The sequence below is a fragment of the Lycium ferocissimum genome, unplaced genomic scaffold, assembly GCF_029784015.1.
Source record: "Lycium ferocissimum isolate CSIRO_LF1 unplaced genomic scaffold, AGI_CSIRO_Lferr_CH_V1 ctg78, whole genome shotgun sequence".
NCBI lineage: Eukaryota > Viridiplantae > Streptophyta > Magnoliopsida > Solanales > Solanaceae > Lycium > Lycium ferocissimum.
The window spans coordinates 209510-281598 of NW_026726948.1; the positions used below are offsets into that span (position 1 = coordinate 209510).

At 35.0% G+C, this 72089-nt stretch overlaps 2 protein-coding genes, 2 long non-coding RNA genes and 1 other non-coding gene across 8 annotated transcripts in view; 4 read left to right on the forward strand and 1 right to left on the reverse strand.

The window, feature by feature from the left end:
* The first annotated feature begins 4054 nt into the window (after positions 1-4054).
* Positions 4055-4126, forward strand: TRNAK-UUU (transfer RNA lysine (anticodon UUU)). Its single transcript has one exon. It is a non-coding gene; the product is annotated as a tRNA-Lys (tRNA).
* Positions 4127-16093: 11967 nt separating this feature from the next.
* LOC132045729 (dynamin-related protein 3A-like) lies at positions 16094-47884 on the forward strand. Of its 4 annotated transcripts, none has more exons than XM_059436303.1 (19): positions 16095-16609; positions 23301-23583; positions 23745-23773; positions 23935-24036; positions 27764-27832; positions 27917-27976; positions 28502-28615; positions 28871-28919; positions 30060-30169; positions 30386-30478; positions 30579-30671; positions 30820-30957; positions 33900-33986; positions 44293-44335; positions 45814-45962; positions 46067-46210; positions 46355-46407; positions 47032-47131; positions 47504-47884. In XM_059436303.1, exons 1-19 carry the CDS (start codon positions 16226-16228, stop codon positions 47627-47629), a joined length of 2226 nt encoding a protein of 741 aa, XP_059292286.1. In that variant the 5' UTR covers positions 16095-16225; the 3' UTR covers positions 47630-47884. The 4 variants fall into 4 exon arrangements, with proteins under 4 accessions (XP_059292288.1, XP_059292289.1, XP_059292286.1 ...); XM_059436304.1 differs by lacking the exon at positions 16095-16609 and adding an exon at positions 18719-19171; XM_059436305.1 differs by lacking the exon at positions 47032-47131 and having other exon boundaries at positions 16094-16609.
* Positions 33994-35556, forward strand: LOC132045731 (uncharacterized). Its single transcript, XR_009412517.1, has 2 exons — positions 33994-34825; positions 34874-35556. It is a non-coding gene; the product is annotated as an uncharacterized LOC132045731 (long non-coding RNA).
* Positions 47885-54581: 6697 nt separating the features above from the next.
* On the forward strand, positions 54582-56606 carry LOC132045742 (protein ENHANCED DISEASE RESISTANCE 2-like). The gene is made up of 2 exons (XM_059436317.1): positions 54582-55411; positions 55922-56606. The coding sequence occupies exons 1-2, from the start codon at positions 55090-55092 to the stop codon at positions 56485-56487; spliced, it is 888 nt and encodes a 295-aa protein (XP_059292300.1). The 5' UTR covers positions 54582-55089; the 3' UTR covers positions 56488-56606.
* A 14833-nt stretch (positions 56607-71439) lies between these two features.
* LOC132045736 (uncharacterized) overlaps positions 71440-72089 on the reverse strand; it is a 1714-nt gene continuing 1064 nt past the window's right edge. Inside the window, exon 2 of the long non-coding RNA XR_009412518.1 lies at positions 71440-71774. This is a non-coding gene — a long non-coding RNA (uncharacterized LOC132045736). The remainder of the gene's footprint in view (positions 71775-72089) is intronic.

Here is a 72089-nt window from a genome sequence, read left to right on the forward strand (position 1 = left end):
GTATTTGTTACAAAGAAATTGTACCGTAGTATATGTTGCAAGTTGTGCTGTAGTATCTCATGCAAAGAATTGTAGTATCCGTCACGTAAAGAACCGAGTAACTTGTTGAACAAGTCCTTACTCTTGTTGGATAAAACACAACAAGTTACCCATTTTCTGTAACAAGTCACTCCACTTGTTTGATTTCCACTGTTTATCACTAAATATGATTGATTTCCATTGTTTATCACTAAATGTGGTTGATATCCATTGTTTATTAACAAGAATATACACATTAGTGATTTGAACACGAACAACATATCATACAAACCAAGTTCACAATCACCAAGAATATAAATTACCATGTTAAGAAAGAATAACATTAAAATGTCATAAAGATCCAACAGATAACTATTATTACAACATAATGCAATTTACAACTATGGTGCATTTCGGCTTGGACATGTTGTTTTTTTGTGGCCAGCTGTTTTGCATAAGAAGGATTTGTTTTTTCGCATAGCCCTCTTTGTCCGCCTTCTTCCGTGTTTGCTAGAACTTAAAAGCTTCACATCCTTCAGCCACTACTTGCACTTCGGATGTTCACATCTAAAGCAATACACACTTCGCGAATTGAATGACATTCCTTTATAAAAACCTGTTTCATCATCTTGAGCATGGCCTGGATCGTGATTTATCAGACAAAGACGCGGTGTATTACTCGCAAGTTCGAGTATAGGGATCGGCTCACCCCCACTTCCATGGGGCTTCGCACTTCCATTATCTGGAATATCCATATCCACCCCATGTAATTTATCATTTAACACATCTTGTTGGTCTTTAGCTAAATTATGATTCTCGACCGAGCTTCCAACCACGTATACCCTTAAAATGGGCCTAGCTACATCTTTCAAATAAGTACGCAAATAACCCTGATCGGTTATCTTAAAAGGCAAGACCTTCTGGTTTTCAAAAGAGCTATGCATGTAAGTGATGACAAGGTCTTTTGTTTCACAAGTTAATTTACAACAAAGGTTAATGACTAAGTTCACAAAATCATCAAACTAACATCTCTTGGGACGGTATCGCTATCGTCTCTAACATGTGATTACCCTTCCATCGCCAAATATATCGATTGTTCACCTCGATTCATTCACCATGGCAATTAACACCTATTATTACTGAGTCCCCCATTAATAGTGCCTGAAGATATTTTGTTTTAAGAAAAGCAGTCATGACCAGCACAAGTCAAAGGCCACTTAAATTTATGATTAAGTTAATTATTGAGTGGTTTTTTCTATAATTTTTTACCTAAATTAATTAACTTAGTCGCAATTTTGAGCGGCCTTTGAGCTTGGATGTTCAAAGCTGCCACATCTAGTAATTATAACGCTTGAATGTCAAGTGTTGAAATTACTCTAGGTGACAGCTTTGACCACCCCAAGCCCAAAGGCCACTTAAACTTATGATTAAGTTCATAATTGAGTGATTTTTCTGTTATTTTGGACCCAAATTAGTTAACTAATCACAATTTTGAGCGGCCTTTGAACTTGGATGTTCAAAGTTGTCACATCTAGTAATTACAACACCTGAATGTCAAGTGTTGAAATTACTCTAGGTGAAACTTTGACCATCCCAAGCCCAAAGCCCACCTAAATTTATGATTAAGCTCATAATTGAGTGGGTTTTTTCCTGTAATTTTGGACCCAAATTAGTTAACTTAATCACAATTTTGAGCGGCCTTTGAGCTTGGATGTTCAAAGCTGTCACATCTAGTAATTACAACACTTGAATGTCAAGTGTTGAAATTACTCTAGGTGACAGCTTTGACCATCCCAAGCCCAAAGGCCACTTAAATTTATGATTAAGTTCATAATTGAGTGGTTTTTTTCCTGTAATTTTAGACCTAAATTAGTTAACTTAATCACAACTTTAAATGACTTGTTGGAACAAATAACTGACTTGTTGCAACAAGTAGGTTACTAGTTGCAATGTGACTCGCTTATTTGTTGGAGACTGACTTCGCTTTTTGTCTCTCGTTTCATATCAAAATGGAACAACTATCTGACTTGTTGGAACAACTAACATACTTGTTGCAACAATATGTAACTTGTTCCAACTACTTGGTAACTTGTTGGAGATAGCTTCAGTTGTCTGTTTCATAACAAATTGCAACAACTAAGTGACTTGTTGGAACAAATAACTGACTTGTTGCAACAAGTAGGTTACTAGTTGCAACAACTCACTTATATGTTTTTGTCCCTGTCTCATATCAAAATGGAACGACTATCTTACTTGTTGGAACAACTAATGTACTTGTTGCAACAAGTATGTAACTTGTTCCAACTACTTGATTACTTATTGGAACTGACTTCGTTTGTACATTTCATAACAAAATGCAACAACTAAGTGACTTGTTGGAACAAATAATCGACTTGTTGCAACAAGTAGTTACTCATTACTGTGACTCACTTATTTGTTGAGAGACGATTTTCTACCGTCTCTGTTTCATAACAAAATGGAACAATTATATGAATTGTTGGAACAACTAACGTACTTATTGCAACAAATATGTAATTTGTTCCAGCTACTTGATTAATTTTGGAGACAGCTTCAGTTTGTCTGTTTCATAACAAAATGCAACAACTAAGTGACTTGTTGGAACAAATAACTGACTTGTTGCAACAAGTAGGTTACTAGTTGCAATAGCTCACTTATTTGTTGGAGACAGCTTCAGTCTCTGTTTATCCAACAATCAGTAAAATATGTCCAACGAAATTTGCTGTACTTGATACAGTAAGTATCATACTTGTTGCAACAAGTAACTCAGTTGTTGGAAAGAGTAGGAACTCTCCAACAAATTTCACAGTTGTTGCATAAAGTACAGCAGCTGTTGTAAATTATTTATTCACATTTTTAGTAATTGTTGCAACAAATTAGTAAATCTGTTGCAACAACTTCATAATTTATTAACAACTCTTGCAGAACTAGGACTACGATAGCTGATGCAAAAAGTTCAGAAGCCCTTATACAGCAGCTTTAGAACTTATTGCAACAACTACAACTGCTACTGTAACTACGAATCTGGAAAAATCAGCAACTAGGGCAACTATACCCAGATGAACAATTGAAACAAAACAATATTGTTTAACTTACCAATGGACCGAAAAACACTTATGAAGTAATGCCAGTGCTATACCAATGACAATCAGTTAAAAAATTATAAAATCGGATGATTTTTTTTCTTGAGCAATAGCGGAAGAAGAAGAAGAAGAAAGCAGCAATAATGGCGGGCCAATAAGAAGAAGAAGAAGAAGAAGAAAAAGAAGAGAGCAGCATGAAGAAGAGAAGACGAAGAGATGGGAAGAACAAAAATGGAGAAAACGGCGCTGAAAAGGATTTTTTCCCCGATTTTGGTATTTTAGGGTTTATAGTGGTTGGATGAAAGTGTTAAAAATAAAACTTTGAGGCAAAGTGTTAAAAGTAAAGTTTAGAGTCAAAATGTTAAAAATAAAACTTAAGGACAAAATATTAAAAATAAAACTAAGGGCCAAAGTGTCAAAAATGAAACTATTGAGCAAACTCAAAGCCCTTTAATCACTAATCAAATTTTGTCATCTCTACTCAATAATTAAAACTTGAATCACCTCCCTTCAATTTTAAAACTACAACATCACTTATAATTAAATGCCCAAGTTAGTTTTGCTGTCTATTTTGTCACTATAAATTGAACCTGCGAGTGTACTCAGTAGAGTTATGAGATTTTGACTTGGGGTTTCAAATCGGGGGACTTTAGGATAGTGTTAATACTTTTGCCAGTTAAATGTTCAAATCTTTTTATTCACTCTTTGTGATTTTCTATGTGCCTTGTTGGTTTTGAAAAACTTCCTCTATCGAATTGTTTAGTTGACATGTTATGTAAATTTTTTAGCCCACACTTTAATTGCTCTTTTGCACTTAAAGTCCTAATAGGCTTGGAGCGTTTTTTAAAACTTGTCGCCTTGACAATACTGATTCTCAACTCTTTTTTTTTTCTTTTTTTTTTTTTTTTTTTGAACAATAAGGTGCTGATGTTGACGCCGTCTTAGCTCAGTGGTAGAGCGTGTGGCTTTTAACCACGTGGTCGTGGGTTCGATACCCACACACGGCGTTGTTTTCGCTTCAAAGCAAATCGCCATGTAAAATACGGTAAGCGCTACGACAATGGGTACCCTCGCGTCCGACCCTTCCTACGTCGCCTCTTTTATTTTTAAGGTGCTGATATTGACAAACCCACTGAGGGTGTCGGACACAAGTACGTTAATCGGTGTAAATTGGCTTTGCCTTGCCATCTTCTCAACAAAATTGTTATTGACAAAACTTTAAGAGAGATTAATTGCTTAATATTTTGTTTTAGTTTTCACTTCCGCGGAAGATTATTTGGTTTCAGCAAGTTAAAACTGCTTTGCTTTCAGTTTATTTTGACTACAGGCTATTTAATTTGAAGGACATCAGCCTTTAGCATTTTCTTTACATCTTCTGGATATGCAAAGGACTTTATTTTTACATCCAAGTTAGGGAGTTGTTTTCTGAAATGCCCAAATTGAATGGTGAGACATCAGATGGTTGATTTCCATGGCAACTAATCTCAATGATATGTTTTTGAGGCTCATTAATGCATGAATATTAATTTCTCTTTCTTAACATTGTTAACGTCCTTCATTTCAAATTAGAATTTACGCAGATCCAACTATATTTTGTTGTTTCAGTTGTCTGGTGCCTCTCCAGACCTCATTAACAGGTTGATACCAGATCATATAAAAAGGCAAACGGGCCTGCGCCTTTTCACTAACCACGATGACATGATGTGAATTATATGTATGACGAGATCCGAGTTGCATTCCACCATGACAAGCTGCATCTCCTTGTCAACGAGGACAAAGTAAAGTAGCTAGAGAGCCGCACTACATCCAAAGAACTAGAGCAACACTAAGAAGACCTATTCTTTGGAAATTGCCAAATCACAGGTCAATGAGTAAACAAAGACAGAAGACATCGCTCACATTTGCACTGAGCATTTCTGTACCTTCAATGTTACATCATACATGTGCTCTCCCAAAGAATACATAAAAATAAAAAAAATGACCATCTTTCACAAAATTGGCACGGGCCACCCACACCTAGTATAAGTAGAGAAGAGTTTTGGTCTAAACTGAACTATAACTCAAACTCAGGGTACATTCATCCTTTAACTATCCCAAAAATTGCAATAAACATCCTTTTGTTAACTTATCAAGCACGTGACTTCCCCCAATACATCGTTTTCATCTTTCAGCTGGTGCCAATACATCGTTTTCTCATCATTTTCATCTTTCAGCTGTCCCAATACATCGTTTTCATCTTTCAGCTGGTGAAAAAAAATTGTTTTTCATCCTTCAAGAACGACAGCGCACAAAAACTGGACTTCTCTTTCATTGAGAAAAGGATTAAAAGTGTCCCTTATTTTTTGCTTTAGACAAAGTAGTCCCTTATTTTTTTTGCTTTATCACAACTCTCGTTTATACAGTTAGTGAAACTAAAGTAGGAAATTTTGTTGAAGAAAACATTGAATTCCAGCAATGGAATATCGTATAAAGCTTTGAATTCAGTTGTGCCGTGAATGCGGTAAGTTCTTGTTTTTAGATTTTCCTTCTTATCTAGGTGAGTTTCTTCAGTTGTAACTATTAATTGCAGTTGTGGAACGCCAGATTTTGCCCCATCATGGATTTACTGCCTATGTTTCATTTTGCTTGTTTTTCTTCCAGCTTGCAGACAAACCTCTAGTCTTGTATTCAGGGGATTCAAAATGTCTATATGTACATAAAATAGAAAAGAATTACCTTATACGTTCAGTGTAATTTTTTGCCGAGGGGTACAGGTGAACACCGTCCCGCCCCCTAGATCCGCCCCTGTCTGCTTGTATAAACTGAACTGAGCAAATGTCTGTTGGTACCTTTGATTGAAAATAAAAGGGGGTGGATGATTGTGATTATTGAATAATCTCATTAATATGATGATTTCTGAAGGCAACACTTTATCCATTCTCAGTAATTGATTGTAGAATTGGTTTCTTTTTAACTGTTTTACTGATTTCTCTGCTTGCCAAATATATAGAGGCATACTTTTTGTGGTTTTTGGTCGAGCTTGAAAACCCCTTGAGCCAAGTTTAATGCTATAAATTTGTTGTTGGTTTGGTTATTATCGTCTGATTAGAAAAGAACAAAAGGCTCGATGTTTCTTGTTCTTTTGTTTTACTAGTTTCATGTTGATGATGGATAGAAATTAGGTATGGTATCTTTCCGGTTGTTTTGATTTTTGTGCCTGAAGTCGTTGGATCATAAAGCAGAGAGGATTTTAGGTTCTTGTTTTTTTGAAGCAGCGTTATTTTTCACTCCTGAGTTTGTGTGCCTTTTTCTTGATCCAAGATTTCTTTAGTTCAATTGGTTCAATAGTGTTGAGGTTCATTTGTTCAATGGGGACTGCCTTTTTTATTTTGAGCCATGGGTCTATCAGAAACAAGCTCCCTACCCCACAAAGATAGTAGATGCCCAGGTAGACATCCTACTCTCTTCCCACTCCACTCATGATTATACTTAGTTTGTTGTTGTTTTTAAAAGAACACCAACTTTTAGGGCATTCTTTCAACGGTTTGAAAGTGCTGAAGTACTAGGTTCCTTATTGAACGCAGCAGGTATGATGCAAGTTGGACATGTATTTAGTTTATATATATGTCTATTGTAAAAGGATTGGTGAAAGGCCCTAATTATTTGCATCATTTGTTTGGATGTTGACATTAAATAACAAGATTTTTTTTCCCCCTCTCTGGGTTTCCAAGTGAATAATATTGTCATAAAAAAGTGCAGAGAACAAGAACGAAGTATGTTCACTAATGGCTAGCATTCATTATTCTATCAAGAAAGAAATTGCTAGTCCTTGAATTTACTTATTGAGTTTACTAGGTAACTATGCTATTCCGTTATTGTTCTCTTTCTGATTCGCATAGTAATGCCCTTTTCGGGTAAATATCTCAAAAGGCTATGAATTTTTTTTGAGAAATTACGTAGTGTTCATCAACTTTCGCTACATATCAATAAAATCACTCAACTTTGGCCTATTATCTCATAAAATCACTCAACTACATATGTCATTAAAAAAATTTGACATGACAATATTAATTAATTATTTTGTGCCATGTAGACGTGGGTCTCACAATAAAATAAAATAAATTCATATCTTTATACCCACACCTACTCACTAACCCTTCATCCAAAAACCATTTTTCCACAATAATAGACAATGAATATTATAAAATATTGAAATTAAGTATTTATACGAAAAACTGTAAAGAAAAGTACCATAAACTGTAAAGTTTTCACATAAGATAATTAAGAATGTTAAAAAGTTCACTTAGTTTATATTGTGAGAAGTATAAGTGAAAAACATCACTTTGATCTCTCTCTCTCACACACACACACAAATAAAAGATACTTTATTTGTTTTGACAAGTATCTAATTAAGTGCAGCATGGTGTAAAAAAAGATTATGAAAAAGGAGAACTTCTTGTGGGTTTCAAAAGTTCCATGTGAAAGCATCGACTCAAATGCTAAATTATTTAAGCAACACATAACAATTTTTAAATAAAAAAGAAGAGCACTAATCACAGTTGATTCATTGAAATTAAAACAATTTTAAACTATTTTAGTGCTTGAAGTTCGTAAGGGCACAACAATAATCTATCTTATGGTACAGCAAATCATCCGTGTAACTAAGACATAATGTCAGTACAAAATTGAACAAATATGTATATAGGTGTTGATGGTGAGAGCTTCATAATTAATCTACATTAATTTTAACACCAATAAAATTCGTTAATAGTGAAACCGATAAACACGAAAAGAGAGGGAAAAAAAAAAAGAACAACTTAAAATTGCACATAGCTAGTCCGTCAAAAACTAAGAGGGGAGGATGCAAAATAGTGACAATATGGCTTTGAAGTATTGGGAATACATGCAATGTATTTAATCAAAATAAGTTGTTTTTTCATCTAAAACAAAGAGTTATTAGCCCCACTGATTATAAAAATTGTTGACTCATAGACACAGTCGAATTTAATCAAGGACTTGCAGGTTCGATAAAATCCAATGCTTTGAACGTTGATTTATATGTTTGTGAAAAAACAAGTTTAATAAATACATATTTATATTTTTCAAAATTCACTTTCTCATTTTATAATTTACGATTTTAAATTATGAATTCGCCCATCTAAAGATATAGATTTATTTTATTTTATTGTGGATTTGGATGAAGGGTTGGTGAGTGGGTGTGGATATAAAGATATAGATTTATTTTATTTTTTATTGTGAGGCTCAGGTCTACATGACACAAAATAATTAATTAATATTGTCATGTCAGATTTTTTTAATGAAATATATAGTTGAGTGATTTTATGAGATAATAGGCCTAAATTGAGTGATTTTGTTAATATATAGTAGAGTTTAATGACTTTATTACAAAGTTTCTTAAAGTTCAATGACCTTTTGAGATATTTACCCTGCCCTTTTCAATGTCACATTTCAATGTCACATAATCGTACGCTAAGGAAAAGATGATGATATGTCACCTTTGTTATTTCTTCCTTTTTTTCTTTTTCATTTAGTGTTCCCCCAAGCAAATCTCTTTAGAAGGTAAAATTACAGGTTTTACTTTGATTCTCAGCAATTCTGAGTTAAACCTCTTCCAAGAGCTTTCAAGTTTTGAGTGTTTATAGGTTTAGTGGCCTGATTACGCTGTTGTTGTGTTCGTAATTTCAGAAACACGCTCGAGTTCGGATTCTATGTCTCTTAGATTGTTCTATTCACGCTTCAAGTGAAAACTCCAATTCCTTTTCTTTGGCACATATGAAACTTTGTTTTAGCTGGGTCATGGGAATATGTGTGTTGTTGAAGCCGAGGCATTATCTTTGTCTGTTGAAATGACTTGGTCTGAGTTTCATCATGGTCTCTTCACTTATATTTTCACAATAGGACTTTCGTGTGCTTTAGCCAATAGTCTGCTCTTTATGATTCTTTAATCCATGCACACTGTTGATTCTTAAATATGTGTTCTACCTGTTTGGTTGGTTACATAATTATTCATGTAGTGGAAATTTATGTCATTTGAAGAAAAATGCAGATTAATAACTAGACCATTTAAATTATGTTTTGACTACAGTTTGAAGGAAATTTCCTGTGAGTGTATGTGCTTCAATTTTGCGAAGTTTTTGAGTTCAGTCCCATTAAGAAATGTTACAGTGGTATTTTGCTTCACTCTGCTTGCTCATTGTTTGTCGTCAATAGTTGCGCTGGGAAAGTTTTCTGATTCAGTTTTGAACGGAAGTCTTGAAACCGTGATTCCATCTCATTATAGGAATCGTATTTAGGAAGTTTTGCTTGGGTCTTACAGTAGATTTAATTCACCTTTTGCACACCGCACTTCTCATCACTTACCTACATTTAAAAAAAAAAAAAAATCCTCAAATGATTTATGATCTGCAAAACCTAGTTTTAATTTGACAATCCAAACCTTTAGAAGCCTGCTTTAGTATGTTTTAAAAGAGTTTAAGAGGTAAAGAATGAAAAACTGTTTTTTCTCTCATTTGGGTAAATGAATGTTTTATACTCTTGAATGGTATTTCTTACTTTTTTTTATAGAAGTTGTAATTGTGGGCGACGGTTAGAACTGTTTGGACAGTTCTTTTTTAATCGTAACGTGTTGAATCTTTGCTATTGGTCTGTCAAGTATTTTATTTTGAGATGTTAAAAACTCTTTCCTTGCTAAGAGGAGAAGAGCTATCCCTCAATCTTAACATATTTATTCGAGTCAGTGTAATCTTGATGGTAGCTCACTCTGGATCTATAAACATAATTCTCCATGATGTTTATTGTAGACCATTAGTAGCCTATTTCTGTTGCGTGAACTTTAAGTCTTGTCTATAAGTACTAAAGTAACACTTAGATTTATATCCATGTGATTCTAAAAGTACAAATAGATCATTGATACTCTTGAATTTTTTTTACTACAATACTTTTCGACTATGTTGATTTAGAACATTGTTTGGTTGTATTAGAATTTTGTTTCAGTATTTCTTGCCTTTGACAAAACCTGTCCAAGGCTATTCGACTGAGTCTTTCAAATATTTTCCTGAATGGTTCTAGTCTTGATCTTTATTTTGTACGACAACGTCTGAAAAACGATTTTATTGAGCGGAGGGTCTATCGGAAACCTCTCTACCCCACAAAAGTAAGGGTAAGGTCTGCGCATACCCACCCTCCCCAAACTCCACTTGTTGGAATATACTGGGTATGTTGTTGTAGTTTCTTTAAGGTTGGTTTTATGTCAATCAATAATAACTGTATTATCCATTCGTATTGTGCATTTTATCTTGGACTTTGTATAATAAACTGTGATATTCTGATTGGTTCCTCAGGACCTTTATTTTCCTTACATTAAACTTGAGCTTGCTGCTTGTGTAAGCCATTGGCAAAAGTCTTTGCTGTAGTTCTTGGTTGTTTGCCTTTTCTTTAGAGATATTGCCTTTTAATTAGTTGGCACTTTACTTTTTTAGGGCCAAATTATAAGATTTTGAGGTACTGGCTATTGGGTAAATAATGCATCAGAGCTTTACTTTAGTCTTGTAGAATTACACTGGGTATGTTGTTGTTGTCGTCCTTTTTAGTTGATGCATTTCCATAGGCAAATATAGCGAATTGTTACACTGTGAGCTTTGTAAACTGTATGATGCACTGACATTTTCTTAGTTGTTATTTCGGTAGAAAAACATTGTTTGACGTACTTATCTCAGACTAGTCAGAAGAATCAGCACGGGCTCAATATGGATTCATAAATTTAATTTTTTTTAGCAGTACTGGTTAAGTGATTTAGGTAAGAAATTCTAATGTTTTATGCTTAAGTTCAAAGCATGGAAGACCAAGTTTAATTAACGAAAGTCAAGAGGAAAAACATTTCCAAGCATATATGCTTAATTACAACATTTTACAGCTAATTTGAAAAACAGATACAAAAATAGTAGGAGTGCTACTTTATAAATAAATAAAAAAACAAGAAGGTAAAGAAGCCAACAGTCACAAACAAAGAGTTACAAATGTGGGACTCACATTGAAAGATAGCAGGAATTTCAAGAGCTGCAAATGCAGCGCGTCGCATTCAAATTGCAGTGGCCCCCAGCCTGTTCACAATTTATACACTCATGTACATGTGATAAGGCTATAGGTACAATGCCTTTAAAGCATATAAATGTGAATTTTCGAAAGTATCTTCCGCAACAAGCTGTCTGCTTCAGCTGTACCACAGTCCCTTCTTATATAGGAGAGAGAATTGACTCCCACCAAGTCAGGACCACATTCCTTTCGAACTAAGTATTTTGATTCGTCTTTCTTGAAAGAGTTTTGTCATGATCATGTTCCTTTCGAACCAAGTATTTTGATTAGTCTTTATTGAAAGAATTTTGACACTTTTACAGCTAGGCCTTCATTCAATGGTAGCATCCTTTTGTATTAGTGGACCCCCAACATTGAGCGCGAATAATCAAATGTTTATTTCTTCCTCATTTTCATGGAAGTAAGCTTAGGAATGTAATTGTACAATTTTGTTCCACAATTGAATATATATGATATGACTCGTATTTATGTCAATATTTAGTCAGCTTGATCGTATTGCTATTTTTATTTTATTTGGGCATAATCCTACTAAATAATTAAAACAAATGAAATATTTTTCTCATGATCAGACCTCTTTTGAACGACGATGTTTGTCATAATTCCGTGTTCAGAACGGGCATGGGTCATCTAGTATCATAAATAAGTTTAGGATTGACCGTGGAACATATTCGTTGTTCATTGATAACGTGACTTTTGCTCCTTTACGTTTTTATTCTTTCTCATGAAGTATCAAAATATAAATCGTACTTTCTCCACGATTTCAGTGTTGTATTCAGTAATGCGGTTATAATTACATAGTTCATGTTTTTAAATTTTACATACGAAACTAGCTACATTTTAATCAAACAAAAAGTACATGTACATGCAACTATGATTTATATATCAATTAACTGGTATGAGTAATTATTAAGCATTTATATATAAACAAAAATTAGTACTATCCTGCAGCTGTCTACATGAAATTGATAATGATAAACTATACATCCTAAGGACAATATGTCAATCATATTTCTACACATTTTCTACGAAATGCTAGTAATTTATTCATTAATATATAACTTCTTAATATGTATGTAGCTGTAAAAAGGAGACTCAAGTTTCTTAAAAATAAGGCAAATTTTTTTAGACGTGAATTATTTGCACTCATAACTGAGATTATTCATATTCACATGTAAATTATCGTTTGTTGAAAATAAAAAATAAAACGAGAATATTGTACATAGAATAATTAATATATTACATTACAAGAATTATAAAATTGAAGTTGTTCGAACATCATTTTAATTATATTTGTTCATACGAATTTTATCATCAAAATAATAGAAATTAAATAACACATAATGCACCAGTCAGGATGTATACAATTAGTTTTAGAGGGTGTTTGGATTGACTTATTTTAAGTGTTTATTGGCTTTTAAGTTCATTTCCAAATTTTGTAGTGTTTGACAAAGATAAAAAGTGCTTAAAGCAGTTACATTTACCAACTTATGACTTTTAGCTTTTAGCTTATAAGCTACTTTTAAAAAGCAATCCAAACACCCCCTTTGCCAAACACATTCATATAAATTGGAAATCACTACCCGTGTTCCAATTTATGTGAATGTGTTTAACGTAACATGAAGTTTAAGCAATTAAGTACGCCCTCCTTTTCAATTGGTTTGTCTTAGGAGCCGTTTGGACGTGGTTTGAAACCATGTTTGGATATGTAATTTGAATATCTTAAGTTGTATTTTCTCTTATAGACATAAAAATCACACAAGTTGTGAAAACGAGAATATTGTACATAGAATAATTAATATATTACATTACAAGAATTATAAAATTGAAGTTGTTCGAACATCATTTTAATTATATTTGTTGCGCTGAATTTTATCATCAAAATAATAGAAATTAAATAACACATAATGCACCAGTCAGGATGTATACAATTAGTTTTAGAGGGTGTTTGGATTGACTTATTTTAAGTGTTTATTGACTTTTAAGTTCTTTTTCAAATTTTGTAGTGTTTGACAAAGATAAAAAGTGCTTAAAGCGGTTACATTTACCAACTTATGACTTTTAGCTTATAAGCTACTTTTAAAAAGCAATCCAAACACCCTCTTTGCCAAACACATTCATATAAATTGGAAATCACTACTCATGTTCCAATTTATGTGAATGTGTTTAACGTAACATGAAGTTTAAGCAATTAAGTACGCCCTCCTTTTCAATTGGTTTGTCTTAGGAGCCGTTTGGACGTGGTTTGAAATCATGGCTTGAAACCATGTTTGGATATGTAATTTGAATATCTTAAGTTGTATTTTCTCTTATAGACATAAAAACCACACAAGTTGCGAAAACTATCAAAACATGACCATATTCCTTTCGAACTAAGTAGGTGTTTGGCCATGAAAATCAAATATTTTCATTTTATTTGGTATTTTAGAATTGGAGTTGAAGATGGAGTTGTGCTTGGTTATAGTTTCTGCAAAGAATATTTGGTTGTTTGAGTAGGCGTTTGGCCATAGATATCAAAAACAAATTCACTTTTTTTGGAATTTTTGAAGTTGGAGTTGGAGTTGGAGTTGTGTTTGGCTATAGTTTTTGAAATTGTAGTTTTTGGTGAAATGTATTTGTAAAAAAGTGAAAAAAGTGATTTTTTTTTTAAAAATAAGTTTTTTGAGTTTTTGGTATTCCGGAATACAACTTCAAGTTGTATTCGTAATATTTAAGGCCAAACGCGCCAAAATTACCCTTGAACTTTGAAAAATAGTTCATCCATACCCTTCGTTATACTTTAGGGCCAATTATACCCTTACAGTTATACTATGGGGTCAATTATACTGTCTAATGCAAGTTGCCACGTGGCATCATCCAGCCCTTCAAAATTATTTTATCCTCAAATAATTTTTTACTCACTAAAATAACTCAATCCGACCCGAATTTATTTTTTAAAGAAAAATAATACTTAATTATTTTTATATTTTTTTTGGAAAAATTATCCGTATTATTTTTGCTGAAAAAAAATTTGGGTCGGATTGAGTTATTTTAGTGAGTAAAAAATTATTTGAGGGTAAAATAATTTTGAAGTACTTGATGATGCCATGTGGCAACAGCTAGATGTAGGTATAATTGATCCCATAAGTATAACGTGTAAGTGATAATTGGCCCTAAAGATAACGAAGGGTATGGATGAACTATTTTTCAAAGTTCAGGGGTAATTTTGGCCCTTTTCCGTAATTTTTATGGCCAAACGGTACCTGAATGTATTGAAAGTGAAAAAAGTGAAAAAAAAAAATGAAAAAAGTGAAGAACAAGTTTTGGTTGTTTTCTAAATTTCAAATACAACTTTAAGTTATTTTTGAAATTTTTATGGCCAAACGCCATAAAATAAAAAAAGTGAATAATTCTCGTGGACAAACGGGCCCTAATATTTTGATTAGTCTTTTATTGAAAGAATTTTGACACTTTTACAGCTAGGACCCCATTCAATTGTAGCATCCTTTTGTATTAGTGGACCGCTAACTTTAACGGAACAGTCAAATGTTTATTTATTCCTCATCTTCATGGAAGCAAGCTTAGGAATATAATTGTACAATCTTCATAAAAAAACAGGAATGTAATTGTACAATTTTGTTCCACAATCGACTATATATGATATGACTCGTATTTATGTTAATATTTAGCTAGCTTGATCGTATTGCTATTTTTTTTATTTGGGGGTAATCCTACTAAATAACTAAAACAAGTATGAAATTTTTTTCGCATGATCATGCCTCTTTTGAACGACGATGGTTGGGATAATTCTGTGTTCAGAACGGGCATGGGTAATCTAGTATCATAAATAAGTTTAGGTTTGACTGTGGAACATATAAGTTGTCCACTGATAATGTGACTTTTGCTCATTTACGTTTTTATTCTTTTCATGAAGTATCAAAATATCAATCGTACTTTTCTACGATTTCAGTGTTGTATTCAGTACTGTGGTTATATTTACATAGTTCATGTTTTTAAATTTTAGATACGATAGTAGCCATATTTTAATCAAACAAAAAGTACAAGTACATGCAGCTATGATTTATGTATCAATTAACTGGTATCAGTAATTATTAAGCATTTCTATATAAAAAAAAATTAGTAATATCTTGCAGCTTTACATGAAATTGATAATGATCAACTATACATACTAAGGACAATATGTCAATCGTATTTCTACACATTTACTACAAAATGCTAATTTACTCATTAATATATAACTTCTTGATATGTATTTAGCTGTAAAAAGGAGGCTCCAGTTTCTTAAAAATAAGGCAAAATTTTTTAAACGTGAAGTATTTGCAATCATAACTGAGATTATTCATATTCACATATAAATTATAGTTTGTTGAAAAATAAAAAATAATACGAGAAAATTGTAAAGAGAATATTTGATATATTACATTACAAGAATTATAAAATTGAAGTTGTTCGAACTTCAACCATTACTTTATTTGGTGCACTGAATTTTATCATCGAAATAATAGAAATAAAATAACACATAATGTACCAGTCAGGACGTATACAACTAGTTTTAGAGGGCGTTTGGATTGACTTCTTTTAAGTGTTTATTGGCTTTAAGCTTGTTTCTAAATTTTATAGTGTTTGACAAAGATAAAAAATGCTTAAAAACAGTTACTCTTAGGCAAGAATAATACAAAAATAAGCAATAAGTCAAAAGCCATAAACCAATCCAAACACCCTCTTAGATGGAATAAGTTACCTAGCACTAAATGTTCTCCAATTGGATAGATGAAGGACTATTAATGCTTCACCTAAACAAAAAAGGTTTATTTTGAGTTGAAGTCCAAACTTATAGGACTAATTTGGACCTTTCCTCCTCCCTTAAGCATGCCAAAGGTAACTTTTCAAATTTCCAAGAAAAAAAACAAAGAAAAAGCTTTTCTTTCCAAGAATCTTCAACCCCCTTAAGAACTCCAGTTTCTCCATAGTCCTCCATTCTTCATCTCTCACAGTGCTAGCAAAATTGCACCAAACCAATGGGCAACAAATCAAACGACGACGTTCCGTCATTGTTCATTGGTTCATCAGTAATTCCAATAATCAATAAACTTCAAGATATCTTCTCATCACTCAGTAATGACATCGACGATCATCATCTTACCGATTTCCGGTTACCCCAAGTGGTGGTTATTGGTAGTCAAAGTAGTGGGAAATCGAGTGTGCTTGAAGCTTTAGTTGGTCGTGATTTCCTGCCACGTGGCAGTGATATTTGTACTCGTAGGCCTTTAATACTTCAACTTGAGAAATGCCCTAAAGGAATTGGTGATAATAATGATGAATGGGGAGAGTTTGGTCATTTGGCTGGTCATTTACCTGCGAAACGATTCTATGATTTTTCAGCTATTCGCCGGGAAATTCTGGTCAGTTTTTTTTCTAAACTGGAAATCACTACTTGTGTTTCAATTTATGTGAATGTCTTTGACCTTAACATGAAGTTTAAGCAATTAAGTATGCCCTCCTTTTCAATTGGTTTGTCTTAGAAGCCGTTTGGATATGGTTTAAAATCATGGTTTGAAATCATATTTGGATATGTAATTTGAAGATATTAAGTTGTATTTTCTGTTATAGGTATAAAAATTTTACAAGTTGCGAAAACTATTAAAATATGACCATATTCCTTTCGAACTAAGTAGGCGTTTGGCCATGAAAATCAAATATTTGTCATTTTATTTGGTATTTTAGAGTTGGAATTGAAGATGGAGTTATGTTTGGTTATAGTTTCTGCAAAGAATATTTGATTGTTTGAATGTATTCAAAGTGAAAAAAATAAAAAAAGTGAAGAGCAAGTTTTTGTTATTTTTCAAATTCCAAATACAACTTGAAGTTGTATTTGGAATTTTTATGGCCAAACACCATAAAGTAAAAAAATTAAAAAAATTTGGGTTTACCCTGTGCGCACCTAAAGGGTAGTGACTGCGGGTTCTCATGTCATAAAAAAAAAAAAGTGAAAAAATATTTTGAAAAAAAGTGAATAATTCTCATTTAATATTTTGATTAGTCTCTATTGAAAGAATGTGCTAGGACTTCATTCAATTGTAGCATCCTTTTGTATTAGTGGACCGCCAACATGAACGCGCACAATCAAATGTTTATTTATTCCTCATTTTCATGGAAGCAAGCTTAGGAATGTAATTTTACAATTTTGTTCCACAATTGACTATTTATGATATGACTCGTATTTATGTTAATATTTAGTCAGCTGGATCGTATTGCTATTTTTTTAATTTGGGGGTAATCCTACTGAATAATTAAAACAAGTATGAATTTTTTTTCTCATGATCAGGCCTCTTTTGAACGACGATGGTTGGCATAATTCTGTGTTCAAAACGGGCATGGGTCATATAGTATCATAAATAAGTTTAGGTTTGACTGTGGAACATATTCGTTGTTCACTGATAATGTGACTTTTGCTCATTTAGGTTTTTATTCTTTTCATGAAGTATCAAAATATCAATCGTACTTTCTCTACGATTTCAGTGTTGTATTAAGTATTGTGGTTATATTTACATAGTTCATGTTTTTAAATTTTACATATGAAAGTAGCCATATTTTAATCAAACAAAAAGTACAAGTACATGCAGCAATGATTTGTATATCAATTAACTGGTATCAGTAATTATTAAGCATTTCTATATAAAAAAAAATTAGTAATATCTTGCAGCTTTACATGAAATTGATAATGATCAACTATACATCCTAAGGACAATATGTCAATCGTATTTCTACACATTTTCTACAAAATGCTAATTTACTCATTAATATATAACTTCTTGATATGTATGTAGCTGTAAAAAGGAGGCTCGCTTTTTTAAAAATAAGGCAATTTTTTTTAGACGTGAAGTATTTGCAGTCATAACTTAGATTATTCATATTTACATGTAAATTATAGTTTGTTGAAAAATAAAAAATAAAACGAGAAAATTGTAAAGAGAATATTTGATATATTACATTACAAGAATTATAAAATTGAAGTTGCTCGAACATTACTTTAATTATATTTGTTGCGTTGAACTTTATCATCAAAATAATAGAAATAAAATAACACAGTGTACCCAGGACGTATACAATTAATTTTAGAGAGTGATTGAATTGACTTCTTTTAAGTGTTTATTGGCTTTTAAGCTCTTTTCTAAATTTTATAATATTTGACAAATATAAAAAATGCTTAAAACCAATTACTTTTAAGCAAGAAAAATACAAAAATAAGTCAACAAACACCCTCATAGATCGAATAAGTTACCTAGCACTAAATGTGCTCTAATTGGATTGATGAAGGACTATTAGTGCTTCACCTGAAAAAAAAAATGAGTATTTTAAGTTGAAGTCCAAACTTATAGGACTATTTTGGACCTTTCCTTCCCTCTTAAGCATGCAAAACGTAACGTTTTAGTACTAAAACTTTTCAAATTTCCAAGGGGAAAAAAAAAAAAAAAACACAAAGCTTTTCTTTCCAAGAATCTTCAACCCACTTTAAGAACTCCACTTCTCCATAGTCCTCCATTCTTCATCTCTCACAGTGCTAGCAAAATTGCACCAAACCAATGGGCAAGAAATCAAACGACGACGTTCCGTCATTGTTCATTGGTTCATCAGTGATTCCAATAATCAATAAACTTCAAGATATCTTCTCATCACTCAGTAATGACATCGACGATCATCGTCTTACCGATCTCCGGTTACCACAAGTGGTGGTTATTGGTAGTCAAAGTAGTGGGAAATCGAGCGTGCTTGAAGCTTTAGTTGGACGTGATTTCCTTCCACGTGGCAGTGATATTTGTACTCGTAGACCGTTATTACTTCAACTTGAGAAATGCCCTAAAGGAATTGGTGATAATAATGATGATTGTCTTGAATGGGGCGAGTTTGGTCATTTACCTGAGAAACGATTCTATGAATTTTCAGCTATTCGCCTTGAAATTCTGGTCAGTGCTTTTTTTTTGTTTAATGTAAATGTGGTTGACTGTACATGAAGTTTAAGAAATTAAGTACGCCCTCCTTTTCAAAATTGGTTTGTCTTACTTTCTCTTTTAGTCTGTAAATATTGTCTTTTTTTTTTTTTGATAACTCTTTAATTTCAACTTTTCATGAGTTTAATGGCCATTTTAAGTTAACTATTAAAGGGCATTTTGGTCATTCTACATATCTTTCTTGGACCCATGAATCTTCACCCCTATACCCACTGGCGGAGTCAGGATTTTCACTGAAGGGGTTCAAAAGGTAAACACATGAAGAAGTCAAAGGGGGTTCAACACCTACTATATATACATAAAAATAATTTTAACGATAGATAAATATGATAATTTTCCGTCGAAGGGGGTTATGAAACCCTTTAGGCCTACTTGGCTCTGCCCCTGCCTATACCCTCTCCCACTTCTCCATCTCCCATGAAGTGGAATTACTCACTCGGTGTTTGACTGGGCACAAAGTTTAAGATTTAAAGTGCTCCCTCAGTCTCAATTTAAGAAATAAAAGGAGACATTTGGATCTTGTGGTCCTAAATTAAAGATGTGTGTAATGTCCTAAGTGTCTATTGAATCATTATGGTTTTAAACTTGCTATGTAGGATGTTTGACTTGTCAACTTACTAAATATAGAAAGAGACACTTTTTTTGGAATAGACCAAAAAGGAAAGTAACATATTTAAATTGGGACGGAGGGAGTAAGAATTTTGGAAATTACAACAACATACCCTGTGAAATCCCACAAGTGGGGTTTGAGGAGGTAGAATGTATGCAGACCTTACCGCTATCTTGGAATCTAAGATTAGCCATAGATAATTGTGTGACTATAAATCATCTCATTAAGGGTAAAATGAGTATTTTAAAGATAAAATTGTTACTATAAAAAATAGAATTTGTGTCATTCTATTTGGTACGGACTAAAAAGGGAAGAGTGAAACATAAATTGGGACCGATGGAGTATGAATTAGCTGGCCAACAGGTGGAACCAGGATTTTAACTTTATGGGTTCTAGATTTTAGAATGACTACTTCAAGTGGTGATAACTGAGTTTTAAATTTAATATTTATACATATTTGATGAAGTTGGTAACACAAATACATAGTTTGAGTAAAAGCTACTGGTTTCGGCTGAATCTGTACTCGAGCTTCTAGCTCCACCCATCAAAGCTGGCTCACAGGTTCCGAACTCAGGGGAGTGTGCCTTTTGTAGTGGGTGGGACGGAACTCATAATGTGCGCCCTATGCGAACATTCTGATCACTGAATCGCAGCCCTGTGGCTGTTCTTGGATTCTATTTTGGCTTTTTTTCCCTTTGTTTTTCTTCGCAACTGCTATGTTCTGTTACTTTGCTTTTCGGGGTTACATGCTATGTTTGATGCAATTAGAAATTTAATCCTCTTGGAAATGCAGTTTGTTTCTTTTTTTTTTTTTTTTTTTTTTTCTACGATAGATGGTAGCATTTTCTGTTTAGTTGTTTTTTTCATTCTTCATAGTTAGTAGGAAATAGGAAGATTAAACTGGACAGTAGCTTCCTAATTCAAACTCTGACTTGTGGCTTGAATTATGGACTTCTGGGTAACTAAGCTGTCCCTTGGGAGGACACACAATGTTGTTTCCTTTTGTACTTCTTTTTGATAAGGTAAAGTACTTCCACTAATATGGGAAAAACATAGATCCGGAGATTCCCAAATAGGACAACCTTTCGAACTGCTGCTGAATCCATGGGCAGGCAAGAGACAACCTGGTGAACTAAAACATCTTAATAGCCTGATGAAAGGAAAGCAAAAGCTATATCATAAACAAGCTACACAGAGATATGGTTATCTAATAGTACACCCAATATTCTATGACCGGACTTTAAAGTGTTTTTGATAATAATGACAATGAGATACACGATTGATAGCTATAAGAGAAGATATAAGTCCATATAAAATAAAGAAGAGAAGCAAATAAGTAAAATAAGATGAATGGCACCAACATTTCATCTTTTGGTTTTTCTTTGAGCTTAATTGTTCATTAGTATCAGATATTATTCGCTATTGACAAGAAATGCGATGGATAGTGTGATTTACAAGGAAAAAGAGAGTAGGATGATTGGCATCAGTTTCATGCTAAGAATCAGTTTGTGTGAACTCCTGAAGAAAGAATATAAGACAATTTGAGCTTGCCATGCTTAGAATAAGTGAAGGAATATCATCACTTTCCTGAAGTTACCAGTTTCAAAAATATCATCACTTTCCTGAATAATAAGAGGATAATATGTGGCTGAGATGAGCTTAAATGTGGTGACATGGTCAGTAAGGATTCATATAGCCGATATCAACTTGGTTAGATTTGAGGCGTAATAACAATAGTGTTTTTAAATAATACGGGGAGAAGTCATGCCTTGTATCTTTATTCAGTTCCAACCCAATTTTGTTCTTGTTGTTTCCACGTGTATATCCATGGACATTCATCCATCATTCTATATGGAGGACCAGGAAGAATCTTTAATCAACTGTGTGTCAATCTCAAACTAATTGGGGTTGACTATACGGGTATCTATACCTTATCAAAAAAATAAAAAAATAAAAAATATGAGTGTCTACTTGATTTCTGCTCTATTACTAATTTATTTGTCTTTTAGAACATTTAGGGGGTTTTCAAGATCATGAGATTATTCTATTACCATTCTCAAAAAAAAAAAAAAAAAAAAAAAAGAGAAGAAGAAGAAGAAGATCTTGAGATTATTTGAATCTCAATCTTATTCCTACACTAATAATCATGTCTCTAAGCGGATTAAAAAGATTCTCGTTAAAAATTAGACGGCATTTAAGTGTAACTACAAAGCCTTAATCCTAACTAGTTGGTATTGGCCATATAAAATCTGTTGCTTTGCCCCCATGGCTTAGTTCAAGTGGCAAAGGTTGAGGAACTTGTGCTTAGGTCACAGGTTCAAGCCCTATGCAATGCGAACTAAGCCTGGTATTTAAATGGAGAAGGTAGAGGCGCGAGTCCATTATCCCGAGTTTCAAAGGCTGCGGGTGGTTCTAAAGGTTGTTCTTAGGCAAATTTCTCGGTCAGTGAAAAAAGATACGTTACTTTCAATGTTTTCTGTTCTTAGCCAAGTCTGCATTAATTTGAAGAGAGAACTTCCTCCATATGATTTCAGGTTTACCTCATCCTCATTTGGCACTGTCAATTATTTTATGTCAAACCTTGTAAGCTGCTGCATCCTCTAGATGCTTTATCAATGAAACAACTTTTTACCTGATAAAAAAAAAAAAAAAAAAAAAAAAAAAAAAAAGAAGCCAAAAGAATAAACAAAAAAGAAGTTATTATGTGTCAAACCTAATGATTGGTGCATATGGAAGTCTACCTATGAAATATACTACCCATCTCATGCGGCCTCTCACGTGATCATAGTTAATATTGTCCAATCTTATAGGAGTACACATCCATCTGAAATATCTACATTTCAGTTACATTCATCTTGTGAATATGTTGGGGTTGAGAGGCCCAACATAGATTCGCATATAATATTGCTAGTCTACAACTAATCTATAGAACTCTTTTTTTTTTTTCTAGGTATCGGTCTGTCGATGAACTCCCATAGCTCTCCTCTATTTCGGCTGTCGTATTTTAATTTTGTGTGTTCATGCCATTCTTTTGAAAGTCTGACTCTAGATATTCTGTACGGAGTTATGAGTGAACGTTTACTAAGAGCTTCTCAAAATAGTGGGACTAATGACAAGTGGGAGCTAATAATTAGCAGGAATAGATTGGATTGAAATGGAAAGAAAAAAAACAAGATAATTTGTTATATCATATTTGAGGCTACGTTAAACTTTTTGGGACACCAGCAAAACGGAAATTGTCTGTTACTCCTTTATGTGAGATTTCGTATGCAAGAAATGTTCAAAGTTACTGCATGCCGGGAAGTAGAATGTTCATCTCATTTACTGATGCTTGTCAACTTCTTCTTGTTTTCTTTTTGACTACTAGGTTGAAGATATCTTTTTTTTTTCCTAAAAATTTTGAACTTTGTCAATGTACTAGGACTTACATCTTTTTCATGCCTTTTATGTGAATAAACCGATTCATTGGTGCAGGCTGAAACAGCAAAAGAAGTGGGAGTTAAGAAGGGGATTTCGGATAAACAAATTCGGTTAAAAATCTGTTCTCCCAATGTTCTCAATATAACACTTGTTGATCTACCTGGAATTACTAAAGTTCCTGTGGGTGACCAACCTAGTGATATTGAAGCAAGGGTCAGAAATATGATAATGTCCTATATTAAACAAGATACTTCAATCATATTGGCTGTTTCTCCTGCAAATGCGGATTTGGCTAATTCTGATGCACTACAAATGGCTAAAGAGGTGGATCCAACTGGTAGGTCTTTGGTGTAGTTGTCTGCATAGTTCAAACTTATTGCTTTAGTACTTCACGTCATTTTACACGCATACACACCGACAAAATATGTTTTTGTCTGATTTCTGAAATTCATTTGATCATTCACATCTAGTGCCTTGACTTGATAAATTATTTGGCAGGAACACGTACAATTGGCGTAATAACTAAGGTTAGTTTTCAAATTGTCCAATGGAAGTTAAAGAACATCTCCTTCACTTTCCGAAAGAAAACTATGTCATGAAAAAGGAAATTTGTTCAGCTATGTGCTCATTAGCATCTTTGTGAAATCATCAAGAAGCGGTATGATCTTACTTTGTGTTTTGGCTGCAGCTAGATATAATGGATAAGGGTACCGATGCGAGAAACTTTCTGCTTGGAAAAGTTATTCCACTTCGTTTAGGTTATATTGGTGTAGTCAACCGCAGTCAAGAGGTATATTCTAGAATCTGTTTTTCAACCATTTGCTGTTTTTTTATTAAAGCCCCATCATTTTTGTGAACTAGAGTAGTATAAGAAGACTACTACTGACAGTATCTCTCTCACTTCATATCATCAAAAGCAATTAAGAAAAAACTATTGTTTTGATTGACATCAAAGTATTGTGTATCAGGAGGCTAAGGATCATCTTTAAGATTTTGTATCTTACATTGTAGAAGTGTGCGACTATCTTATCTTAAGGTTTAAGATGTTAAAGAGAGTACACTTTTATTTACTTAATATTGTCCTTTTCTTTATAAGAAAAAAACAATAATTGGATAATGGGCCAGCGCCTCTGCCCTTCTCCACTTAAAGAGCAGACTTTTGTCTAGAGCAGGGTTCGTACACATGACGTGCGCCTAAACACATTTGGATGCATATACCTCTTACACCTCAATGTATCAGGACATAGGCTTTCATCTTGATTACAGACCATATATTGAATTTAGTTCTTTCATATTTCACATTCTTTCTTTCCTTTCACGAGCAAAGATGACTTTTGACATGGTGTTGTCAGTTGTGCTTATATATTAGATCTGAAGTTTCTGTTAATATCTATCAGATTTCTATTGTATATCTCCCCCAACATTGTCCTCGGATGCCCTTCTGTTTTAAGTTTATATTGTTCTTTTTATGCCACTTCTGAGATCAACAGAGATTTGGTTTGGTAGGGCGAGGTACTTAGCGATGTGACCAGTTGGAAGAATGGCCTCTCCTTCCACAAACATTTTGAAATGTAAATTTGAAGTTTCTAGTAGAATTTTGTTTGACACTAATGACCTTCTATGCAATAGCAGTCTCTATATCGTATATAATGCGTATAAGCAAAGGTCTAGGTTTGATTTACTTTAAGAATTATGTGCAACGTTAAGGTGTTTCCACAACCATGCAATGCTGTTGCCCTTTGCTCTTATGCATGTCTTACAATCTTTCCATGGTTGAGGAGATGCACTTGAGCTTGTATGTATTGCTTCTTACTCAAGTCAAAGCTTAAGAAAAACTATTAAAAAACGCTTTCACATCTTATATGGTTCCCGAGCTTTCTCTTTAGAACCAAGAATCTTCGAGGACCACTGGTGTTCGTTGAAAACTCAGTGGATAATGGACCCTTATGGTTCCCAAGCTTCATCATATGTAGTTATTTACTGTATGAGGTCTTGAGTTTTGATCCCTCAATTCAAATGTAGACAAACCCCCTTTAATAGGCATAATGATTTTAGAAAATGAAGTTTGAATGGTTTTGTAATTAGGCATATATTTGCTTATGATATACTCCCTTTGTCCCAAATTATGTGACACTTTTCGCTTTTCGAGATTCAAACCTTGTAAACTTTGACCAACATTTTAAAATATATTTTCTCATTTTATTGACATGAGAAGAATTGCAACTTCCGGTACTTTTCATATAGTTTTTGGATAACTAAATCTTAAGTTTAAAATACTGAGTCGATTTAATCTAATTTGGCTTCAAAGATCAGTCAAATTGACTCTCGGGACGTGAACATAAATTGGGAAGGAGGGAGTAGTAAATATGTAACGTGTGCTTTATTGTTGTAAAAATGTCACATCAATGCAAAAGCGATGGATTGCTATATTGGCTTACTCTAACAATTCAATAATCTCCTTGTTATCAGGGAAGAATTTTCTACACTACACATTAGTTCAAAACTTTTGAGTGAAGAGCTTGTCCATTTTGGGAAAGCGAGCAAAGTAGTTTTGGATAAGCTAAAAGAGAAAGTGGGTCAAATTTAATTAGGATGAAAGGAGTTCTTGTGAAGGGTGAATGTGTTCTTGTGATATTAAAATATCATTATAATGCCAACAGGGACCTTGATACAACATTATGTCTAAGATTATCTTCAACCTTGTATCTATATTTATACGGGAACTAAATGTGGTACTTTCCATGATAACATAATCTCCTGGTTTAGCGAAAACATATTTTCTCAACTTCGTCAAGTAACTATCTGGAGGGTGGTTTTGCCCTTCATTGAGCTATTATTTTTTGAGCCAGCTTTAGCTCTAAATTTTTTGTTTAGAAGATTTAAAGTAATACAGGAGTAAGTTATATTGGAGACAAGAATTCTGTGTGTATCCACTATTAGAATATCAAGAGAATATTTGTCTAGATTCATTATACTTGAATAAGAAAAGCATAAAGATTGATACCTTAGGATATTGTGTAGTATTTAGTTACAGAGCGTATTGTATGTAGCCTAAGACTCTTATATAAGGAAAACCTCTTGTACATTGTTACCTGATCAAGTCAACGAGAAGTTATTTTAATTTTATTTTTATCTTTATATGACATCAGAGTATGATCTTGGTAGATACTTAAATAGCTTCAATTACTGGCTGGAGGTGTCGACCAATGTGTGCCGCTCGAGTGACCAACTTTTTCTTCTTTCTTCTTCCTTTCAGCGTCTGATGCGGTTCCTCTCTCCACTAACCTCTGCCGCTACTCGCTGGACAAATTTTCAAGCGTCTCTTCTCTCTTCGGTGACCATTAATGCATCGCTTCTCTCTGACAATAGTTAGGGCGCCGCTTCACTCTCTAGATTGTTCAAGCACCATTCATCTCCCCGACATGCCTTTTGGCGCCACTAGCTGAGGTGTCAGTGGTGCTACTTTCTATATGGTCGACACATTTTTCTAAACCTTGAGTTTCTTGTCATTTCTGCCAATTCAACTTACGCTTAAGTCCTAGAGATTTGCAACATCATATCTCTTTTCTGCGATTGAGAATGGATTCCTTTCCTTGTATAGTTTAAAGACCTTTGTTTGATGAGGTAATTAGATTCATTGAAGGCATCAAGAAGATGCAGAATTACAAACGTGATTCCGCTAGTCCCAATACATGTGAATTCGACTAGGACCAGGAGCTTACAAAATCCAAACAATGGTTTATATGCTATTAACAAGTGAGAGTTTACACCAACTAAACAGATCCATAAGACACCTAGCCTTCAAGGAATGATTTGGAGTTGAGCTACCATCAAACATTTATGTCATATACACCAAAAATACTAGCAGTGAACGTTCTTCATATATTGCTGATGGTTTTATCTAACTTTCCATGCGCTCAGCTGTCATATACATCCTTAACAGGGAATGACATGACCCAGCTAATGCCAAAAATCAAGTGAAACATACTCCATAATTCTGCTACCGGACAATGGAGAAGTAGGCGGCTGATGTTTTCTTTTGCTGTGCGGTTACCAGCAACTTCCCTGAGAAAGAATTCCATCATCACATTTGTTTTTGGTGATTCAACACTATCCCAGTGTTATTTTGGCATCAACTTTCTTTGCTTTCATAATAAACAAACTCAAGTTTTTTTCCCCACTTTGAATTTGAGGGGAGATGTTAGAATATCACGAGAATATGTCTAGATTTCATACATGTCTACATCTATTGTACTTGAATAAGAAAATCTTATAAACTATTCTATAGGATACCTTAGGATATTCTGTATTTAGTTATAAATTATTTTTCTACTTTGTTAGCTTAGAGATTGATTATCTACTATGTTGCTCATAACCTGCTTGTACATTGTTACTTGATCAAGTCAGTGGGGAGTTTTTCCTTTCTATTTTCACATTTACTCACCAATACACTTGGTACTTATATTATGTTTATAATTCACATCGATCCAAGTACGATAATATACAGTACTTTGCAGGATATTAACAAGAATCGTCCTATCAGAGAAGCACTTGCTTATGAGGATCAATTCTTCCGTGATCATCATGTACATGTCTGCTATTTTTCATCTCATTGTTTTTTTATGGTAATTCTTTTACAGTCTTACATGGTAGTTGGCATTTCTTTGAAGGTGTACCGTGGTTTATCTGATCGATGTGGAATCCCGCAGTTGGCAAAGAAGCTAAATCAGGTTAGAGCAAAAACTGATGGAGAAAGGGCGGAGACGCTGTCATATTTTCATATCGACAGTTCTAAATTATGTTATTACATACTGTAGAGAAGTCTTTTGTGTTTCCGAGAGGTTGTTCAATGCCTAAAAATGCATCTTTAGAGCATTGCCGTAATTTTGAGGCAAAATTGGAAGATATAGTGGAGTGAATGCAATTGTCCTCAGAAGGCACTTGTCCTTTGTGGACTGTGGTCAACCTTATAGGAATTATTGAATTCATGTTTGGCCTTCATTTCCTGTGGGCATTGCATTCATGTTAACAATATCTTTTGCGCCTTTCTGTTGATTGATGCAATTGGAAAATGGTAACTTGGTTTACCTTTATGCTTAGAAAGTTGGAATAGAGACATCAGATATAAAATTCCTGTTTGACGGTCAATCTAGAAGGAGATCATTGACTTATCTTCCTGTGATATAGATCTTTGTTTATGTTAAAAAAGTATTAGATAAGAGCATTAAGCTTAAGGTACTTTTGTTTTGTTTCAGATTCTGGAGCAGCATATTCGAAATGTTCTCCCCACTTTGAAGACCGATTTAACTTCTCATTTGGTTGCTGTTGAAAAAGAGTTACATGCTTATGGAGAGGCTTTGGAATCAAAAGTGAGAACAATCTGCTGTGATGTTATTTTAAATCTGTTGGCTGGGAAGTGATTATCTATGAATTACAATGTTAAGCATAGAAGAAATGATTGAAACAGAATGCTTAATCAGACAATATCATAGATAAATGAATATTATTTAATTTAAATCAAGATACCAAAATATGGATGGAGCAATGTATTTTACTACTAGAGAAAAGTAGGACATTGGTTCTAACTTTACACCCTTGATTATCTTGTTGCATCTATGAGACAGGGAGAAAAAGGAGCGATGCTGTTGAATATTCTGACAAAGTACTCTGAAGGTGAGAAGTATCTAGGTTTCTTTTTATTGCAGTTTGCTAGTTCCATAGTTATGTCATTCTGGAACTTCGTACTCCATCATACTTCTTGAGTTACTTGGATGATCACAAGATTAATACTTTAACTGTATGGCCTCAATATGGTCTGTTGAAATATGTGATCATCTCTATAAAAGCCGTTAGAGAGAGCATATTTTTATTTACTTTGTTATGTCTTCAACATGTCCTCTCACATGCGAGCTTGATTCGGGCCAAACACATGAAGATCCTTTTCAATAATGGGTGACAATGAGACTCGAACCCAGGACCTCCTCCTGCTCTGATCCTTACCTCAACCCCAAAAGGTAGCTTATGAGGTAAGGATTACCCAAAATCATATAAAGAGACCTACCTATCCCTCCACAAGCATTATGGGACTCTTACATCTCTTGATAAAAAATGGACCTTAGGCTTAACTCAATCCTAAACGCTAGCTCATGCGCCAAGACCATGTAAAGAGACCTACCAATCTCTCAATGTAGGTCTTAGCAAACACACCCCCAAATCCCCCACATGCCCAAGACGGGATATTTGTAGCATGACAATATAACATAGGGATTTGACCTTGGGAAACCAAGAATTTGAATGGGTCTAGCTTTGATACCATGATGAAATGTGTGACCATCACATCTAAAAGCTTAAGTCGTTAGAGAACTCTTTTATTTACTTAATTAAGTCTTATTATTCAAATACGATAACATAGAATTTAATCTAGATATGCAGATTCTCTTTCCCAGATTGTCCGAGTGAAACTAGGCAATTATTAATCTGTAGCAACATTTAGTTCATTTGGACTCCTTTTGTCTCATTTTGGTTGACCTACTCTCCGTCTGTCTGAAAAGATTGATCTTTTCCTTGAAGTGGTAAACTTTGCAATTTAAAAAGGTCAAAATAACACACATATTTTTTTTTTTTTTGAATTATATAAACATCTGTCTTGTCAGTTATTCCCACAATCACTTCAACATTTTAACAAACAAAAAACACATTCTTATGGTGTTGTCTCGATCATTTTGCTAGTCAAAGTACGTTAATCAAGTCAAAATAGAGGGAGTAGAATTTTTGATTGCTTCTAACGTTCTTGCATTTGTTGGTGATAAACAGCATTTTCTGCAGAGGTGGATGGAAATACTCAAGCAATGACAACTAAAGAATTGTCAGGGGGAGCACGGATTCACCACATATTCCAGTCAATTTTTGTGAAGAGCTTGGAGGTGCAAATTTTTGTTCCTCAATTAGTTTCTTGTTGCTGCTCATCTTTCTTGGACTAACTTTTCTAATGAAGGTCTAAGTTCAATATTATTTTGATATTTCTTGCTTTAGATATTCACGGGACTTTATATACTTAACAATGTTACTGATGGCTTTTAGCAGTAGCAGTAAGCTTTTAATGCTACATCAGGTAGCTATGTTGCTTTGTGTCACTGTAGGATGTTGATCCTTGTGAAGATCTAAGTGATGAGGACATAAGAATAGCCATCCACAATGCAACTGGTCCAAGAAATGCGCTATTTGTGCCAGAGGTGCGTGCCATGACTGTAAATCTTTGCTTCAAGCAGAGCACCTATAATTCTTTCTATTGTGGAAATCGTTGGGATGATACTGATGGTACAAGCGTTTTAGGTCCCATTTGAAGTTTTGGTTAGAAGACAAATTGCTAGGCTGCTAAATCCCAGCGTCCAGTGCTTGCGATTTGTCTATGATGAGCTTATAAAGGTGATGAAGGGTATTTTTGACCAATATGGTTTTTTACAGTTTCAGTATTTAGGTTCCCTCTCTCATGAGCATCATGTGAACACACACAAACTAGATCCTTGAGGCACAATGGATATTCAGTTGGACATACTTTTCGATATTCTTGCAGATTAGTCGTGCTTGTGAAGCAGTTGAAATGCGACGCTTCTCAGAGTTAAGAAGGCGACTAGAGGATGTTACAGCAAGGTTTCTACGAGATGGTGTAAAGCCTGCTGAAAGAATGATAACAAATCTTATTGATATGGAGGTATTACTAACGGATTCGGGTCCATAACCATGGGTTCCAATGCTGTTCTCTGATTGTATATTTTTTGACCATTCTGCTTGAAGTAATGTGCACAAACTAAAGGTTCCTTCAGTTTACAGACTGCATACTCATATGTCTTAAGAGTTTTTCTCACGCGAAAAAAGAACCAATTTTATAGATATATGAAAGCAAACTATGTCTCAGTTCCAAACAAGTTGGTGTTAGCTATATGAATTCTCTACTGGAAATTTCCTTTTTTAGCATAAAAGTGTCAGACTCCTAAAAGTATAGCACCTAAAGTAAACGTACTAACATACATATTCCGAATTAGTTAGTATCACCTTTATAGATTTTTTCCGCACTATGCTTTATCTATTGCCAAGTCGTGCATGATTCCAAGAGATTGTAGTTTTCCAAAGAACTTCCTTTCAAGTGATTTTAGGTCTACCTCATTCCTTTTTTTTTTTTTTGACAATGTTAACATTTCTATATATTAACAGGTATACTATACCAAACTGTATAGTCCCCAAGTAGACAATTACAAAAGTCGGATCAGTCTAGCTATGTTTCTTTTACAAATTGTCTAGAACTTCAAAAATATCTTCTGTTTCCCCTAAACATTCCTGTTTTACACCAAAAATAAAAAAAGGGATAAACAATTCATCTTCAACTTCTGTATGCTACACTGCTTGTTCTCAAAACATCTCTGGTTTCTCTCTTTCCACGCAGCGCACCGAATACATGCTGGGACAATCCTCCATCTCTCTCTGCATGGACAAGCTTCCTTCTGTGCTCCAGCTGTGTAGAACATCTTTTGCCCTTTCTGGCATTACCCAACTGATCCCCCTCAAAATAATGAATAATCTCCATATCTGCTGTGTCCACTTACAATGTAAAAAGAGATGGTTGCTTGTCTCTGCCTGTTCCCCAAAAAATATGCATCTAGTGCGTAGCTGAACTCCTGTCAAAACAGCTTCTTTGGCCACCAGGCAAGTGAAACATGCTACTTGATAAGGAATTTTTACCTTCCATATCAACTTCCAAGGCCAACATCCTACTTGATTGTTAACTCTGTTCAAATCTTTGTATGCCTCATTCACCTTGTATTTACCTTGAGCATTCCCTTGCCAAACCATACAGTCTCCCCTTCCAGTGACCCCTTCCAACTGAGCTAAAGAACTGTAGAACTCAGTTACGCTTCCCAATTCCCAGTCATTGAATAGTCTCCTAAAAGTTAGGTTCCATCTCTGTTCAGACCACACTTCAGCCACAGTAACCTCCTGTTGTTGACATAAGTTGTAAATATCTGGGAAAGGTTGAAATAGAGTTTCCTGGCCAATCCACTTATCCTTCCAGAAGGATACCTTCATTCCATGACCAACTTTAAACCTTGCCTTTCTAATCATCTTTGGCCATAGATTTCTGACTGATCTCCACACGCTGCACCCATAAGGAATTGCTACTGGATTGGTGGTCCAACTTCCTTCTTTCCCATATTTTGCTCCAACAACCTCCTTCCATGGAGGGTTTTCTTCAGAGGCAAATCTCCATAGCTACTTCATCAACAAACTCTGATTTTGAGCTTTCAAGTTCCTGATTCCCAGCCCTCCTTTCTTGTTGATTGTTAAGATATCCCACTTGACTAAATGGATCTTCTTTTTGTCACTGTTGCCTTGCGATAAAAAATCTCTTCTGAGTCTGTCAATTCTCTCCGCTACAGTAACAGGTATTGGAAATATGGACATCATATATGTAGGAAGAGCATCCAAGACAATACAGGGTTTGTCGTTCCTTTTTAATACCCTCACATACCATGGTTTCGCAGTTTCGCACCTACAGACCTCTGCATCTGGAGGTCAATATAGGGTTATGACCAAACCATCTCAAGTCTATGTTACTTGGAATCTTCACTTTCGGTGCCGCACCCATGTCGACACGACATGGGTGTGGGTGTGGGATCCATACCCAATCTGGTCAACCGATTTTGGATCCTTTGACCAAAATCGATGTAGAAATTCTGGACAGATTCAATGATTTCTTTAATCATAACTAATGCTAAGGTGAAATTGAAGAAAATGGAATACCTTGTATATAAAAATTTCTACGTCACTCTGTTTCCTTTTATCTTCTTTGGGGATTCTCCTCTTGATCAATATTTTTTCCTCATGTTTTCCACATAATATTCCATAATTTAGGTTTTATAACTCTATTTTAGATATTTGAATTTTTTTAGCCGAATCCCCACACCCGTATCCCCAAATCTTAAAATTTAGATCATGAAGGATCCAACATCTAGATCCACACCCGTATCGGACACCCGCACCGAGTCTGAGTAACTTAGTCTCAAGTGGCCTCCTCTCATTTTATCCTCCACGTGTACTACTAGCACCTTCTGCTTATGTGGTTATTTTTTGTCTTGTCTTGTAGATTGCACATCCATCTTAGCATCTTCATCCTTTCGACACTGATAGTCTGATCCTGTGGATGCGTTGTACTTTAACAGCCAAACATTCACTCCCATATCAAATAGTTAGTTTTATAACTGATCTAAGAATTGTATAGATATGAATATGTCCATACTCTAATTGCCACTTGGAGTAGTGTTTCAAGGTTTTTAATGGATATAATAACAAGATTCAGTTTCTTTTCATTTGAAAGGTTTTTTTCCTTGAGGGTTGGGATGGGTGGGTTTCTCATTTTTATGAGTTTGCTGAAAGTTGGGATGTCCTAGAAATGTATTTTGCATTTTAAGATTATTAATCCTCCATTCTTTTGTAGTCTACCTTGGACTATTGAGAAGTAAAAATTCAAATAAGCTGTATTGCCAATTTTCTCCTGAGTTTTGTACTTCAATGGTTGATTTTATATATTCCATGCTTATCCATAGCAGTCAAAAGATTAGTTTCCTATTCCTGAGAAACCAACTGTTTAATTCATTGTAGATGGATTATATAAATTCCTCACATCCCAATTTTATTGGTGGGACAAAAGCGGTTGATATGGCGCAATCAGAATTGAAAGCTATGCAGGTACCAACAACTTTATTTCTGTTTCATGTCTAATTTCATTGTGCTTATGTATGGGAAGTGAAATATTAAATAACATTTTGTGTACAATATTTCAAAGAGTTATCAATAATTAGGAAATGCAATTGATGGTATGTAAACCAAGACCAAGATGAAGTCTCTTTACATGTTAATTTAATGAGAATTTTGTTTTCTTGTATCTTGTTTGACATGGTATTAGAGCAAGTAAAAATATTGAAATTTACACTAAAGATGTTTTCCGGCAAAGTTCATTAAGTGTGCTGCTACCTTGATTTCCATGCTGATTCAGCAGCCAAATAAGTTACCACATTAGGATATTTTACTCAAAGGGACAAACACAGTCGTTGAAAGAGAAGCAGAAACAAACAACCTAAGCGCCATCTGAAGGAACGTCACTCTTAGCGTCAAGTCAATTGCCAAATGTGCCAGAATTGTCCCGTCAGTGCCACGTTAGCACTAAATCATGACAAGTCACTGTTCAGGCAAAATCATGTCATTGTCCGATCAACAATCATTCACTATTTAGTCACCTGCCCCGTTTCGAAAAATCAAAATTTGGGTTATTTGAGGTCCGGTTCCATTTTTGCAATCAGGTTTGTCACATTCCAATCATAAACTGGAACCAGGAACAAGTGTCAGAGTGCTCCTTCAGGAGAGTCGGTTCATTTTCTCGTTTTTTATGCTAACTACATGTGTTGAAACTTAAGGTGGCTAAGCATTCATCTGTGTCTTTGTTATCCTCACCAATTATCAATTGCATATCTTTATCACCTTTCATCTCTTGGGCTCTAGAAATATCTGATTTAGGAGCCCAATATCACGTGACTGGTAATTGTTCTCTTATCTTTCCAATATTCCGACACCATCAGAGTCACCCTTATGCACCGAACTATGACCAAGGGAGTCGGTCAAGAACACATTATTTTCCATTTTTTACTTTGTCCTACATTTCCTGATTGCACGTTCGACCTTTTTTATGTGAGCAAGACTTAGTCTTCTTGTTGTTTTGTTATATTTAGTGAACACTGGATGGCCAATTTGCAAAGACTGTGAGGAGTCGTGATGCCTTTATTATCTTTTCAATCCCTCACCTTTCTCTGTATTAAGATATTATTCTCTCTGTTTCAATTTATGTGAACCTATTTCCTTGTTAGTCCGTTTTCCTTTCTATATTTGAAAGAAGTTTTTAATTTAACCTTTCTGTTTCACCCGTAATGAAAAGCTTTTTATAGCCATACAAATGTTATGGCATGTTAAAGGCCACATGTTTCAAAAGTCTTATAGCTACATAAATGTTATGATATATATTTAATAGCAATCTTATGCACAACAACCAAGGTATCAACATCTACCGCATGCTTCCAATACACAAATACAACATATAACAACTGTTTTATATATCCAGGAAAAAACTGCAGTCCAAAGTAATTACAAAATGCTATAGATCAGTCTCCTATTCCTTTGGTTCACAAGGTTCCTATAACATCTACAAATGATTCATGATCTTCCATATATTCATGTTTACACCAAAAATAAAACAAAACTAAGTACTTCATCCTCAAGTTCTGGACGGAGCTACATTTGTTTTCAAAGCATCTTTGATTCCTTTCCTTCCACGCTGTCCACCAAATACAAGCAGGGACAATTTTCCATCTTGACAATTTTCCATCTTTCCTTCTCCGTAGCTAGGCTACTGTAGCTATTCCAATTCTCTGAAGTCTCCGGAATACTTCTAGGCATTACCCACATAAGTCCTTTCAGGTTGATGAAGATCCTCGACAGCTGACTTGTGGTTTTGCAGTGTAAAAAAAGATGATTGATTGTCTCTGCCTTCTCTCCACATAGAAAGCATGTTGAACACAGATCTGTATTTTTTTTTAAAATTATCCTTAGTTAGCACAACATTTCTAGCTAGTATGCATTGTGATAAAGCATCTATAATAATATGCGCAAAGATAACGCATATCGTAAAATGCACAAGGGTAAAACATATAAAATGCACAATTGTTAGTAAAGTCAACCAACATGCCCCAATATCCTGCGTGCACACAGCTGTGGGGTCCATGACAACAAGTGACATGCACCCGAGTTGTGATTCATACCCCACTCGTAATCATAACTTGAGACATGAAATCACATGCTCGATGACCTGTTTCGAGAAGTGAATCACACCGCGCTTGTAAACATAATGCGAGACATGAATCAAACCTCGTCAACAGAGTCCCACTTATCCAATATGAATAAATATCCAGACCATGCATGTATCACATCATACATATAATTAGATAAGCAATGTCACGATAATCTAAACTATGCATGTATCATGACTTATATACAGTCCATGACGTTAATCTAACATATACACTATGCGCATAGCATTACGAACATATAATCCGGTTTCTGTGTACATGCTCGTCACCTCACATTCAAGTCACCCCTATTCATAGCGTGCATATAATATGATTTGACTTGTGGAAATCCCTAATGAGGTCAAAGTCTTAACTTACCTCAACCCGAGCTAAGCTACTGTTTTAAAAATAGTATTCTTTGCGTTCAATTTCTTCCAAACGTCTTTGATCCATGCAAAAGAGTGTTTAACAATGCTAAATTAATCCATTGGATCCATTTCCTTAATTTAAACGGTAAGGAATGGATCTTGGCCTAACTCAATTCCAAAAGCTAGTTAATGAGGGAGGATTGTCCAAGTCCATATCAGGAGTCCAAACACCCATCCCACAACCGATGTGGGAGAATCAACACCACCCGCACGCCAAGGACTGGATATCTGGAGCGTGGACAATATAAGATTGTGGGGGCCCAACATCGGGTAAACGACGAATTGGGATGGGCCTGGCTCTGCTACCATGTAAAGAATGGATCTTGGACCTAACTCAAACCCAAAAGCTTGCTCATGAGAGGAGGATTGTACAAGTCCAAACACCCATCCCACAACCGATGTGGGAGAATCAACAGAAACTTTGGTCAAAGTCAACCCAAAGAGTCAATCCTTGATCAACAGGGTCAGATTCCCAAACTCAATACATTCTTGGGTTACCCATAGGTCATTTAGTTGAAATACAATAAGTAGGTTTCCAATTGGAGTCGATATTACGTGTTCAAAATCTTAATTTTCTACCTTAAAGACTTGGGCCTCAAAACCACTTACACACCAATTCACAAAATTAAAGCTAAAAATCCAATTAAATCTTATATTAAGTCCAAATAGGTATAGTTCTCTTGGTTCAAATTGTCAGCCCTCGGCGAGAATACCCCCATCCTGTAGCCCTAGGTTAAAAAAAAATATGGTGAAAAGTGATGTTGTCCATGAACTCCTCTTTAAATACTCAGACTGAACTGCGATCGCTGTGAACCCTTCGTTATTGTGAATACGGGCCTAGCCTAGAACGCTGCAAACACGACGCTTAGGCTGCGAACATGATTCTATGGGAGTCCCACTACCTCTATGAATCCACCCAACACTCCACTGATGCAAAGCTTCCCTAACCCTCATCATTTCGCAAATGTGCCCATACGTTGCAAATGTGAGACCAACCCAACCATGGCTCTCCGCGATGGTGACTCCCCCCCACTGCGATTGCGGTGGCACCAGAACTATGTTGGTACAGTTTTAACAAACTAGGTACTATCTTCTGAAGCTTGTGTAAGTTAGGATGTCCAATCGTCGATGGAGTAATTCCGGAGAATCAATAATTGGGCAGGCTGTAAAAGGGCTAGCGAGGGTGAGGTAATAGAGTCCTCGTGATTCACGATCGATGCCAATCACCCGTACCGCAGCCCCCGTATGACAACAAATTCATGAGAGAAATCAACATAACAACTTAACGTACGACTCAAACGACTAATTGATATAAGATTAAAGGGACAACTAGGAACATAAAGTATAAAGATTAAGGTTGAAGAAGGAAGTGGGGTTACTTGACCAATCCCAGTTCTCATGGACTGTGTACCATTAGCAGTGCTGGACCCAGGATTCAATGGTCTTGGATGCTCACTTTAAAATCAACAAAAAATATGTTGCTTTGAGTAGGATTCGAACTCTGCTCCTCCATGGCTTAGCCTACCCCTGCTTTTAACCAAAGCACCAAGATCTTTTATTGCTTCTTGGGTGCTATTTATTATTTTATACCAAAATTTCAGTATTTTCTATATGTCTACATAGAGTATCGATAACCGCGGTTAATGGGTTCTCGAGCACCAAAAATTAATACATGAGTCCGCCTCTGACCATTAGGCAATGTGACTGCTGGTAGAGACTGTTAAAAGAGATAGTAGAGAAAATGATTTATTACCAGGTATATGATCAGAGGCAAAAATGAGTTGCTGATCCACTACTGAGTGTAAAAACTGAGAAATACAAGCTATGATTTTACCGGTTGGGATGACAGAAGCTACCTTAGTGGACGTCTGCTTACTAGCCTAGAATTGGAGGAACTCATTATACTTTGCTTCAAATGAAGTGTATGGAATTGCCTGGATTACCAACTGGCCCAGTCTGGGAAACATCAGCCTTCCTTGGTGTTCGACCATGTAAAAATTAACACTTCTCACGTGTATGATCAATTTTATGATAGGGTGTGCACTTAGGTCGAGACTTTTCGAAGTGACCTCCACCCCGATTTTCCAGAGTCTGATACTAGAACAGAAGAGTCCACTGATGGTGAGGGGACCACTGTGTGACCAGGAGTAGTAAGAGACAGTAAGCAAGAGAACACTTCATCTGCACGGGCCTTTTCTCAAAAACTAGATAACAAATCTGGAATGACCGAAACAAATCCATCAACGCAGGATCAATGGGGCACCACAAATAACTGCACAACTAAGCATCAACCTTCTCCCAATTATCTCGGGCCTTTTCATCAGCATCATAGACACCTTGACCCTTACACCATAATTCAATAGAAGAAGCCCAAGCTAAGTAGTTACAACCTCCGAGTAAGGTTTCTGAAGTATGCATGGGACTCAAATTTCTGGATCTTGTGTTTTTGATATCAAAACAAGAGACACTGTCGGTTTCTTTTTTTTTTTTTTTTTTGAAACAGTTAACATTCTATTATAGACAAAGCTACATCAAAGGTGTACTTCAGTAATACTTACAAGTAGTGGTTACAAAGGCAAAACCTACCACCTAGGACCTTCACAGACGATCTAAAACAGTGACAATGTCCTCAGTCTCTTGAGGAAGGTCACGAATACACCAAAAATAGAAAAACACTAGACAATTCATTTTCAATTTCTGAAAGGAGATACTCTTGTCTTTAAAACATCTCTGGTTTCTCTCCTTCCAAATTGTCCACCAAATGCAAGTTGGGACAATCTTCCATCTCTTCCTGTCTTCCTGTGTACTGACATATTCCCATCTCTATTCCAACAAGCTAGAACATCCAATGTACTCCTTGGCATAGTCCACCTGATTCCCCTCAAATTGATGAATATCAGCCAAAGTTGTTGTGTCACTTTACAGTGTAAGAAGAGATGGTTTATTGTCTCTGCTTCAATTTAACCCAAAAAAAAAAAAAATCTGGAACAAAGCTGAAGTCCTGTTTTCATCACTTTGTCCTGAGTTAGGACAGCTTGTCTAGCCACTAACCAAGAAAAACAAGCCACCTTGTGTGGAATCTTCACTTTCCACATCATCTTCCAAGGCCGAAACCCAGGTTGAGGCCTTATATATTGTAAGCACTTATAAGCAGATTTGACAGAAAAAGACCTTTTCTTCTCCTTTAGCCAAACTAGACTATCTTCATTAGTAGAAAAATCCTTGAAAAGTTCAAGGGTGCTATAGCAATCTGTCAATCTCTCCGCTTCCCAATCATTGAGTAGTCTTCTGAAACTACATTCCACCCTTGGTTGTCCCTAGCTTCCAAAATTGTTACCCCCTTCTGTTGGTTCAAGTTATATATATCAGGAAACATGTGTTTTATGGAATGTTGCCCAATCCAAACATCATTCCAAAAGGATGTTTTCCCTCCATTGCCTACTTTGATCCTGGTATTTTTCCACATTTTAGGCCACTGATTCCTGATGGTTCTCCACAAGCCAACACTATAAGGATTCTTCACTTCCTTTGTGACCCATTGACCTTCCTATCCATATCTTGACAGGACAACCTGTTTCCACAAAGACTGTTCATTTGAAACAAATTTCCATAGCCATTTCAACAGAAGGCTTTGGTTTTGTGTCCTCAGGTTCTTAATACCCATTTCTCCTGCTTGCTTACTGGTTATGACGGTCAACACTTCACCAAATGAATCTTTTCTGTCTCGCTGTTTCCTTGCCATAGGAAATTTCTTCTGATGGTATCCAGCTTTTCAATGACATTCACTGGCATGGAAAATACAGTCATCATATAGGTTGGCATGGCATCAATAACCCTGTTAATAAGAGTCAGTCTGCCTCCCAGAGATAGGTATTGGCTCTTCCAATTAACTAGTTTCTTTTCACATTTCTCCAACACTGTATTCCAGATATTCTTAGATTTACTCTTAGCACCCAGTGGCATGCCAAGGTATGTAGTAGGAAGTTCTCCAATTCTGCCTCCCAAGATGTTGGCCATAGCATTAATATTTGGCACCTCATTAACTGGATACACAAAGCTCTTCCCCCTGTTGATGTGAAGTCCAGATATAGCTTCAAAGAGAATAAAAATAACTCTCAGGTATTTCAATTGGTAACTTTCTGCATCACAAAAGATTGTAGTGTCATCAGCATATTGAAGGTGAGATATTGTCACTCCTTGATTCACCCCAACATTGGTCTTGAAACCCCTGATTCTGTTGTTAATCTGAGCTGTACTCAACATGTCACTAAGTCCTCCCAAGAGAGCTCTAACTAAAATTCAGCAAATAACCACAAAATATAGTTAAAATCTGACCCGAGAAACTTTTTTTGATGACCGTGGTATCCGGGCCAGCTGGCGTGCAGCTAGACTAATTCCACGGGACACCTGCCACCTCTCACTAGCGCAGATACCGGGTAACTCTGGCTATCAAGGCTCGGAGAGATGGGAGGAAATCACCTAGTGTTTTTGCCTCCGTTGGGAATTGAACCTAGGACCAACAACTGACCTGAGAATATTTCAGAGACTAGTTTCATGCTTGTCGGAAAACTCACTGTTAAACAGCAGGAGAGCTGCTGGTTGTCTGAAACTGGCCGGACAATTGACGAAAAATTCTGAAAATTGAATGGGAGGATGCAATGGCTTCAGGCGCCCCCACAATGGAGGAAAAGTTGCTGGAGAAGAGATCTAGCCAGAAAGCAATTCTGAAGTTAAAATGTATCTAATCAAAGATATCTAGATGTGATGGTCCACATCTGGATCATGTATTTTGGTGGAAACATGATCTCTTGAAAAAGTAAAAAGGAAGATGTAATTGCCATTTGCCAGATCAAGTGCAAAACTTGATATAGAGCTATGCCTTTGGATACAAGTGAGCTGATGTGGTTGAAATAGTTGTTTGAGTTAAAATTCAGAAAGGTTAGTACTGAGGAAATTGATTTGACAACCAAGTTTTGATAATATTTCATTGGAGTCAGTATTGCATGAGAGACCAAATGTTTTGAGATCATTGTCACTTTATTTATGAGAAAATACACAACAACTACAACACCCGGAGGTCCAATAATATATGTACTTAAAGCTTGGACTCGGTGATAGATATGACCCAACTTGAGTAGTAGGCAAGTCAAATGTTTTGTAGAATGTCCATTTTTTATTGTGTAGATTATTCCTTAGGTTGGTGAGGAAACTTACACAGTATTTTATGTAGCCATAGACTCTGGAGCACTTTGTATGTTGTTAATCCAATAGCAAGGTTTCTCTCGCTTCTTCTTGTTTCACAAATATCAAATACAGGATTATGTCATACTGCTCACTGACCCAGTTACTTTTCCAAACCCAGGGATGTCATTAGGTTCTAACGTTAACTGCTGCGTGTGACATGTGATAATTTAGGGGGGAAATGATGCTGATAAAGTTCCAGGATCAAAATCGGGTCGCAAATCCATAGCAACTGTAGCCGAATTTCTGAATGGTGCTTTACCTAGCCCCGTACTACTGGTCAGCTTTTGAGGTTTTTGGGGTAATCTTGATCTGTATTTCGGTAGTCTTGCAGTCTTCAAAATACTAAACTTAAGCGAATTTAATGGATTCCCAAAATTTTGGGAGCTTGTTGCTTTGGTGTTTTTACATTTGTTTTTCTGGTTTTATAGTCTATAGATTTTTCTCTTCTTCTCCTTTTGCTTTTTCCCTAAAATTTTCAGTTGGAGGATAGATTATACTATTGAAAACGTGTGAACCTTGTAGAGAACTTTGGAAAGGATCTAGATTAGTTTAATTTATTTCATTTTTGAGGAAACGAGTCTAGTTTATTCTATGTAAAGTCATATTGCATTGTAAAGGGGCAGGCCGGTGCACAAAGCATCCCGTGTTAGCTGGGTACGGGGAAGGGCCGTACCCCAAGGGGTGTGATGTAGACAGCCTACACTAATGCAAGCATCAGTAGTTGCTTCCGCAGCTCGAACCCGTAACCTATAGGTCATACAGAGATAACTTCACTGTTGCTCCAAGGCTCCCCTTCTCATGTTGCATGTGAATGTTGGAATTGTTTAGCAGGCAAATTAGTGTGTTTCCTGGTCTCTGTAAATACAATTACTTTCAAGTTCCAGTGCAGTCGGTAAAATTTGAAGTCTTGATCCGAGATTCCAATTCTGTACATTGTGAATTTAGTGATAAGAAGATGGGGAAACATGGCTATATTAGGTCAGCATTGGCCCAATTTTTATTTTCCTTTAATTATAAATGCCTTTAATAGTGCATCAATTGAAAATCAACAAGAGGGGCTTTTATGTCTTTTGACCGAAAACTAATACCACTCTCCTTTCCAATGTTCATCTTTTTTTCGTTTCTCCATCGTTGTAACATCGTCAGAGAATGAGGCAACCACCAGCTGATGCTTCGAAACAGGATGTGAGAACAAATAGCCTCTTCCCTCGAACCAATATCGTGAACTCTCGCAGAATTTCCAAACTAAAGAATATTTCAGAAACAATGAAAGGTGGAATGGAGTTTCAGCAGTCATTGGCGACGGCCCGCAGAGGTGTGAAAGAACCAGCAGATAGGAGCAAGTTAGCGACGATGGTGCAGGTAGCCAGCAGATGGCAAGAAAAAGTAGGGTCTTGCTTTCAATGTGTATTCTCAGGAGCAAAGGAAAAAGAAAAAGAAGGGAAGAGGAGAAGAAGGATGGGGTTCGTCGGAGATAGATTGGAGAGGAGTCCAGCACAAGAAAAAATGGATAGTAGTTTTCCAGAAAAAGAAATAGAGAAGAGTTTGTTGATAAATACGCTGGTAATTGAAAAGAAAACAGAGCATCTAGATGATGGGAAGAACGATTTACTTGCTTTTAAAATTTTGGTGGAAAGTCAAAAAGAAAAAAAGTTGTTCACTGTTAAAGAGATGATAATGTGCTATTAGGGGGCATTTTGTGGAAACTAAAAAAATCCGGATAATGCTAACAACATTGTTGGCGATTAAAAAATGACTCTTGCTAAATTCCAAGATATGCCTACTGAAAACTTAAATGTCCATTATAGTGATTGCTGACCAATGACCTTCAAATTAAATCAACTATATCTTAATCCTGAACTAGTTGGGTCGGTTTTGTTGAATCATCTACGTACATTCTGCTACGTAGACTTACTTCATTTCAGTACAGGTGAATCATTTGTCCTTAGAGACAAATTTGTGGTTATCTAAAACTAATTTCTCTAAATCTTACACTTATCTCTATACTGTCATACAAGTCCGTAATCAAACTTAATCGACTCATTGTTGATTGTTAATACTGGAACATAATCAGAGAGTAACTAAGCCTGAATCCCGCTTAGTTGGTATGGCCTATATGGATCCTTTACGTCAATTTTGTTCTATTCTTTACTAAGTCTGCGTTGACTTCAGTTAATTATAGATCTTGAAATGCAAGAGGGCTATTTTGAGAGTATATGCTCCCACTTTCCTCAGAACTTGACATATCCAAATTGTACTTATCAATAATGAACTTGAGCCGAGGGCCTATCGGAAACAACCTCTCTACCTTCACAGGGTAGGGGTAAGGCTGCGTACGCACCACCCTCCCTAGACCCCACTTGTGGGATTACACTGGGTATGTTGTTGTTGCTTGTTGTTTACTTATCAATGATGAAAAAGAAAATTGCTTCGTTATTAGTATCTTAAGAAAATCCTTGCTGATTTTGTGCATTTGACTGTTTTAAGGTGGGTCGACCTCAATCTGACAATGATAAAGCGGCACCAGCAGGTAAGCTCCTTCAAACTTTTTAACCTGCCATGCCTCTTGATGTTCTTCCCATGCCTGATCTCCCCTGTTTTGCATCTACTCCTTTTCTTTTGATGCTGATAATGCAAGATGAATAGAGGAGAGCAAAATATTGAAAAGACTCTGGTTAGAGTTCTCTTTCGGTCTGGGGGTTGGGGCGAGGGGAGGGGGTCTTGAAGCAACAATGTGGAGAAGTAAGTTAATCTGGATATCTTAGTCACTGGTTATTCATGTTGAAGCACTTCTTATTGTTACATTAGTAGAATATGTTCACTCACTTAGCTCTAGCTTAAACAGTATATGATGATGTGTCCTCTTGGTTCACAGAGGACTCAGTCACTGCGTTGGATTGTATAGTCTTTTTGCAATTTGCAGTTCTCCTGGTTGAATGAATCATTATCAATTTTTGAGAGTATTTGAGACATCCTATCAGGTTCTCGAGGCCTACTGACACTTTAGATAAGAATAAATTATTACCTAAGTTTTCCGCTGTTGGTACGGTTTCTTTGTTTCTCTATCCCACAAAGGTAGGTTTAAGGTCTGCGTACATATTACCCTCCCCGGACCCCACTTGTGGGATTACACTGGGTATTATGTTGTACTTGTTGGTACGATTGCTTTGTTGCAGCTTTTGGCGTTTGTGCTTGCACAAATACTCGATGTAATTTCGAAGCCCTGCAACCCATTATAACATCTTGGGTTGACTTTGTAATTAATCAAAAGTTAACTGAAAACCATGTTCCAAAGTCGAGGATTTGGAAGAATGAATGCGGATGTCAAAGATCCGTCTTCTTGCTTATATTCTGTTTAATAAAAGAAAATAAACCTATAGGAGTCCGTTTGATTTCATAAGTGGAGATAATTAAGGGTTATAATAATTGAAGATGACAGGGAGAATTAACTGCTTTTTTGATGGCATAAGACTATGTAAAGCTTGCATATCTTTTTTGGTAAGACTTCTGACGTTGTATTGTAAGGTTGAAAATAAGCCTAGAAAGGCACAATTATTTCCCTTCCCCTTCAGGAGGGGAAAGAGAAGTCTGAGAGCACGGAAAGTTGTTCCATTAGCCATTATGTGGGTTATGTGCAAGGAGCAAAATAGGATAGCCTTCAAAGGGGTTGACCATGGTTTTGTAAAGTTACAAAATAATCTCTTGTTTCTAGTTTCTTTTTGGTGGTGTACCCATGAGGTTGCTATTTGTATAGAAGATTGAGTTTCTTTTGAGAGAACCATATTTTGGTGTAGGTTCTATATTTTTTGGTATAAGGCTTTTACACGGGGGTTTCTGCACCATTAATAAAATTATTTATCTTATGAAATAAATTCAGAGACTAGGGTCTTTTCCAAGATCTTGGGCTTAAAATACTTGTTTATTTAAATGCAAGTGGATGCTTTTCACCTCTTCTTTTATAATAGTAGTAATTAGTAACATGTGAAGCTGCTACAAAATTTTTCTTAGGTATCTCATCCACAAGAACATGGGGCGTTCCTTCCGTTACTAATCTATTTGGAAGTCGAGGATCAGCGGTAGGGAATTCATCTAAGAGACATGCTGCTGAAGTGGTGCGTGATTTTGATCAGGCACCCCCTGTTATACAATTGAAAAATGTAAGTGCATACTAATCAAGTACATATCATAAAGGAGAGGAACAGTAGACATGGCAATGAAATATTTTATATTTGTGATTGATTCTCTCCCTTTCTCTTTTTAGCCACTGTCGGTCTTGAGACCTGGAGAGACTGACACAGAGTATCAAGTGGAGATTATAGTGACAAAACTACTCATAACATCTTACTATGATATTGTGAGGAGGAATATTCAGGATTTGGTTCCAAAAGCTATCATGCATTATCTGGTATTTCCCCCTCTGTTCAACTCTTTGGACATGTATTGTGTAGCCAATTTTATTTATAAATCTGTGTATGTTTTTCTTTTGCGCTGTGTATAGCACCCTGCAAGTTTTTGCCCTTTGGTATCACTCACTGCTGATTTTCTCCAGGTCAATCATGCGAAGAGAAACCTTCTTGGCACGTATATAGAGAAATTGTACCGGTATGCTCATCGGGACACTGTTTATTTTTCAAGTTATTTGGTTTTCGGATCTTATAGACCCCACGTAGATTGATTTGACATCCTCGCTAAGCTTGTAACCTATATACTAAAGAATCTGAAAATATAGTCTTACTTGAATTAGGAGTACCTCTTCATAAGAAAACACATTCTCAGCTTGTGCTTGTTTCTAATAGGATGGTTAGAGCTCCTATCACCTGAGTCAATTATGCTTCTGGTTGTTGTCTTAGGTTTCCATCTTAATTTTTTTTTATTGATTGGTTCGAGCAATCTCTCTTTGTCCACATTTTGTTAAGCTTTTTGCATTATTTGATTCCGATATTTATATCTTTTTTTATTCTCAAAAAAATATTTATATCTTTTTAGAAAGAAAAATGGTAGAAAGTTCAAGTTAGATAGTTGACTAATATGGACAGTCGAACCAGTTCTTTCATCAGGCACAGCTTGTCGACCTGTCCCTCTCCCTCTTTTGGGGGATTCTCCTAAGTAAAATAGGAATAGAAGGCTGTTAAGTGATAGATAATGTAGAATTACCTTGTTTACAGCACACTTTGAGTTATAAACCATGTCTGATCATTTTGCTGCCTATCCTCGAGTCACCCACAGGGAGAACCTATTTGAAGATTTGTTGCGAGAGCAGGATGAAGTTGTGACTCAAAGGAGGACGACTGCGGAAATGTGTCATGCTCTGCGACAAGCTGTTGAGGTTAGTTCAAAAGATTGTATGGTTGCAAGATTAAACTTGACTGCTCTTTTAACTAGAAAACAGTTTTGCTCATGTTTCGGTCCACAGAAGTTGCAAGAGTGACTTGTTTTCCTTTTGAAGGATATACTAACAGTTAGTGTAGGTTAAGATTATTTTTGATGTGGCATGTGCACATATGATACCAAGAAACCAGATTTTACTGCAGGCCTACCAGCTACCTCTTATTGTACATAGTATTGTGATATTGGTTTCAAATTTCAAGTGCTCTGCATGGAATCCTCCTCTTATCTCTTTTTTCTATTTGAGTAGGTTTGCTAAAGCACTAATTAAAATGTAAAGCTGAAACTTTTGATTCTTCCCATTTTTCTCTAGACACTCGATGAGTTCGTAGCTGATGTTTCTACCCCAAGTTCAAGCGACAGTATGGATTCATTGCCAAAACTTTCTCACCGTTTGTCAAACTCGCACTCAAAATCAAGCGGCTTGAACTCTAGGTAATCAGAATCTTATACACAATACTCCGTGAGTTAATACAATTTTGCCTCTAGCAGCATCGATCGGTTCGTTGTTCATTGAGGATAACCTGGTGGAATTATTGGAGCATGTATTAGGTATATGAACTTGTGTAGTAATATCTGTTGTGAGTTAGTAGATGAACTTGTATCGTAATATTTTTTGTGAGGTACTTGTAATTGGGCAAGTTACTGGCATGGCATATTATTGCTCCAATGGAAAAGTTGGGCAGTTTCATTCCACTCTCCCCAATGAGATATTGTTTGAGTATTTTGCTCAACACATCAAAATTATACAGTGCTTTCCTTTTCTTCTGATTTGTGCTTTCTGCTTTGAGTAGCTTATGTATATTAAATCCGCAAGCAGTATTTGTACCTAACTAATGAATGCAAAACATTTCTTTCATATAACTTTTATCATTCAACCCTTGCAATTGCTAAATTTAAATTATTGTTTAGTGTAAACAGCTGAATGGGGTAAGTATTTTCATCTTTACATCCAAAGCTAGCCCTTATTATAATTTCTAATGGGGTGTTGTTGAAAGGAAACTCCTTTTGAGATATGTTAATGTTCATTTCATAGATTGGTGGTTATGTAATCTCATATATATCAGAAATTAAATGTCAGTAATTCTTTGGTCGGTTTTATCGAGAGATAATTTAACTTTTATAAGTCTATGACTGAATACAGCTGTCCTAGTTCTTGTTTTGGGTATTCTAAAAATTTTACTTTCTTTAGAGGAAAGCTCTTGTACCCCACTTCTCAATTTTCTTATATTCTATTATTAAAAAAATATTTGGGAACCTACAATTTAGTCTATAAGTTTATTTCTTCAAAAGTTTAATTTTATCTATTCTTCATGGATTCAACATAATAAAGCACTCTATTTTATCTTAATACCTATTATCCCAGATAAAGAAACAATTCTGAAATTGCTGGAGGAGACTTTACAATAGCTGGAAAAGACTCTTTACATGTAGTATTTATTTAAGTATATTCTCTTATATAGAACCTGGTTATTTAAATGAAACTATCGTTGCAGGGAATATCAAAAGCAACTCATCATTCTAGGAATAACTGTCACCTGCACCAAACTAAAAAAGTTTTCTCAACATAACAAAAGATACCAAAAGGAGTAAGATACAATGAAAGCAAAGTTTGACAAGCCTTTTCATATGTAACAAGTTAGTCTAACAACAACGTGCACATACCTTCCAGATTTTGATCCTTTTATTGTCTCCCATGTCTAGGTCTTAATCAAATTTTACTTCAAATTGTTTGATGAAATAAAGATGTCAATACTTCTATGGAAAAATGAATTTGAATTTACATACAAACATTTAGGGAAAAGCTGCTACATATGTGATGAAGGAACTCAATTTTCAAAAGAAAAAACATATAGATCCAACACTCGATTAAACTGTTGATATATCTTATTTCTCTCGAAATTTTAGTTTTGATTCGTAAAACGATCACTATATAAAAACATACCTGATGGTAATAAGCAATGACAAAATGAGAAGATAAGGGGTGCTCTAATGATGAAGGAAAGGTCGAACGTCTTGGGTTGTTTTTTCACTCTTTTTTCGTCGACCAATATTTTTATTTACACATTATTGTTATATATGTTTAAAATTACATGTTTAAAAGTTTTATAGAAACACAAATATTATAATTAACCTGTTTAAGATCACAAAGTTAAAAAAAATTCTTAAACTTTATACTCAATCAAATTACATGACATGTAGGGCGGGCACATGTGTTAGTTTTTAGTGCTCGAGCACCCATTAACCGTGGCGGATACTCTATGTAGATATGAAAATATTGAAATTTTCGTATAAAATAATAAATAGTACCCAAGAAGCAATAAAAGATCTTGATGCTTTGATTAAAAGGTTGTAGGCTTTAGGCTAAGCCACGAATGAGCTAAGTTCGAATTTTACTCAAAGCAATATATTTTTGGTAAAATTAACAAAATGACTACCTTTTGGTAGTTTCCTATCATTTATAGCTACCTTTTAAAAATTACCATTTGTAGCTATGTTTTTTCCAAATTAAGGTATTTTTTCGGATGTATTTGATGCTTATAAATACATAGTAACACAACAAAAAATAAAACATATCCCTTGATTTAAGGCCATAACGGTGGGATCAATTAATTAGCTATTAATTGGTATTTTTTACCATACCCTTCCACAAAATCAGATTTTAGATTACCTTTCCATAACCATTTTCTATTCCTGCATCCAATCTTCAACATTCAAACATAAAAAATCAAAAATTCAAAATTTGAAAACATTCAAGCCCAATATATTTGAAGTTTTCAATATTGATTTCGTTCTTGATTTACCCATGTATTTGATAACATAACCAATGTATTTGAAGTTTCCAATCAAACCCGATGTATTTTATATTAAATCTCATGTATTTGTGTGAGTAACAATTTGCATCACCCATGTATTTTAGCGATAATGTATTTGAAGTTTTCAATATTGATTTCGTTTTGATTTACACATGTATTTGATAGCATAACCAATGTATTTGAAGTTACCAATCAAAACCCATGTATTTTTATATTAAATCTCATGTATTTGTGTGAGTAACAATTTGCATCACACATGTATTTGATGGATTAATTTGAACAAAATACACAAATATATAGAAAACTTACAATGTATTTTCGTTACTTATGTATTTGAAACTAGATGAACTGATGCAATTAATTTGAACAAAATACACAAAAATATAGAAAAACTTACATAAATACACCACCAACCACAATAATTGGTAGCTATATCATAGAAAATACACAAATACATATATTTTTCATCTTCTCAAAACCCTAAAAAACCCTAGACCACTAAAAAACCCTAGCCACAAATCAAATGCAACTCGGTCCAAATTTATGGGCACTGGTCCACAGCCCAAAAGTCTTGGCATTTACAGCCCAAAATTTTTTTGAGAGAGGGGCGGCCGTCACCCGTGGTGGTGGTGGTTGATAGAAGGAGAGGGAGAATTTTTTAGGGATTTGAGAAATGAAAAATCTGAAATGGTTAGTGAGTGAGAATAGATAAAGTAAAAAATTTATGAAAAAGGAGAGAAAATGGTAATGTATATTAAGTGATTAATATTGTTACCATTAAAAGGGGGTATGGGATTGGGGGTGCTAAATTTTAAGTTTATTTGTGCACCAGTAACTGAAAGTTATTGTATAGCTATATTAGTTAAATTAAAAAAATATTTAATTATTATTAGTAATTAAAACAAAAGATAGTTAATTTCACTAATTATGTACTAAAAGTAGCTATAACACGTAATTTTTCCTATATTTTTTTGTTAGATTTTAAGATGAGCATCAAGACCATTAAATGCTGGGCCTGTCACTGGTCACTTGAATTAAAATGAGGAAGTTCTAAGAAAGGTAAGCGTTAATATACAACTACAGGATTCCACTTTAAAAGACCAATTGGGGAGAGTTCCTTTAATACTTCAAGCAAGTATACCTATTAGCATTTACAAGCATTTTGACCTTTCGATGATTATTACGTATTGGTCTAGTCTATCCTCAAAAGTTGTTACCAATTTACCACGAAATTTGCTTGTTTTTCGTTTAGCTATATTTTTTACATTGGTTTTAAATAAATTTAAATGTTTCAAAAAAGTAAAACTAAAGATTTTTTTTTTTTTTTGAAAAAAATAAAGCTAAAGGAAAAAATTTGCATGACGATTTAAATAATAAAAAAAAGAGAGCATTGATATTTATGAATTAGCTCCTGTCCTATTTACCAGCAATACCATCAACTTACATGACAGATCAATTGCTCTCTAGCAAATAATATCAAACAAAGAAACCAAAAAAACCAATTTAGTAAGAGCTGCAGCATGACACTTAAGCAATCTCCCATTTAAAAAAAAAAAAAAAAAAACAATTCTAGACTAATCATATTTGTTATGTTAAATTACAACAGTGTGTATAAAAGTGAACCACTTGGTGAATGCAAATTTTAATTCATATATAAATCCTAGTAATTTGAAAATCGAAGGTAGGGGCATGATTGAGCAACTAGAAATGAATGATTGAAGTGGAGTTGTTAGCTAGCAACTTGAAGGAAATGTCTGGACAGACAATCGCAATGGAGTTCAATAATAAGACACAATTTGGAAATGACAACTATTGATGAATAATTTCACAAGGGATGATGATATTCTAGACAACTTTAATTTGAATGTGAGAAATTGAGAATCCAATTGATAAAAGAAGAAAAGACAAGGAAGTAAAACATCATAAGACAAAATTCAAGGACCGAATTTGGCTTTGGTTTTGCTTATTTAAGCAATTGCTGGAGAATTTTTCAAAAGAAACAAATAGTGGTGTTTAATTTGGGGCGTAAATACTTATGAGCACTGGATGTTTATACCAAACTAATTCAAGTTATCGTGGTTAAGTAATTTTATGAATTAAAAATATATTAACTAATCATGAATGAGTAATAGTTGTACATATTCAAACACATATCATGCATTTATTGATTTGATGTAAATACTTAATGCAAATAAATCTGTCATATTTTGGGTACTATTTTCTCCAAGTAGTGCAAAATTACATTAATTCAATTAACTTTCACAAAGCTTCTAGACTATTATTTACACTTCCATTGTATATGAAAAAAGAGCAAACAACAAATAGAGGAGTCAAAATGAAAGCTTTCGTCAGATTTCACATTGGAGAAAACAGACGACAACGATTACTATTACTACGTCAAATTCTCAAGCAAATTATATAGTATAGCTGGATATATACTTTCTTTATTTAAGCTCATTTTCATCTCATATTATATAAAATAAAATAAAAGGCACTAGAAGTTCTTTATATTTTCCAGTCACATTATTGGTTTCATGCTCGAATAAAAGAGGATAGTCGCATACTTGCATAAAGTTGACAACCTAGATATAACTAGTTAAATTGTGATCAATTTCACCATGCAGAACACTGGGAAAAACCATGGTTGGAGTTATTCTTTTGTTTTAAAAAATTTCTTTCTATTGATATTCAAGAACCAAAAAAAAAAAAAAGTCTAAAAACTAAGCACCATTCTTTTGCGTAATTATTTTTCAAACAAAATTTTCTACAAATTTCTGAAATTAATGGCCAACGAAAATAATCGATCCCCACAAAGGCACCAGCCTAGATCTGTCAATTCGTGGTCCAAACTCCAACGTGTTACAGCAAAAAAACAGCAATTGTTTTTTTTTTTTAAAAAGAAAGTAAATAATTGAAACAGCAATTCCTATAATAGGGACAAAACAATCATAACCATGCCAACGAAAACACAAAGATTTCACAACAAATTGTACTTCTTCTTATCTATAGTCCTCCAAAAGCAAATGTAGTTGTAACCAAATGAAGAAAGAATAGATTACATTTATTCAAATTCTTTCTATATCTGTTTGGATAATGACAGTTCAGTTCAAAAGAGATTCTCTACAACTGGACTTTCACAAGCCTAGTGGAGTAGTTTTTTTTTAAAGAAAATTAAGTCCTTAAATATCTTTACCTACTTTCATTCACTAAAAGTTATATCCATGATTTAGAAAATAAAATCAACACAGGCTCATTCATATTTTAAGACAGAATTTATACAAACTTGGAAAATATCATCAAAATTACTGTTAATCACTTATTCTCAACTGAAAATGCTTAATAGAATATTTGAAGAAATCATGGAAGAGCATCTAGACTCACTATTTTTTCTTCTTTAAATGAACCGATGTTGATTTTGTTCTCTGGCTAAACCGGTAAATCTTTCTGTTAACTGTATAAAAAGATCCTCATTAGTATTAATTGCTGAAAGACATTTTCAGATGTCAAAAAAACAAAAAATATGTAGTACTACAGCAATTTTCTCTGCTAGGAATATTTTTTTTTTTTTTTTTAATGTTCGATATATTTGTTTTGACATTCGATTAATTTAGATTTATATTTGAAAAGTCTCACTTTAAAAGTAAACCACTATTTATAAAGAGTAATTTCATCTTCATAACTCAAATCTAGATTGGAGAGGAATTAGGGTAGTTGGTTACTCCCTCCGTCTCAATTTATGTGATATAGTTTGATTGAAAGTTTAAGAAATAAAGGAAGACGTTTGAATCTTGTGGTCTAAAATAAGTCAAAGATATTTGTGTGGTTATAGATTATCTCATTAAGCGTAAAAGACAAAGTTTAAAGTTAAATTGTTGCCAAATAAGGAAATGTATCATTACTTTTGAGACAAACTTAAAAGGAAAGTGTATCACATAAATTGGGACAGAAGGAGTAGTACTTAGTAGGTACTAGAGCGTTCCCTTACCAGTATTATTACAATGATGCCAGCATTTTCTTAAGCTTCGATTATATTATTAATGTTGTTTCTTTTTTACTTTGGTTAACTTTAATATTTGTACTGTTAGAACTTTTCTTTCTTCAATCTTTTTTTTATCATAGCTTCTAATTTCTTTCAAACCATTTTTTGAAAAATGATTTTCTTGAGTCAAGGATCTATCGAAAACATCCTCTCTATCCCGTAAGATCTACGTACACCCACCCTCCTCAGATCCCACTTATAAAAATACACTGAATATGCTGTTGTTGTTCTTATAACTCAAATTTAAAGTATAAATTAAGAATGACAAAGTATTTACTATTTCATCATAATTTTTAGTGGTCCGCTAGAGAAATTGTCATAAAAGAAACATGATGAAGAAAAGAACAAAATGAATCCAAACTTAGTTTGGGTATTTTCTCCGTTCTTTTCTATATGCCAGTTCACACTGCTGTCTGAAAAAAAAAAAAAAAAATAGTTCTCACTATTAGCTATCAAAAGGGTTCTTTCGTAGTTTCCTGCAAACTCAAGGGCACGTGTGTTTTCCTATTCTCATACATATATCCACCCCCACGTCCAACATTTTGAATATACTCCATAACCACAGAACTAGCTCCACCATATTTCTTCACCCACCATTCACTTTTACTTCTACCAAAAATAACTCATTCCAGTGATCATACAATAACTGGAAGAAAAAAGAAGTAATTGTTTCTTTAGCATCGGTTATCTTATTTTATTCTTGTTTTTGCTTGTTGCTAGCCTTTCATTTCAATTCATCTTTCTTTGAGTCGAGGGTCTATCGAAAACAGCCTATCTTCCTTTTCAAGGTAAGGACAAGATCTGCGTACACATTATTCTACCCAGACCCCACTTGTGGCGTCGGTTATCTTATTATCTTCTTGTATCTGCGTTGCTACTGCCTTCTTTCTCAATACATCTTTCTTTGAGTTGAGCGTCTATCGAAAACAACCTCTAACAACCTCTCTATCTTGTCAAGATAGAAATAAGATGTGCGCACACATTATCCTCCCTAGACTCCACTAGTTGAATTACATTGGGTTTGTTGTTCTTGTTGTTGTTATAATGTGCTCGACAAAGCAGAAGCAAAAGCTCAATAAGAAGGGTGGTGGAAGCGAAAAAGACTGGAGAGAAGAAGTAATCAATAGCGGTTCGTTAAAGTGTGTGGATTTGAATGATGGAACAAATGGGTGGGCATCACCTCCAGGAGATAATTTCAGTCTTCGAGGTCCAAATTACTTCACGGAAAAGACGAAAATACCCTCAGGGGAATGGCTTTTGCAACCTGCTGGAGTTGATTGGCTAAGGTCAAATTCGAAACTCGACCATGTCCTTGCAAGGAACGATAACCGTGTAATACACGCGCTGAAGAAATCTCATTCACAAGGTAAGTCTTCGAAGGGCAAATTTCATATATATAGCGGTAGTTTAAAGTGTAATTATAAAATGTAGCTATAATTTGCATATTACGAAACGTAGTTATAGTTATTGTATTCGGTAGCTATCAGCTAAAATCACGCGAAAGAATTATATTAACAAAGTATTACTATATCAGCATTGATATCTACATTTCATAAATACAGTAGATACGTTCTGGAATTTTTTGAAATTATAGCTACATGTTTGTAATGTTTTGTAATTTTTCCATCTTCAAATCCCGATAGGAACCACCACATGCTGTTTTTCATAGTCAGGTCAAATCTAACTGACAGAAGTTTCATAAATATTTTGCTGAAAACTAAAAATATTAACTTTTGATAAATTTAAAATATCAAAACTGTTAAGTGCATACTTAAGAAATTATTCTGACTCTACCCTCAAACATAATAAGAGATCATTTTTGTTAACTTATTACAAACTTAACGGACCAAAACCGTTATTTTTGTCATTTTTTCAGGGAAATCTCTAAAAACCTTCATAATCGCGGTGAATCTTCAAATCCCTGGTAGGGACCACCACAGCGCGGTTTTTTACTTCGCCACTAAAGAAAACCGCCCACTCGAACCGGGTTCACTCCTCTATCGGTTTGTACACGGTGACGACTCGTATCGTAACAGCCGGTTCAAGATAGTGAACCGGATGATTAAAGGACCATGGATAGTGAAAACTGCTGTGGGGAATTACTCAGCTTGTGTACTTGGTAAAGCATTGAATTGTTATTATCATAAAGGTGATAATTACTTAGAAATAGACGTGGATATTGGTAGCTCGACAATTGCAAGTGCGATTTTGCATTTGGCTTTAGGGTATGTTACGTCAGTAACGATTGATATGGGGTTTTTAGTGGAGGGGCAGATGGAAGAAGAGTTGCCAGAAAAGTTGTTTGGTGCTGTGAGGATTTGTCAAATGGAAATGAGTTCTGCTACTTTTGTTGAGTCGTTCAGGAAAGTAATACACAATGGTCATGTTAGCAATATTAGTAAGGTGCAATCTAAGGACAGCGAAGATGAGGAAGACAAATGAGCATTTTGTTCCTACCTGTAATTTTGGAAAATTTAATGACGTTAAATTCTTTTGTGTGACCCTGGTAGATAATGTATTTGTTGTCAAATTTAATAAAAAGAATTTGTCCCTCTCTTAAAGTTTTGTTTTGTTATGTTTTTCTAACAATATGATATTTGGATCACATTCACTAAATGGTAAAAGGGTCAAAAATGTTTTTCTCAACTATTCAAAATAGATTAATTAATTAGTCTCGCGTTATTTTTTTTATTTTTTTTTTCAAAAATGTTCTCTTCGTTACGTTTTTGGCTCAAAAATATCCTCCAACTAGTCAAATGGCTCAAAATAACCTTCCTACTGATGGCTCTAAAACGAGAAAAAATGAACCAATTTTGCCCTTGAATTATTAAAAGTGGGACAGTTTTCCCTCGATTTAAAGTTCAGCGATTGCTAGTGCGATTTTGCACTTGGCTTTAGGTTATGTTACGTCCGGTGGCGATCGATATGGGGTTTTTGGTGGAGGTGGAGACGGAGACGGAGGAGGAGTTGTCGGAAAAGTTGTTTGGAGCTGTGACGATCTGTCAAATGGACATGAGTAGTTATGCTACTTTTATTGAGTCGTCCAGGAAAGTAAAACACAATGGTCATTTTAGCAATAATAGTAAAGTGCAGGCTGAGGACAACGAAGATGACGAAGACAAATGAGTTATTTTTCCCGTTTTGGTAATTTTTCGGAAATTTTAATGATGTGAAAAATGTTGGGTTTTAAGTGTTAGATGAATGGAAAATGGAGGGAAAAATGAAAATTTTGAATTGTTCCCTTTTTGCTTTTTGGATGAAGCATTTCTCCGACATTGGTTGTGGAAAGTAAAGTTCTTGTGCTTATAGGTAGAAGCACATTTCTCCCACATTGGTTGCTCAGCTCGGCTTTAGATTTGAATTTGGATTTGGTCAAATGATTTGATTGATTGATAATTTTTTTGGACCAAATTTTATTAATTTTAATTATTAATTAATTATCCAAATTATGACCCGGTTCTCCGGATCCATTTCTGACCCGTTGACCCCTTTGTCCTTCCCGGATTAATTCAAATATTCCCGCCCATCTAAAAAGATGCAACCTATGAGTTGCACCTTTCTGAACCAACGCTTCCATGACTATATATATCCTAATGATCTTCAGAATATTCCTTGCGAATTTTATGTCTTCTCTTCTCTTCTCTTTTTCTTTTTGCACTTCATAAAAAAAAATTCGTGTGATCTACAGTCGTTGAATGAGCTCGCTGTCACCGGAGTTTGTTGTACCGCTACAACAGTGAGTAAATCGTTCTATCTTAGGAGAATATATTCCAACACCCGAGGATACATTGAGGGGAATAATTTCCTTAAGGACACACTGTGAATTCAGTAGACTCGATTTAATTCTTACATATTTTTTTATACTGTTTTCAAATTCTGGTTTATGTTCATTTTCGAATACAGTTTACTAACAAAAAATTCTTTGTGGGTCCCTGGTAGATAATGTATTTGTTGTCAATTTAATAAAAGGAATTTGTCCCTCTCTTAAAGTTATGTTTTGTTTTTCTAACAATCTGATATTTGGATCACACTTACTAAACTTGACAGAAAAAGGGTCAAAAATGTTAGATTAATATTGCCTTTGTTATGTTTTCTGTTAAAAAATGTTATTGTCGTTATGTTTTTTGTTCAAAAATCCCCTCTAATTGGTCAAATAGCTCAAAAATATCAACTGTTGCTGTAAAACAAGGAAAAATGAACCAATTTTACCCTTGAGTTATTCATAATGGGATATTCCTTGAGGGTTCATGGTATATAATATCTTTGTTTTTAGTTTTCATAATAACAAAAACTCTTCCTCTCTTTAATGTTTTACTATTTCCATTATTTTTGGTTTTCTGGTGTTCGGTATTCACTAACCTCGATTAATTTGAATTCACATCGTGTAAGATTCATTCACAGGGAAAGCATTCTCTAACTGAATTTTTTTCACATATAGAGCTCGAACACAACCTCTTGTTAAGAATAGAGTAATCCTGTTTATTGTATCACTATCCTTGGTGATTCATTTATTTCGTATTTTCACTAGTGTTATCTTGTATTTATTTTGGTGATTCATTTATTTCTTATTTTCACTTCTATTATCGTATATTTATTTATCTGTATCCCAGTGAGAAAAACTTTGCTTTATCAACTTTTAGAGTAAATTTGAAGCACGGGTATGAATAAATTGTTTATGATTATTGAGTTCGTGAGAAGTTAATTAATTTTATTGAAGCGCGGTTGTCCTTTATGAACTGAATGAGTTTATCATAGAATATAGATAGGATTGTGATATTAAAATTTAATCTAACTGAAAATTTTGATACATCAGGAACATACTTCATTTACACATTTCAAGTAATTTAGAGATCAGTAGAAGTGTTTAAATCAGTTAATACTCACTCCTTTATTGAAGTTATCATTCTTTGCTCACTCTAATTATTGATAGTTTTATTTTAATGCAGTAAAAGTAATACTCCTTGTGTCCCAAAGAGACTGTCTGGATTCGAATTATTATGAGGGTCAAACTAATTAATGTTCGGTGTGAATTCGGACATAAAATCTTTAATTTTCTTAAAGTAAAGATTATATATTTAGAAACTACATAAAAAGTAATATAAATCACAATAGTTTATAATTCAAAATATTTAAAAAGTATTTGAAAAAATTGTAGTCAAAGAAAACATTCTTTGACTATCTAAATAATAACAAAGACAGTCTTTTTGGGACGGAGGAGTAATAAAATAAGTAATTTGTTTAATTAGTCCCTAAGGGGAGGATTAATCTCATATATTTTACCATGTTGCTTCATTGTCGAGATGGACTCAAACTGTTTCAGACATCCGAAAAGGAAATTTTACATAGTGTAGAGAACATATAAGAGAATTTATATTTAGTAACTACACTTTAGTTTAAATACATCTAGTAGCTAAATGTTATATTTTAATTACATAAGGTAACTAATTCAAAACTCATCTCCTCTTATTCCATTGTATTAATCTCTTCCCTCAGTCCCTCTCTCTTCGCCCTCAACTCTCTCTTCTCTGTCGGAGCCGCCGCTGGTCATCTTCTCCGTCGGAGCTGCCGCTGGTCATCTTCTTTGTCGGAGCCTCCACCGGTCATCTTCTCCGACGGAGCTAGCGTCCTTCGCCGTTGAATTTCTATCTGTTGCCTTCGGTTTTTTCAATTTCGTTCTACCTCCGTTCGATCTGTTTTTTATTTTTGAGTTCTATTCATCATCTAACTGTGCAATTTCAAGTTAGCTTGTCTCTCAATTTTTGCCCTAATCTGGTTCTCTTCAAGACTTCAAATTTTACAATTTTATGGCTTGAATTCATGGTTTCTGTCATTATTATTCTGATTCCTCACAAAAATATGCATTTACTTTTTGTCGCTCTGTATCTCTACAAATATAATTCTCTCGTTTTTGGGTTCGTTACTTCAGTGTGTAGCTCTTTCCGTTGAAGTTCAGTGAAATGGTTTCTGGTTGGATCCTTACCGGATGACGGTGCCGTTGTCAATGATGAAAAACTCCCGGCTTTGTATTTTAAGATATGAGTGTATTTTATTTCAAGTATCTGAAATCTGAGTATATATATATTTTTTCTTATATCTCAGATATGAGTGTATTTTTTCTTTGTATCTCAGATCTGACTGTATTTCAGTGCATTCATTATTGTTTTAGTGTAAAATAGAGTGTTTCTTTATATATTTTTCACTTGTGTTTCGAATGAGATTTTTTTTTTTTAATACAAATAAATACAGTGAATTTTTAATGCAGCTAAATATCCCTGTATTTTTTCTTGGCATTTATGTTGTTTGAATACAACCGAATTTAAATATAATAAGTTGAATACAGTGTAAAAATTGTTACGAATGAATACAACCAAATTGAATACATCCGAATTGAATACAACGAAATACAACCGAATTTAAATACATGTCACTGTAGTTACAAAATATAATAGCAAAAGAATAGCTATGCCTAAAAAAAAAAAAACCCCAAAGTATAGTTATCTGCGTAAGTTATGATCTAAAAGCGGTCCAAAGGCCCAATCTCATCATCTACTCGCTTAAAATTAGTTGATTTAAAACAACAGTATCTTTGCCAATTTTTTTTAAACAAAAACACAACTTTAGATGAACCTGCTCTTCAACTAAGGTCTTCACAGAAGCAACATATCATAATAGAAACTTATAAATATGTATTAGAAAGTTTTGGTCAAAGTAGGTTCAAAAATTTCTTTTGTTTCTTCTTTACGTATTTAGTATTCAAATTTACTGACTCGACTAATCTAGTTTTGTTCTATCTAGAATGTAAAGCGCTACCTACTAAGACATTTTTCATTTCTCGGATTCAAACCTTATATCTGATTAAAGATGATCACACTCCTCCATCACGCCCCTTAATGATAGATTCAAAACTTTCATTACACTATCAATGGAGACCAAAAAGAGCATTGGAACAGAATTAAAGAAATGTGTAACCTTCACATTCTACGATAAAACAATCCGGTTCACATGTACAAAAGAAAATGTAATAGGCAACAACCTTGACAAACCAATTTTTTCTTAGTTGCCCTTATTTTGGAACATTTAGGATATATACTCCACTTTAATACGCAATCAAATGTTAATACTTTTAGAGAAGCACTAAAGGTGTGACGTATTGGTTAATAAAGTGAAAACAATGTTTAGATCATAAAAGACAAAATACTAGATTATTTCATTCCTTCACCTACATTTTAGTAGATATAATTACCTGATATTTGTGTGCATGAAAAATAACATGTACGTAAATGAATAGTTTAGATGGATACAAGCTGGCCAAAAAAGGGAAGGCTTTGTCTCGTCTCATCTCATATTTCTTTTCTTTCCTTTATGTTTGTCGTAGCTAACACAGCCATGTTGGGTGTTCGTTCTCATCTCATTTTTCACATTTCACAGTGGCAAAGAGTTGAACAACCTTCTTATGTAGTCGTATACGACTACACTTTGAATGCGTGCAATAAAAAGGCAGTCTAATTTTGCCGAATCAGAGGATTTTGCAAGATCTTTCTCTTTAGTATTTAATACAATCAAGGAAAAATACCTTGATTCACTCTTAGATATTAGAATGCAAGTCACTAATTAATGGATTAACGAATTAACAATTCCAAAACTAGCTAAAGAACTTTTAAATGCCGCTTAGCGGGAAAAAAAGGTTAATTGATTTTACGGAAAAGGCTCAAATATGCTATCGAACTATTAGAAATGGCTCATTTATGCCACTCGTCAATAGTTTGGCTCATTTATGCCATCGAACTATTAAGAATGACTCATCTATGCCATTTTTCAATAAAGTCGATTTTACAATACCAGATATGACATTTGGTCACCAACTAGAGGTCCACGTCGTTTAATTAAATTCAGCACAAATTAAATCCTAAATTAAACTAAAACCCGACCCACAAATCTGTGTTGGTTTAATTAAACGACGTGGACCTCTAATTGGAGGCCAAGTGTCATATCTGGTATAGTAAAACCTGCGTTAATGAAAAATGGCATGGATGAGCCATTTATGATAGTTCGATGACATAAATGAGCCAAACTATTGACGAATGACATAAATGAGCCATTTCCGATAGTTCGATGGCATATTAGAGCCTTTTCCGTTGATTTTATAGTGCTTCACAATTTGTTTTTTGGTTATGCCTTTTTTCTAAGACATCTTCACTTATGATTCATAATTAATTAATATATTTATTTTTCATAATTAAATTAAATAGTTTGATTTGGGGTAAACATTAAGCGTTTCTTTTGATTTGCAAACACTCCTGGTTGACTTTAGAATAATTAGCTCACGTTGAGTGTGATCTACAATGAATGAGTGCAACCAACCACTAAGTACGTGGTTTGTCGGTTTAAGTCGGTCGCCTTTCAGCTTTGCTTTTGCACACTATTTTTTTTTTAATTATTTTTATTTTTAATATTAGGGCTTACTTGCTCTGATGTTCTAATGTACTCCATTCGTCTCAAAATAAGTATTTGCTTTGTCGAAAAAGAAAATGGTCCCAGAATAAGTGTTGTCTTAAGAATTCAAATAAAAAAATAATAATTGTTTCAACTATACTTCTTTTTAGTAGTGCTTAATTCTCAAGAAAAATCTAATAATTAATAGGAGAAACTTAATAAACTATTACTTTGTATTTATTGTTCTTCTTAATGGGCGTGAAATAAGCTAAAGCGACACTTATTTTGAGACTCCTTCCGTGTAAATTTATGTGCAGCTTTTGATTAAACACAAAATTTAAGGAAGAAAAACTTTTAAAATTTATAGCCTAAAACATATTATACGCATTTATATGGTAAATCATCTCATTACAAGTAAAATAAAAATATCAAAGTTAGATTATTCTTAAACATAAAAATGTACTATTATCTTTAGAACGAACTACAAAACAACAACAACCACTATAATCACACAAATACACAGACCTTACCCCTACCTTTGTAGGGTGGGAGGTTGTTTCTTGTTGACCCTCGACAGTCAAAACATAATTGAAAGGAAAATAATGATAATAAAATAACAAATGATACAAAACAAATAAAGCAACATATAGTAATAAAGATTGAAGAATAGGATCCCTCACGAATCTTATTTTTCGAACTGTCAAACAAAAATATTATACTATCGTATTAGTTGTCAACATGAACGCCTGCTTCACTTGCTGGCTAATTCTTCCTTATCTCTCACTCTCTCTTCTATTGTGCCTTGTTTTTTTTAACTAGTGTCTAGTGTACATGTTCTCATGATTTTATCAATTTTTCATGATTCTTCAGATTATCTATATCTTTTGTCTAAAGGATATGTGGGAGACATCAAAGTTTAATACAAAACTACTCATTTAAATCAATATATGTTAACTTGAAAAAAAAAAAAAAAAAAAGGTAATGAAGAAGAGAAAAAAAATACCGTAAAAATCTGGTAATTCAAACCTAAAAGGCAGCCTAATTTTTTTAACCTTTATACATTTAAGATATATAAAAGAAAAAAGTTTTCATTGACGTATGTTTGTATGTGTATACACAAACTACTTGAACTTAGCTAATATTAATGTACAAAATATTGAAAACTTAAATATGCCTTCCATTTTGTTAAGAATTAAACGAGCGATGTAGCGGAACCGATTAGGATGCACCAACACAAGAACAATAATGCAAGAAAGCAATAAACGTAATGAACACAAGATTGATTTACGTGGAAACCCAAGATGGGAAAAACCACGGGGCGCGAAGGGCAGAGAAATCAACTATAAGGTGAGGAGTACAAAACGATCTCAACAGGGTGTCGAAACACAATGAGATCAAAGGAAACGAAAGATTACAATCTTTTAATGAAAACTCTCTCTAACCTAAGTGTGGAATACAGTCTTGTGTGTAGTCTTGATAGTCTTGATAGTTGTTCTCTTTTTTCTTGATGTTCTGGCCAAAAATCTCCTTTAAATAGGTGTTGAAGACGTTCAAAATCCCAGTTGGAATGAGACAAGCTAGTCGAATCCCAGTTGGAATGGGACAATTATCGAATCCCAGTTGGAATGAGACAATTTCGATAAACCCTTTTGGGACATATTCTAACAATCTCCACCTTGGACCAAAATACATCATCATCAACCCTCGTCACCTATAAAGCCCTGAAGGGAAATTTAAGCATGAAGAACACCAGCTAAGTCTAAGCAATGCTTAAACTTAGTAATAGCAAGCAGCTTGGTTTACATATCTGCGAGATTCTTTGACGTGTGAACTTTCTTTACCACAATCTCCCCTGCAGCAATAGTATCTCTAATAAAGTGGTATTTAATGCTAATATGCTTGGTCTTCGAGCGATGAGAATCGGCCTTGGTAAGATGAATAGCACTCTGGCTATCAGAAAATACAACGGTAGTACCCTGTTGAACACCAAGATCAATAAGAAGAGCTCGCAACCATGTAGCTTCTTTAACACCTTGAGTTGCAGCGATATACTCAGCTTCGGTAGTAGAAAGGGCTGCAATAGACTGTAATTTTGCTTTCCAAGAGATAGCACCAGAGCACAATGAAAAAATGTGACCAGAAATAGACCTTCTACGATCGAGATCACCACCATAATCAGAATCAAAGAACCCAACAACATCATAAGATGATGCCTTGGCTCTATCAAATACCAAACTAATATCAACGAACCCTTTCACATAACGAAGAATCCACTTCACGGCATTCCAATGATCCTTTCCAGAATTATGCATGTATTGGCTCACCATACTACCGCAAAAGATAAATCAGGTCTAGTGCAAACCATAGCATACATAAGGCTACCAACAGCACTAGCATACGGGATGGTAGACATACTCTCAATGTCCTCCTCGAATTAGGACAAGAGTCAGCAGACAGTTTGAAATGAGCAGCAAACGGAGTAGAAATAGGTTTACAATCAAACATATTAAACCTATCGAGGACTTTCTCAAAATACTTCCTCTGAGACAGGTAAAGCTTCCCAGCTTTTCGATCCCTGTGAATCTCCATACCTTGAATCTTCTTCGCTGCACCAAGGTCCTTCATCTCAAACTCAAAATTAAGTTGAGATTTTAATTTGTTGATCAAAGACTTGTCTTTAGAAGCAATCAACATATCATCAACACATAACAACAAGTAAACGAAGGAACCACAAGAAAACTGTAGAAAATACACACAATTATCATACTTACTACGTGTGTAGTCTTGTCCAATCATAAAGGAATCAAACCTTTTGTACAACTGTCTTGGAGCTTGTTTAAGGCCATAAAGAGATCTTTTCAACCGACAAACAAATTGTTCCTTGCTAGGAACAACAAAACCCTCGGTTTGCTTCATATAAAGTTCTTCTTCTAACTCTCCATGAAGAAACGCAGTTTTAACATCAAGTTGCTCCAACTCCAAGTAAAAAAGAGCAATAATAGCAAGTAACACTCTAATGGCGGTATGACGAATAATAGGAGAGAAAACTTCATTAAAGTCAATACCTTCCTTTTGGTGGCAACCACGAACCAACCAAGAGAGCTTTCCATCTTGCTTCTTCAACCTCGGGAATACCATCTTTTAGTTTGTAGATCCATTTCGCAGTCAATGCACGACGACCTTCGGGCAGCTCGCATAACTCCCATGTATTATTTTTGTGTGTGCAAGATTTCCATCTCTTCTTTCATAGACACTAACCAATTTGAGGAATTAGAACAAGAAATTGCCTTGGAGTAAGTAGAAGGATCAACTCCTTCGGGAATTTCTTGTGCAACTACAAGAGCATAACCAATAAGCCCATCATCATCAGTGTCAGCATATCTAGCGGGCTTCTTTATAACTCGTCTCGGTCTATCATGAGAAATAACATGATCATCTTCCACCCGTGGCTCGACGGGATGTGTGGTACTAGTACTTGGCTCATCAACAGGAGCCTCCTCGCTAGCCTGAGGAACAGTAGAAGAAACAGGGCTAACTTCGTGAGCTTCATGGCTCACTTCTACTTCCACCTTCTCACGGGCATCTTTCATATCATCATTACTCGTAACGGAAACAACAGACTCTTTCCCAGAAGATAACATAGCGGCCTCATTAAAAGTTACATCCCGACTCTGAATAATTTTCTTTGAGCTAGGACACCACAAACGATATTTGTTAGACTCAGAAGCATAGCCAAGAAACATGCACTAAATCCAAAGGGGCTAGCTTCCCATCATTAACATGAGCAAAAAAAGCAGCATCCAAAAACTCTAAGAATAGAGTAGTCAACGGGATTACCAGACCAAACTTCTTCGGGAATTTTAAAGTCAATAAATGAATGTGGAGATAAATTGACGAGGTAACAAGCCGCAGAAATGGGTTCGGCCCAGAAATAACGGCGGTGCCATAAACCAGCATTTGATAGCTTACAATAAGCTCTCTTAAGTAATGTTCTGTTTATACGTTCTGCAACTCCGTTCTGCTGGGGCTTATGAACGAGAGTCTTATGTCTAGTAATACCATAAATAGCGTAGACCTCATTAAACTCATTGCTACAGAACTCCAAACCATTATCATCCCGAGCTTCTTAAAGCCACTAAACCCGGTTCTTAACAAGGGCTTTGAATTATATATATATATATATATATATATTTTTTTGTCTTAGGAAATATACCCGGTCCTTACGAGAAAAATCATGAATGAAAGTCAACATGTAGCGTTTTCCTCCAAGGGAAGGAACTTTGGAGGTGTCACACCCCTATCAGGAGTATGACGGGCTCCGACCCGTAGGCCGGGAACCACCTGACTTATCCGTTACTTTGAACATTATAAACCATAACTCAAAGAACACCTGCACGCAGAAAAGGCCCAACATAGGAATATCCGATCATTCAGCACATATGTTCATATGCGGACCGACAAGGTCGCCACAACATAACGTATATCATAAACAGTAAAGTATCAAGAGCTCAAAATAAGGCCGACAAGGCCACCAAAATATTATACAACAATATGAACCGGTGGAGCTATAAAACATCTAACTGTACACACACGTCTACGAGCCTCTACATAGAATACAATGATCATAAGGACAATACCAAATAGACTGCAGCTCCGAAGTAAGTGGAGTGCTCTTGAGAATCCGCTGATAGAACACCTACGGGTCTGATCCATCTCCCCGCCTTTTACAATCACGGGGTATGAGCGCAGCGTCACAAGAAGGGACGTCAGTACGAATAATGTATTGAGTATATAAGGCATGAATAATAACATAATATAGATATGAAAGGTAACATGGAATAAGAGAGATAACTTGTACATCTGGATGCCTCATGAGGCGGATGTCATGCATGCTTAGCCTTTAAAAAAAATATTTCTATACATATACATTGTACCATGCCCGGCCATTAAGGCTCGGTGTCATATATATAGTATCATGCCCGGCCATTAAGGCTCAGTGTTATCATCATTAGCCCACGTTCGGGGCAATATCATAACATGCCCATTGTAGTGGTGTGCACATCGACGTGCCATGCCCGGCCGACTATAGCGCGGCGCGGTGTGAGAATATATATAAAGCATGAATGAGAGCCAAATAAAAGCTACGACTCTGTCGGAGTGACGTAAGGTCGGTAACCTCCGATTTATATTATGGAGCAATCATCATCGCTATATCTCACCTTGAAGGAACAATTATTATAAGGTGAGATCAACAACAATGAATAAAATCAAGATAATCATGAAGTAAGCTCAATAATCTCATAATAGCATTAAAATCATAAGCTTTGAAATTTCTAGAATTAAATTCATCATCATCATGTTCATCATAGAAAACATCTCATCTTTAGTATCATAAGAAGCTTTTAAGAATCATGAGCTTCTAACTTTTGGAAGTAAGAAGGTTATGAAAACATATATGGAATCACAACATAGGAATCATGCCTTTTGAACAAAATCATAAGATGAGATCAACATCAACAATTTTAATCAAAAATCTTGAAACTAGCTCAGTAATCTCATAAGGACACTAAAACAATAACTTTGAAATCTCTAGAAATGGGATCATCATAATCCTCATCATGGCCTTTATAGAGAACATTCGTCTTTAGCATCATAAGAATTTTGAGAATCATGAACTGCTAGTATTTTCGGAAATAAGGTGTTATGGAAGGAGTGTATGCGTTCATAGGAAAAGAATCATGCCTTTAAAAGAAAGAGGAATAGCCTTAACATACCTGGAAGATAATTTCTTGACTTCCAACTTACTTCCTGTCTTGAAATTCACTTAAGATCATTCGTAGCCTCATAATCTACATATACGACCATTCATACTATTGTTAGGCTCATCATCATACGCTCGTCTTAAACCCTTAATTTAAATCCGTTTAGAATTTGTCGAAATTCGGGCAGCATCTTCCCTGTTTATATGCCTAGCTCGAAATCACAATCCAATAACCAACAATAACAACAACAACAATAATAACAACATCAGAATAACATTATCAACACCAATAGGCTCCATAAAACATCCGACATGATGTTTTCCAAGTTTCTCAACTATCCAACTTATTATACGACTATTTAATAACTTTATCTCCGTAAATAAACTGAAATTAATATTAATAAGGAGAGATTCATACCTTATTCTTTCTAGAGCAGCAATATCTTCAATGTTTACTTTGAATCCAAGCCAATTACAATGCAAGACAAAACTATAATCGTGACTACACGTTGTCCGGACTTCGATTAATACTCCGTAACTTGAAATCTCTCAAAATCCTCGCTTTTATGTTATATATATGCTCTCATATGTGGCTGAATTTTCTAGAGCATTTGGGAAATTTTTGTGAAGAAAAAATGGGGTTTTGCCCCTTATATAGGGTTCCAAAATCGGCATCACTGTAGCAGCACTGTAGCACGCCCCCTGCTCTGCCCGCCTAAGTTGGAACGTCCATAATTCTCTATTCCGACGTCGTATCGATGAGCAGTTTGTTACGTTGGAAACTAGACTCGACGAACTTCATTTTAAGCTTTTGAAACACCTTAAAACTCCCCATATACCTGGAGATATACCCCTCCAAAGTTGACCCAAAATTCTGTCCTTAATTCTGCCAACTTGTTCCAAATTTTCAACAAACTTATTTTCGTTGATTTGCTTGGTCCCAAAATCTTTCGAAACTCTGATTACATGATATTTATCACTAATCATACTTGATAATGGTCATGTCCTTTGGTTCCAACTGTCCTTGTCCCGGTTACGACTTACAAGATCATAATTCATCCTTTACTTAAACCATATACTTAATAATGTTTCGTTCCTTACACTCCAAAGTTGTTTTACCTAGCCATAGCTCGACATACTTACATTCAAATTTAACCAGTGCTTCTCCGAGGTACGGAGTGTAACACTGAAAGTGCGGGGTGTAACAGGAGGGACCCCATAAATCCGAATGAATATAATCAAGAATGCCCTGTGTACGGTGTTTTGCTATGGAGAAACTAACTCTCTTCTGTTTCCCAAAAATGCAATGATCACAAAAGTCAAGTTTACCCGTACCAGTTTTACCAAGAAGACCTCTTTTGCTCAGAATGGCCATACCTTTCTCACTCATATGGCCTAGACGCATATTCCATAAACGGGTGAGATCTTCATCGGATAATGAAGTAAAGCGCACCACAGCCGTCACAATTGAACCCTGCATGTAATAGAGAGTCCCAAGCCTTGTTCCTTTCATCAAGACCAGAGCACCTTTTGAAACCTTGAGAACTCCACCTTCAACTCAATATTTACATCCAAGATATTCAAGAGTACCCAGAGAAATAAGGTTACGTTTCAAGTCAGGAACATGACGAACGTTGGTCAAGGTCCTGATAACACCATCATGGGTCCTAATTTTTACAGTACCAATCCTAACAACGTTGCATGGGGCATCATTCCTCATTAGGACAACACCACAAGCTTTCTCATATCTTGTAAACCAGTCCTTATGAGGACACACGTGATATGTACATCCAGAATCAAAAACCCATTCAGAAGATTTTTTCTTATCAACAAAGTGTCAAAACATCATTAATCACTTTCAACACTCACCGGTTTTCTGGAGATTTTTTGTTATTTTCTTCTCTATCTAGTTTATTCTTCAATTTATGACAATCACTAACTATGCGTATTTGTAGAATTTATCATTGTTGAATTTACGGCCTCTAGACTTAGACCTAAAATTCTTTTTATTACTCCCTCTATCATGGGATCTTCCTCTAACAAACAAACCATGTCCTTTGTCTTCAGTACACACTTCAAAATCAATTTTTTCTTTGACAACAAATTAGATTTGACATCCTCATAACTCAGTGTTTCATAAACACCATATAACATGATTTCTTTAAAATGCTTATACGTAGAGGGTAGGGAGACTACCAACAATATTGCTTTATCTTCATCTTCGACCTTAACCTCTAAATTTTCTAGGTCAAGAATAACAGAGTTGAACTCGTCAAGATGATTTTGAATGGGGGTACCTTCATCCATAGAGAATGTGTATAACCGTTCCTTCAGACGAATTTTATTTGCGAGACTTTTCGTCATGTAGAGTGACTCTAACTTCAACCAGAGGCCTACAACAGTAGTCTCATGAATAACTTCGGGAAGAATCGTCTTAGATAGACATAGTTGGATATTTGAAAGCACATTTTCATCCAATTCCTCCCATTGATCATCTGTCATAGACTCGGGTTTCTTGGATTTCCCAAGAAGAGCCTTCTTTAATCCATTCTGGGGAAGAAACAAAATCTTGAAAGAAGCAAAGCTTCCCAAAGACGTGGTGCTTAAGAGTAAAAAAGGACTCTCTCTTCTCTTTCTTCCAAATACAACAATAAACCCTAAACCAAGATTGCCATGGCCACAGCGGCTGGCGGCCAGCCACCACCGGTGGCTGGTTTGCCTACTACTACTACTCTGTCCAACATTACATCTAATCCAATTGTTAATTATGTAGCAGCTTTAAATCCACCTACGCAGGAAGTTGATTTTCCCCTTAAACCTATTACGTATCTACATGGAGAACCAACCATTGCGTGGACAAAGAAGGAATTTGAAATATTTACGGAACGCCAAAAATTGAAATATGCGGTGATTGCTAAATTCTCATATGGGAGACCAGATATGCAAGAATTGAAAAAGATCATTCCTATTCAATTGGAGATTAAAGGTCAATGTGATGTAGGTTTTCTTGAAGAGAGACACATATTATTACGTCTATCACGTTTGGAAGAATATGTTGCCTTAACTTCCAGTGCGTGGGATCTCCAATTCAGGGGAAGAATAAATCCATTAAGGTTTCTAATTTGGGATCCATGGTTTAATCCGAAGGAGGAAACGACGATCTCAGTGGCATGGATTTCATTCCCTGGATTACCCACGAATTTGTTTGATAAAGAAGCCATTTTTTCTATGGCACACGCAGTAGGAATTCCTTTGGTGATTGACAAAGCACCAAGTAATCGGACAAGGCCAAGTTGTGCTCGTGTGAAAGTGCAAGTTGATTTGTTAAAGGAATTACCAAAACGAATTCATATCAGTTGTGTAGATGAGGAAACTGGTGAGATCAAATCAAAATGGCAAAATATACAATATGATTATCTCCCTAAATACTGCACTAATTGTATGCTTCAAGGGCATGATATTAATGGATGTTGGGTCGTTCATCCTGAATATAGACCCAAGAAGGAGGAAGCCTAGCCTGATCCAACAAACGTTCCTGGAAATCTAAAACAAACAAAAAACAAAGAGCAGGAGGTCAAGAAGCAGAATAAGGAACAACAAAAGGATGATGTAAAAGCCTATAAACCAGTTGTTATAAAAGGAAAAGGAGCACATAATTATAGCAACAATACAAACAAGGAATGGAATGTGGTGACTAACGAGAAGAAGAAAAATACCAACAAGGAGGAGGCACAAAAGGCTGATATGGAGAAAAACATCAATGCACAAAAAGGGCAAATTATTGGCACTGAGAATAATTTTAAGGCATTGATAACAATAGAAGAGGATCAATCTGTTGAAATTATACATG

Excerpts from the sequence above, each read along its gene's own strand:
- LOC132045729 (XM_059436303.1), top strand. The coding sequence starts at position 16,226 with ATGGGCAACAAATCAAACGACGACGTTCCGTCATTGTTCATTGGTTCA. Across the intron at positions 23,584-23,744 it reads TAAAGAGGTGGATCCAACTG|GAACACGTACAATTGGCGTA; the intron begins GTAGGTCTTTGG and ends ATTATTTGGCAG. Across the intron at positions 45,963-46,066 it reads CTGTTATACAATTGAAAAAT|CCACTGTCGGTCTTGAGACC; the intron begins GTAAGTGCATAC and ends TTCTCTTTTTAG.
- LOC132045742 (XM_059436317.1), top strand. The coding sequence starts at position 55,090 with ATGTGCTCGACAAAGCAGAAGCAAAAGCTCAATAAGAAGGGTGGTGGA. Across the intron at positions 55,412-55,921 it reads GAAGAAATCTCATTCACAAG|GGAAATCTCTAAAAACCTTC; the intron begins GTAAGTCTTCGA and ends TCATTTTTTCAG.